The sequence below is a fragment of the Tachysurus vachellii genome, chromosome 23 (assembly GCF_030014155.1).
Source record: "Tachysurus vachellii isolate PV-2020 chromosome 23, HZAU_Pvac_v1, whole genome shotgun sequence".
Classification (NCBI taxonomy): domain Eukaryota; kingdom Metazoa; phylum Chordata; class Actinopteri; order Siluriformes; family Bagridae; genus Tachysurus; species Tachysurus vachellii.
Genome location: NC_083482.1, coordinates 4,435,984 through 4,508,072, shown reverse-complemented (window position 1 = coordinate 4,508,072; position 72,089 = coordinate 4,435,984). Strand labels below are relative to the sequence as shown.

Below are 72,089 nucleotides of genomic sequence, written 5' to 3'. Positions count from 1 at the left end.
GACGACACCACCCACTCTGACGCACGCACACAGCAGCTGATCCCATAACACTGGGGGCAGGACTCTATCATCATCATCATCATCATCACCATAATCATCATTTTTAATTCTGTATTCTCTAATGTTTTGTTTTGCTCTTAAATAGTGCATCATTTTCCTATATAGTTCTTACATTTGCATATCTACACAAATCCACTGCCAAAATAAAGTCCACTCTCTGTGTGTGTCTGTGTCTGTGTCTCTGTCTGTCTGTCTGTGTGTCTCTGTGTCCAGACACTTTAGACTGGGCAGGAAGTAAACTCATTTACTTTCATTCACACTTTTATTCTCAGTCTCTTACCAGCTTTAATTATGGTCATCTATTAAACCACTCAGGCTCTCTCAAAGGGAGCCGACATAGAAAGAGCAAAAAACACCAGAGAGAGGATGAGGAAAGAACCACATGTCCTGCCTCGCTTTTGATTTTTCCCCAAGTGTATCATATTTTTGTGATATAGAGTAAAACGATAAGTTACTATTGCTGGGTGACTATTTGCTGTCTTTTCTTTTGTCTAAAAAACAAAATCCTATTTGATCTGTATAAGTTAGCAAATTAGCAATCATTAGAAACGTTTCATTGTCTTGAATGCTGAGGGAGAAATGTTCTTAAACATCATGATTTTTTTGTCTCGCTTATGTGTACTTGTTTCATGGTTATTTATTTACTTTTTTGCATATAATACCAGAACAAAGATGCTTACAAAGGAAAAGATGTTACATTATCAGAGAAACTTTGAAGCCCAGGGTCATACTTATTGTGCTAATGTTTGAGAGACAGACAAATTCATATCAACGCAAAGCTTTTGGATCTGAATGGCCTGAAGGACAAGCCTGCATGTAGGGCATGAAAGCAGTCACAGAGCATTAGAATATTGTGAGATAAATGTGAACTTGCACAATTGATTTATTTGAAAGAGACCCCCCCTGTTTTTACCATTTATATCAAGGCCAATGTCAAGTAAACAGTCTTCACAGTCTTCTTTATCCCCTCCCCTTCCCTTCCAAACACACACACACACACACACACACACACACACACACACACAGAGTGTTTTGTATCCAACTGAGCTTCTGCTCAAGGTCTCCAAGTCTGACAGGCAAGCATCTATGGGAAATTAGAATTTTGCCTTTGATTATAGCTTTTAATGGCATTCAGTAAAACTGTGTACATTCTTTTCTGGGTCATGTTCTTTTTGGTGACTTGGAGAGCCAACCTTGAAGACCATAGCTCATACTGTCTTCTCCCTGTGACCTCTGTAATTTAACTTTAAATTGGAATTGTCCTAACAACAGTCACACATATTTGTCTGTATATTTGTCTAAGCATTTCAGCTTGAATCTAAGGGCCTGTCATCAAATATACTGTTATTTTTAAAAAAGTTTTTTTTTAATCCTGCCCACACAAAAACAGCGTTCTTGAAAAAACCTAACATGATATGTTGATAAAGTAAGCATTCCAGCCTGGTAGTTAGCACTAATATAAATGTAAAACACCTTAAGGGGTAATGGAGGGAGTGTTTGTTGATTGGAAGATTGTGGTTCAAGCCCCAGCACTGCCAAGCTACTACTGTTGGGCCCTTGAGCAAGACTCTTAACCCTCTCTGCTCCAGGGGCGCTGTATCATGGCTGACCCTGTGCTCTGGCCCTAATCTCCAAAGTTAGGATATGCAAAGAAAGAATTTCACTGTGCTGTAATGTATATGTGACAAAGGCTTCTACTTCTACTAGTCTACTTCTAGGTTAACATTAGGAGTGAAACTGAAAAATGATAGAGCCGTACAGTACATGTGCACTAACAATGAGATGGAACAATAGCACTTGAGCAAAAATTATACGGTGGGTCTTATCCTTATTAAACCGTTCAATAAGTTCTGGTGCCCTGTGCACAGGGGCAGAGTAATCCTGGAAGAGACATGCACAATTTACTCTGACCCTTAATAAAGTCTAATTGCATTGCAAACAGTAAGTTAAAACACCCAAAATCCTTATTTACTGAATTTCCATTCAGAATGATAATCATCACAAGGTCTTTCTTTTCATAACTGTCTCTTTGTGTAACGTGCGTTATGTATAATTTCTGTGAAAAATTATACAAAGAGCTTTTTATGGCATTGATGAGCCTCGTGAATGCAATCCATGCCATGTTCAAGCATTAATTCCAACGCATTTCTGTTCTCTAGCGTAATCTTACCATCAATCTTTATGCTGTTCTTTAGTAATATAACATAGAGTCATGATGCATGCAAAACAGCTCATTATCTGATTCCAGATGAAATGCCTGACAATCCTCATTGGGGATAAATACCTACACATTGTGAACTAAATATATATCTAATAATAATCTTGAATTTTATACTATTAATATTAGTAATATTAGTAATTAGTAATATTACTCTTTATTATTTTTTATATTAACCTTTTGTTCTATGTTTATGTTCTTTAAAGCTGTTTTGAGACATTGTCAATTGTAGAAAGTGCTATACAAATAAACTTGAATTGAATTGAATTGAATCCCTACACCAGTAAACATGCAAGAAGGTTGGAAAGGGCAGTAATGGCTCAAAGATCAAAGCACCACTAAGCTGCCACTGTTGGGCCCTTAAGCAAGGCCCTTAACTGGAGATGATTCACTCATCTCCAGGTGTCCTCTATCATGGCTGACCCTGTGCCCTGACCCTGACCCTGACTTCCCCAACAAGTTGGGAAAATATTTTCACTCTTCTGTGTGAGGTATACAACTATGTATTTGTTTGATTGATTGTTTTGTTGGTTGCTTGTTTGATTGATCGATTGATTGATTGATTGATTGATTGATTGGCTAGTTGGTTATTTGTTTGGTTGATTGATTGTTTGTTTGATTGTTTGGTTTGTTGCTTGTTTCTTTGTTTGGTTGACTGATTGTTTATTTGATTCGTTGATTGTTTATTGGTTGTTTGTTTGTTTGTATGTTTCATTGTTTCTTTGTTTGGTTGGTTAGTTGGTTGAATGTTTTTTGTATGTTTCTTTGCATGTTTGTTTTGTTGGTTGTTTGTTTGGTTGGTTGGTTGGTTGATTGGTTTGTTTGTTTGTTTGTTTGCTTGATTGTTTGGTTGGTTGGCTAGTTGCTTGCTTGTTTGTTTGGTTGATTGTTTGTTTGCTTTATTGTTTGTTTGGTTGATTGTTTTTTTACATGACCAAGCGTCACCCTTGCTTCAGTGGATAATCTCTGCCATCTAAAAGCTGCTCCTATGCATATATCAACACACATTTTAGTTTATAAACTTGTGGACCAAAAAAGGATTATTTGGAGACAGTATTGATTAAATAAAAAAATAATAATTAACAGATCTTTGTGACAGTTCACTGTTGTCTGCTGTTAAAATCGCTATACAATTCAAGGTGAATTGAACTAAACCAGACAAATTATAAACAAAACACAGAACACTTGCAACTAGCCCAAAATATTTCATTATTGAATAAGGGAAGAGGAAAAATTCTTAGCTTAGGAGGATGAAAGACAGAAGTGCTTTAGAAGTTATTTTCCTGCAGTAAAAATATTGATTAATACATAATATCAGAAATAATAAGCTGAGGTATTTGTTTATGGCATGTGCCGCTATTTATTTTGCCATATTTAGATGACAAAATTTGTCAGGAAGGAATTAATGTTGCATTGACCCATTAGTTCCTTAGGAGCTCTTGGCTGCACAATTCCACTCGACCATAAACTGTTGTAGAAATGACATTATTTTCATTTACATTATTTACTGTCCTGTGTCACCCAAATGAGGATGAGTTTCCCTTCTGAGTCTGGTTCATCTCAAGGTTTCTTCCTCATATCACCTCAGGGAGTTTTTATTTCTATCACTGTCTCCTCAGGCTTAATCATTAGGGATAAATATTATGGATAAACATTTATTTAATTTTAAACTGTATATGCTTTATTCTATGTTATTTGTTTAGCTGCTTTGAGACAATTTCCATTCTTAAAAGTGCTATACAAGTAAGTTGAATTAAATTGTAGATGAAAAAATACATGAGTACAATCATTTTTCAGTGATATTATATTAATGATTATTACAGTAAAATGTGGGTATAAAGCAGCAATTTAGTTCACACAGATGAATATTCACCATTAGTAAGAAGCCGTATCCTCTGCTATTGCCTTGCTTGGACACACTCAGACATACCAGAAGCATCCAGCCAGGTTGTCATGACCTCATGAGAGTGAGAAATTCGCAAAAATGAATTGCAGCATCCTTGAGGACCTTAAAAAACAAAGCAGTTGGTTTTATACACATAAATCAAAAGCTGAAACAAAACAAAGTATTTCCCTGATTTTTTTTTTTGTATGCAAATTCCTTTTATCCCTGTTGTGTTATGAGTTCTGCCTGTTACTATAGTAACTAGTTTGATTTTCTCCCTGCTTGCTTCTATGACTTTACCCATAAACTGAGGCGACCTTGTGGCTGAGAGACTTACAAATTGAAAAGTCCTCCTTTCAAGGGCTTCTGCCTTTCTGTCTGTAACTTACAGAGCTTTGGGAGAGGAAATTCATGTTGTGTGTGTGTGTGTGTGTGTGTGTGTGTGTGTGTGGGTAAGTGCATGTTGGGGTAAGAATAACATTCAGTAATAACAGCAATAGAGAGTTTATTGTATTTATTATTATTATTATTATTATTATTATTATTATTATTATTATTATTATTATTATTATTATTATTATTATGTGTCCGGTTTTCTCTTCTTCGCTGCACTAGTTTAAGTTGTTATGTTTTGTGCGTCACCTGACCCTTGTCTGGGTCTTGATACTGTTTGAGTTACATAAGCTGCCTGAAAAGACTAATTATTTGTACTTTTCCAACTATTAAAAGTAACTTGTAAAGAATTAAAACCTGTGTGTGTGTGTGTTTGTGTGTGTGTGTGTGTGTGTGTGTGTGTGTGTGTGTGGAGGTGGGAGTGGGTTTTGTTTATTTACAAATCAAATTCCAAAAAATGTTTCTTTATAAAGTATATTTTCAGATTTTTAGATTTACAAAACCTAAATCAACATTTTTAAATGTCATTTCTAAAATTCATAATCAATTACATGTATCTTGGTTCTGTTTGTATTTGAAACCACTTGAAATAAATCAAGAGCCTTTTGACTGGCCTCTTTTATAAATCCTTCTTGTGTGTGTCTTTCCCTGCACCCACCAGTCCCTTGTACCTTGTCAGCTAGGTCTAAAATACATAAGTATGCTGAAATCAAATAACATCGAGGCTAGTAACTAGATGTATGAAGGTTATTAATGGTATATGTTGTGCTTTGCATATTAAGTGTTTTAAGGATTTTTAGACACTAACTAATGGAGGCAAAAAGTGTTCAGGAATGGAAAGGACAAGATTAATAATCGTTAGCAACTAAGAGAGGAGCTGAAGTGAGGCAAATGCACTCATTTTATAATAACCAGTGATTGCTAGCAAGCTTGTATAGATATTTGAAGACAGTTCATCCAATCTATCTGTTGCACTGAGATACACGTTTTAAAAATATTGGGTAATGGCCAGTGCTGCCATACTCCTCCCACTGCAAATTTCCAGAACCACCCTCAAAATCCATCACACTTTATACGAGTGTACATACTGTATGTATATAATAAAAAAGCATCATTAATGCATTTACAGCATTTTGACAGATGCCCTTATCCAGAGCAACATTTATCCTTTATACAGCTGAGAAATTGAGGGATAAAGGCCTTGCTCAGGGGCTCAGCAGTGGCAGGTTGGTGGACTTGGGATTCAAACTCATGACCTTCTGATTAGTAGGCCACTGAGCTACCACTTCCAATAATGCACCATATAGTACACAGTAAATGTGTGCTAATCTTAATTAAAACATGAAAGAAAGGTCTTCAGTGGGCTCTTCCTTCTCCTCAAATGATGTTCTCCTCAAATTATGTTTTTTTTAATTTGGAAGACATTTGGAAGACTGTAATTCACAACAGGTTTTGCCACAAGTCAACCATCCATATCTTAAGTGAAGGATGAAGTTCATAGTCGCAAGAGCTAGGCAATTTTATAGTGTCAGTGAAGCGGGGATAAAAACCGACCCAAATGCAGGATAGCGTAAAATAAACTGGATTTAATAAATAAAAAACACAGAACAGGAACACAGACTAAAGACAAGATGTAACAGCAACAACAGCGGATTTCACACTGCCATAGGCAACGTGGCACAATTAAATAGACAAGACAATTAGACATGAGAACCGGTGTGCAGAGGTGGGGCAGACATGTGAACACAACAAACAAAAGCATGTGGCCAAAGTCTGAGCTGAGCCCTGACATATAGTTTATATTTTACAATGTTTAACTGTGTGCTTGGTGGTCAATGTATGTTTATTTATATCCAACATCTTGGCATAAAGTGTGACTGTAGTATTTGCTTTTTGTCACATATCCCTTAAAAGGCTAAAAACATTAAACAGAGGTTATTTTAAATGCTGCTTGTACTTTTTCTCTGCCATCTTGATGATAAGGGAGATGCTTGCTTTATGATTGATGACAACATGTCAGGCCTCTGTGCTGCATGTGCAGGTATGACTAACGTGAGCTCACGGCCCGACACGGGAAGGTGCAGCAATTGTGTGATTGAGGGTGAGTTCACCAAAAAAATGACCAAAAATAGTTAAATGTAGTCAGAATAGCTCCTTGTTACAAAATATTAATAAATATCTAAGAAATTTGGTGACAAAATCCTCTTCGCTTTTTCTTCATCTACCATCTGTGTCTGTCTTTCCCCTTGGTCACTTATAACTTGTATGCCATTCATTTTATTGAGCTTAGTTTAGTTCAATTCATTTTGAATGGAACTGTTTAAAAGGGGATAAAATAAGTGCTAATCCTTCAGGTAAAAGTGTTATTAATACCTTTTAAATATGCTACGAGCCCTGTAATTGTGGGTCTTGCATAATGTATTTTTAGTTTTAATCTCTGTGTGTATATGTGCAGTGTGTTCAAATGAATATAATACATTAAATATTCCTGTATTTATAGAATCTGGCACCACTGCAGTTCTGTTCAGAAAGCCGGTGACCGCGTAAAGAGAAATTTTTCTATTTAAATGCACATTCACTTGAGCGTATTCAAGAAGACCCTCTAAAAGCTGTACATCTCACAAGTAAGTCTCGAATGAATGTTTAAACAGTGTAAGTTATTTTCTCACAAAAAAAAACACAGTTCTGCCATGTGAAGCTCTAGTACTTTAACCTCAGTTATTATTGAAGGGGTCTGATGCTTGAGATCCCATTTACTACCAGTAGAATACCGCCACTTCAATCGCTAAATAATAAGAATGGACATGCAAAATTTTAGAAAGGCCCAATCAAAGCTCAGACCAGTCAAGTACACTAATCAAGGGGCTCTTTTTTTAACACAAGTTATTCAGAGAGTTAAACACAAGTTACTCGTCTTTTTTGCTAAAAATTAATTCCACAGCCAATATTTCTTAGGTTGTCATAAACATATAGTGTTGCAGGCTGTACTTACAGTATAGTGACATTTAATCATTTGTATTGGGAAATACAGTACATTGGTTGTTAATTGTATATATCTGTAGTAGCCATCCTCACAATTTTAAATAACACATAACCCCATTTAAGCCCATTTAGAATGAGAGGCACCATTAAATCTATTAAGATTTTGTAAGAATACGGTACAATCATGCCTCTAAATAATGAAGGCCAACTGCAGGCCATCAGCAGTCAGTGACCAGATAAGAGGCCATTAGTCCTCAAAGCAACCAAGAGGCCACTCTGTAGTAGCTGGAGAGATCCAAGTGCACTCCAAAAAGCACTCCTTTTTATAATCAGTGATCATTAATTTAGGTCGTATCTGTATATGACAACACTAAACATTATGTATTAGAGGGAAGTTTTAGATTGGCCAATGAGGGTGGACATCATAAATATGGGGTGGAGCTCCAGTTTCTTCTTGTCTCTACCATCTTTGTGTGTCCAACAACTTTTGTTTTTATCTTTCTAGATGATTTTTGACATAACACTGTTTTGTTGTGCCATTTTGTTCAGAAAGCCCTTATTTGGATTATTTTAAAGGGGCTTTTGTGGTCAATGTTTTATTTGGCTTGCTTGGCTGCCTAGAGAGGAGCTATGGTACTGTATGAGGATATCAGGAGTGGCAGAGAAGTACAGTATGTCAGAGTAGTATGAGATGAGTGTAACACCAGTGAAATGTGCTGTAGGTCAGACAGAGGAGGTGGAGGTGGGGGTACATCAAGGATCGGTTTGAGTCCCTTCTTGTTTGATATGGTAATGGACAGATTGACAGATGAAGTCAGACAAGAATCTTTGTGGATAATGATGTTTGCTCTGTCAAGAAAAGGAATGAAAGTCAGCCATAGTAAGACACAATTCATTTGTATGAACGAGAGGGTTATGCTAACCCTAGCATGAAGAGTTTTCAAGCAATTACAGAGAATGCCACTACCAACTCCAGCAAAGATGGCATATAGCAGTATAGAGCTTAATTAACAGCAACATAGCAACTTATTTTTCATGGCTATTCTACTCCAGGGAAGGCTAAGTTGATGCTAAAGCCCACCACCTGTAAGGAAGCTTCATTGAGAGGAAACAAAGGTTCCACCTTTTCCTTATCTACCCTCTTCATGTGTCTGTCTTTCAAGTTCTACCTACCATTTGCATACAATTAATTGAAAATAGAGGAACAACACTGTAAGGAAACGAGCAATTTGCTTATTCTACATGGCTAGTCTGCTGCATGGAGGGTTGACACCAAAACCACCTCCAGTGTAACCAAACTGCACAGATTTTGTGTTACAATAGAACCTAGAAGTCTATCTCAGAAAATTTTAGTATGTAAGAGATTAAGCAAGTGGGTAGAGATTCATCAAGAGAAAAAAGCACTAGCTATAGGCATACTGCCAAAGTCTAACAAGAGGTAAGTAAATAGTTTGTAGATACTAAAATCTGCCTTTTGTTCAGTTGGAGAGCTCAATGGCTTATTTAAGTTTACCTATCTCTTATTGGCAGCATTGTTGTTTTTTTTTCTTTTGTAAATACCATCCAAGAATCAATGGTAGAATGACTCAATTGGCTTTTGGGGTAGTAAAGTTGCATATTTGAAGGGGTTATGATTTTTTTCTTATCTACCCTCTTTTTTGTATCTCTTTTTTATATATATCATCCCAGTGTATGCAATAATTAATATAACAAAATTTTGATAGACAGTGTTTACTAGTGTCTTTTAATATTAAAGATGCTGGTGTTTTGTGTGATAGTATGGGACAGAGCTTCACCCAGAGGAAGCATGTTTGGATGAGGGTTTCTGTTCATTCATCAGTATATTTGGCACTGTATGCGACAACAGAGTCCTACCAGAGCTTGTCCAGTTGTAGACTGAGACCACCGAGGATAATCACAGAATGTCACAGGAGGTTTTTCCTACCCATGGCCACCAAACATTATTATGACTCCTTTCCTTTCAGTAATGAAAGAATCACAAAGAATCACTGTATTATTATTACAGTATCACTGTATTATTGTTGGTACACTGTACCAATCTCAATGTGTTTAACATGAACATTAATATTATAACATGTGCAGTATTATCTTATTACTCAAGAAAGATATATACTACAAAAATGCTTGTAAAGCAGAAAAGCTAACAGGGGGTTAAGGTTTGGTTTTGAGCACACTAACATCTTATTTTCCATGGCTAAACTACTCCAAAGAAGGTTAAGTTGGTGCTAAAGCCCACCTTCTGTGGGAAAAAACTTGCATGAACCAGAACAACAGCTCATTTCTATGGCAGTTCTTACATCTACCTTACTAAAACATACTAGAGGGAAAGCAACAAAGCAGATAAGATAACAGTGGGTTAACTTGTTTATTCCACAGATCAGACAAACAAGCTCAATTGGAAGATGACATTGGACCACATTTTGATGGGTTGAAACACCATAGCAGAATTTCTAATCTCGTTAAAGCACCTAAGCCAAATGGTATATGTTGGATAGGGCTTAACTAACAGCAGCATTCCAATTCAGGAAAGGGTACAGGTAAGTAGTCATTAAAGCCCACCTCCTGTTCAAGCTGAGAGCTCAGAATTTTTTTTCATGGTGGATCAAATGGAGTTCAGGTCATATATTGTAAAATGACTGTATCCTCGAGTTTACAGAAAAAGAGAAATGCTATTTGGGATTCTCCTCACACTTGAATTGTTACAGAATGTTAAGTGTTTCCCCAGCCAAGGCATGTCACATAACAGTGCTACACGAATAATGGAGCATTCAGAGGACAGGGCTGTTGAATAATTCATTCATTCATCTTCTACCGCTTATCCGAACTAACTCGGGTCACGGGGAGCCTGTGCCTATCTCAGGCGTCATTGGGCATCAAGGCAGGATACACCCTGGACGGAGTGCCAACCCATCGCAGGGCACACACACACACTCTCATTCACTCACGCAATCACACACTAGGGACAATTTTCCAGAGATGCCAATCAACCTACCATGCATGTCTTTGGACCAGGGGAGGAAACCGGAGTACCCGGAGGAAACCCCGAGGCACGGGGAGAACATGCAAACTCCACACACACACAAGGTGGAGGCGGGAATCGAACCCCGACCCTGGAGGTGTGAGGCGAACGTGCTAACCACTAAGCCACCGTGCCCCCCCTGTTGAATAATTCTTTACATTTATTATTTGAAAAATTAAAGTCTGCAAAAGAATGGAGAATTGAGTATGGGGTGGAGCATCACCAATAGGAAGCATATATAGAGGAGTTCCACCTTTTCCTTACAGTATCTACACTATTTGTGTGTCTATCTTTCTGTGTGCACCTTCCTTGGGCCATACTTTGTATGCACTTTAGTTCAGATCTTTGGTAAGTATCATATGAATTGTTGAAGAGCCTAAATTCTTTACCATAAGAAGCTTTAACATCTTTTAAGAGCCTGACATGTTTAAACTGTTTATTTTGCATAGCTTGTCTGTCCCAGGAATGATTGATACCAACCCTATGTTCAGTCCAATCAGATTTTTCTGAGTTTGTGATCCAACTGAATATCCCATACAATACCTATAAATCTAAATTTTAGAAAGTAGTAGTCTGAAATTAAATAAGCAACTGGGTGAAGATTCATCAAGAGAAGCCACCAAACAAAACACTGATCATAAGTGTACTGCAAGTCTTACAAGAGCTAAGTGAAGGGTAAATAGATACTAAAGCTTGCCACCTGTCTCATTTCTATGTCTACCTATCTACCTTGTCAGCAGCATTGTATTTGTTTTATTTATTTATTTATTTATTTATTTTATAAAAAGCACCTGAAGTGCACCACAAGTAACCAAAATTGCCAAATTCAGCTGTAGAGGGAAAAACCTGTTCATCATTCTATCAGTGTTTTTCAACACATATCTGAAAATGCAGCTCCTTCCTAGAGCATACTATTTAGAAGCCCCTACATAGGACACTGATACATAGCATACTGCCAAAGTTACATAAATGGTGTGCATCACAATAATCTATACTAGAATTGTTCAATTGGTTTATGGGTAGGTAATAAGCATCTTTGGAGGGGTGCTTTTTTCCTTATCTACCCTTTTTCTATATCTACCATCCCAGTGTATGCAATTATTATTATGCAATCTTTTGGATAGATAGCACATACTCTCCTTTTAATTGTAGAGAACTTGGAGTTTTTGGATTGTGTGCTGAGGATGGGATGGAGCTTCACCAAGAGGAAGCATATTTGGACGAGGCCTTCTCTTCCTTATCTACCCTCTTTTGGGTGTCTAAATTTTTAATACAATCTAATCCTTATACATAAAATCTTGGTAATACATTTGGGTTTTGGATAGGTTCTTTTCAGTACCCGTGACTCATCCCCTGTATGTAACAATGGAGTCCTACTGGAGCATGTCATGTCAAAGACTGAGACCATCGAGGATGACCACAGAACGCCACAGGAGGTCTTTCCTACCCATGGCAACCAAACTCTTTAACCTCTTATGAAACGGCTGAAATTTCATGTTTTTTGTCTAAACGACATACCCAAATTAAAAGTGTTAACTCCTCCCATTTTTGTAGGAAGAAAAGCTGACACAAAAAACACAGTCTGATTGCATTATGCACACTATCCCAATTGAAAATATGTTCATTAATATCATACCATGTGCAATATTACCTTACTTCATAACAGATAAATTAACAGGAGGTTAAGGTTTGGTTTTGCGCACACTAACAACTAAGTTTCCATGGCTAAACTACTCCAGGAAAGGTTAAGCTGATGCTAAAGCCCACCTTCTGTTCGGGCAGAAAGCTCAGAGTTGCAAGTTTATCTCCATTCTTGGTGGACCACATAGCGTCCATGTTTTATATTGTGAAATGATTTCTACTATATGCTTGAATTTTCAGAAAGAGAGAAATGCCTTTTAAGATGCTTCTCCTCACACTTTTTAAGAAAGTGAGGTGTAGATCAGGCAAGGCATGTCACATAACAGGGCATCAGAGGACAGGGTTACAGAGAAATAATTTGTTACTTAATGAATTTGGGGTACTAATAGACATCGTGCAGAACACCTTTATGTCTATTATTTGTAAAATTGAAGATTGTGAGAGAATTAAGAATGGGTTGGCACTTCACCAAGAGGAAGCATATTTGGAAGGGGGTCTGTGTTTTCCTTATCTACCCTCCTTGGGAGTCTCATTTTATCTCAGTCTCAAGTTTCTAAAGTATCCAAGGGTTTTTCACCCAGGGTTTTTTTTTTTTTTTTTTTTTGGGAGGTGTGAATTACCATACATGGTGGTGTTCTACCATTTCTTTATCTACTCTCTTTGTGTGTCACTTGTGTGTCCCTACAACTTGTTTGTAACCCTAAAGTTGTATGTCATGAAATTAAAGATTTCTGGAGAGAAGGCTGAAATAACTTTGGGAATTCTCATCACACTTCCATTGTTTAAGACTGCAAAATGCAGAGCCATCCTAGGCATGTCACATAAAGTGGGCTGTGGAAAACATTTATTTATTTTTTTTTGTCTTCTTAATCACTTTGTGTTTCTATTGAACATCCCAAAGAGCACTTTCTATCATTTAGAACTTTTCCTACTATAGCTTGTATCTATCTCTGTCTACCTACAACTTGTATGCATCTGTATGAGATGATGTTATAGAAATGAAGCTAATATTATGTGCTGGAGGTTTTTCAAAGCTTTCATAAAAAAACGATGTGTTTTCACACATCATATCTACATATTTTGCAAGGTTTATCTGCTCCAGGGAAGATTAGGTCACTAAAGCTCACCTCCTGTTCAATCTGAGAGCTCAGATATTTCATAGTGTTCCCATTCATGGTGGATCAAATGGGGTTGACCTCATATTGTGAGATGATTTCTACTGTATGCTCGAGTTTACAGAAAGAGGGAAATGTCATTTGGGATTCTTCCACAACTCTATTGTTTGGAAATTTGGAGTCTGCATTGAGAATGGGGTGGAGCTTTACCAAGAGGAAGGATCTTTGGAGGGTTTCTGCCTTTTCCTTATCTACCCTTATTGTGTATACTTTTCTATGTCTACCTACACCTTGTATGCAGTTTTGTAAAATGTATAAATAAAAAACTTTTACTTAGTTTCTTTTCTTTAGGGCCGCAGTTGCTCTGCATTTTGTCAGTGTCCTTAAATCTGTAATTTCTTGTAATTATGTGTGTTTCATTGTTGTAAAGCCCAGTAAATTAAATAAGCACCAAATATCATGTTAGACCATTGATGTTATAGCTATTATTTTTGTTATTGTTTACGTTGTTTATTATTGTACCGACCCTGTTAGAAGTGGTGTTGTGAGTTGTGGCTTCAGGGGCTTAAGCACCTCATGTACTGTCCAAAGCCCCTGGTCTTTTGAAGACTGTAAACATTTTACACAATAAATAAAGTACAAGACATACCAGTACAAGAAACCCATCTGTCCATTAGCCCTTATTTTATTCCACTGGAGGTAGTTTTAAAACTTACTTGTTGAGCTGTTAAACAGAACAGAACTGTACCTATTCTGGTCAACAGGTGGCACTGTCATCGGTCGTCATTCATTCATTCATCCATCAATTTATTGGAAGAGTTGGTGAGGTAATAAATAATAACTGTTGGTGAGTCAGACTCAGGGGCTAAAAACCTTATCCCTTCCAACCCTATCAACGCCCCCTGTCGGTTGGTCTATGTCAAGTATGTGAACATACAAAAAATCAGAAAAAAAAGTTCTAGCTAAAAAAGGACTAATTTTGGGTTTAATTTTCAGGGTCAAACACCATAGCTACTTTATTTTCAATGACCATTCTATCCTAATGAGGTGTAAGTAGCTGCTAAAGCCCAGTTCCTTTTCAATCTGAGCAGTCGGAATTTTGATTCTGTCCCCCTTCATTGTTCATTATTTTATCAGAAACCTGAATTCGTTGGTTTGTGTGCTGAGAACGGGGTGGAGCTTCACCAAGAGGAAGCATAGTTGTGTGTCTCTTTTTCTATCCACTCTTTTTGTATTAAATTTGCTAAAATGTTGGGTTTTAATGAATTGTTTTTGTTGTGGGCAATTTTTCTGGGGTCTTGGTGGTAATGTACGCCTAAGTTTATAAAAGAGGCCTCTATTATCACTGCACATACATTACAGTTCTTTTCTTAGCATATCTCAGCTCAGGAAATTAGGGTCAGAGTACCTCTGGAGCAGACAGGGTTAAGGGTAATGCCCAAGGGTCCAACAGGCACAGCTTGGTAGTGATGGGGCTTGAACCCCAACCTTCCCGTCAACAACCCAGAGCCTTGAGCCATGACTTGTGCTGGATATTTAACATGTGCTGTGTTGTATTCTTTTTTGTGGTTCAAAAAACTGGATTTGTAGGTTTGAGAACTAATGTTTACAGGGTAAATGGGAACAGTGAAATATTCAGAGCAAAGAGTATTCCTTTGGTTTTTTACTTACATATGCTTCTGACATGTTTGAATGATGCCATAGTCCTAAATTATGAAGCTAAAAGAAAAAAAAATTGTGTTCATGGCTCTGGCTGCAGAGATTCATAACATAAATTCGTCACCTTTTGTTTAGTTGAAAGATTAGGTTTTAGCCAAGAGAACCATGGATACTCATTTTTATGATATGAAGCCCGTCTCCTCTTTTATCAGAGAACTCCCCATGATTGCATCCCCTATTTTGGTGGATAAAATGGAGTTCACGTCTTGTGTGTATACAGGGCAATGAAACAATTCTTTGTTATTTAATCAATTTATTTTCCGAATGAACATGGGCATGATCTCATAAGGCATAAGCATAAAAATGCTACAAACCCAAGACCCCAAATGTGTTAGAATGACCCAGTCAAATCCCAGGATGTACTTTATTTTAAACCAGTGATAGCTTCTATATTCTATCTGTTATTCAAGACTTTCGGGATAGTTCATTTGCATATTTAGAGGGACCTGGCCTCTTTTTTTATCTACCCTATTTGTGTGTCTCTTTTTCTATGTCTTGGGAACCTCCGCAATAAATTTATGAAGAGGTTATATGTGTAAGAGACAAGTGACTACAAATTTAATATAACTTCATGGAAGAATTGCAGAAGAAATGCTAGCATTTCCTTTTAAGCTTTCCAAAATTTATGCTGAAAATGTATCCAATGTGTGGAAAGGGAGTTTGTTCATCTTTCTGGCTTTGGTTTAAAGTGCAACACTTGGCAGCCACCCAACACTCTTCTTCATGTTGAGAACATCACCACCACAGTGACACATGCTGGTGGTATCATCATGGTGCGTGGATGCTTTTATTAACAGAAACTGGGAATCCAGTCAGGGTTTAATCCTAAAACAAATTATTAGAATGTAACCCATAGCTGATCTGTTTGCTTATTATTAGTCTATGTTTGGACAAACTCTAAGCATAGTTCTGATCATTTAAATACATTTCGAATATTCTTCAGTTGTAATACGTTTGTAAAATGTATCCTGTCTGTTTCCTAAAGCTAAAATCTGATAGCCCTGATTGAAGTTCATGATGAAAAAGACCAGTAGCTGTGGGTTAGTGACCATGATGGGAGAGACCGGTAGCACAGTTCCTGGCCATGACTCTGCTGATAAACCTCACTGCATGTGTGTGTGTGTGTGTGTGTGAAATGAGCAATGACTCTAGAGATAGACAAAGACAAGAAACATCACTGCTGGTGAGATAACATTGTGTAACTGAACTTTGGGCAAATTTTGGATGATCTGAATTTAGGACGATCTGAAATTACCTCGTGGTTCATTTGGTTCTACCTTTTGAAAAATAAATATTTCCTCAGTTGCAAGGTTTTCCTCCAGACTGAAAATACTAACAATAAATATGTTGTTTATACACATCTGATTATTTGGTTTTATTTTTTAACAATTTCTCCTCCCTCTGCAGTGCTGTACTTTCAAAAAGCTGCACTTTCTCTGTACTTACTCCTGGTTGTTTTTTTTACACACACACACGCACACATACACACACACACACACAGTTTCAGGGCTATGCAGCAACAGTAGTTGTCTGCTGCTTCAGCTCAGCTCAAGGCCAGCACGCAAGCACACAAACACAAGGTCAGCCTGTTCACAGCACATAAAGGAGTATATGGCAAACACACAGCAATTCTCCCCACCCTTACACACACACACACACAGACACACACACACACAAATTGGCAGTATTACAGCTCCTACTAACTTCTTTAATTGTTTGTGGGCTTTTGAAAGCAAATACATTAACACAGAAATTGGTGTTGTCTCCTGAATGTTCTTTTCTTGTCTACTGTAGCCTAATGCACCGCTGTTTAACATGTCAGTAATGGAAAAACATTATATAAATCATTAACTACTTTCTTCTGTTTAGGATCTTGTTAGAACTTTGCTTTCATTTTTTAATCCAGGTCCAGGTAAGGTTTTGAATCAGAGCTGTTCTAACAGTACAAACCATTGCATTACACACAAAGAATGGGTCAAGTTGTATATAACTGGATTTAGTTGTAAATCATTAGTGGGAGCGTTTACACAAGGACTTTGATGTTCATGAAAATTCTGAAAATTCTGGAAAAAAAAATGTTTGCATAGTTTATTTTAGTTTAGTTTATTTCTGAAGCACATTTGCACAAATTGCACTTAATGAAGAGCTTTTGGAGTCTTTAATAAAAACACATCCTCATGCTAGTTCATACAATAATCGTTTTATTTTGCTGTTATAGTTAAATATCAGTTATATACTGTATATAAATAGTTATAAATAAATATAAGAAATAAAGAAAGTGAGCCAACATAAATCCATAAATTTAGCTGCAAACCTTAAAAAAAAAGACTATTTCTGGCATAATTGTGTGTCAAAATAATTTGCTCTTGGGGGCACGGTGGCTTAGTGGTTAGCACGTTCGCCTCACACCTCCAGGGTTGGGGGTTTGATTCCTGCCTCCGCCTTGTGTGTGTGGAGTTTGCATGTTCTCCCCGTGCCTCGGGGGTTTCCTCCGGGTACTCCGGTTTCCTCCCCCGGTCCAAAGACATGCATGGTAGGTTGATTGGCATCTCTGGAAAATTGTCCGTAGTGTGTGAGTGCGTGAGTGAATGAGAGTGTGTGTGTGTGCCCTGCGATGGGTTGGCACTCCGTCCAGGGTGTATCCTGCCTTGATGCCCGATGACGCCTGAGATAGGCACAGGCTCCCCGTGACCCGAGCGTTCAGATAACCGGTAGAAAATGAATGAATAATTTGCTCTTTCTTCCGGTTTTACCTGATTGATTGTATCCTGCTCAAAGCTGTCTGTGAACTTGAATTTTTATGAAGTTCTGCCCCCAAATGGGCTGTGCCATGCACATGCTTGTGAATGTACAACAGAAAAAACAGCATTTCCAAAACTGTTTAAATCTGGCAGAAAATTTTAGTTCTGTTTGGTGAACACAAACATTTGCACACAACATTACTAAAAGATTTGTCTATGATTTTGTCAGATGATTTTCTCTATGTACATTTTTCTGTATACAGGGCATCGTGTCTATATACAGGACCAGTAAAGATCTCAACACACATGATTTGTTACATAAATCATCTTAATGTGGAGGTTCTACTTGTTCTAAATGTTAACAGTTAAATTAAACATTTGAGCATTTTTGATGATTATTACTTCTGCATGAAGCTGACTTTCTATACGTTCACACTAGATAAATCAGGAAGCTGCCATTATTTTCTATGCATGTACACACTACAGAGCTGTAATTTCATACACTATGGCAAGTGACAATATGACCGGTGTAATTTCTTCAATTCTGTGCATATTAAGTCTGAAACAATCAAGCAACATATCCAATCATTCGGCTCGAATCATGCTAAATACCAATCTTATTGTGTGGGCCATTTTTAGCAGTTTTTCCATATATGCCCAGATGAGGACGGGTTTCTTTTTGAGTCTGGATCCTCTCAAGGTTTCTTCCTTATATCGTCTCAGGGAGTTTTACCTTGCCATTGTTACCTCTGGCTTGCTCATTAGGATGAATATAAATGTAGTGCACACACCATAATAATTGTGTGTGTACTGTATGTGTGTGTGTGTTGGGTGTGTGTTGGAGGTTGCTGAGTTTTTCGTGGAACATTTTGTGGTTTACTTGTTCCTATAAGGCCCATGCTGTTCTCTGGCTTTTGTGTATTTCTTTGAAAGGCCAGTCTGTGTGGACTTTCTCTACTTCAGCTTTGACTCACAGATGAGACATGAATGCTTAGCCTTGGGTCTGTCCTTCTAGATGCAATGAAAAGATAAATCATTAGATGCACAGCAAAGCTAGTTTATAGACATTGCATCACCCTCAACCAATCGCATATGAACACAATTTAAACTCACACGTACATGCCTTTTTAATTCAACATCTAACATGCTGCTGTTAAAATTTATAATCATATATTAAGAGTTTGGGATCCTAAAAATTCTGAACTCAACAGTTAAACTCCTATGTGGAATAAGTAGAACTTAATCAAGGACTTATCTGTTTTCTGCTCAGTTAACAAATAGAAATTTGAGTTTAAACAGCAATAAAAGGCAGTACAATTATATAGACAGAATAACTGAGGATACATAATCTTTATATACTGTATACATCCGTCCTTGTATAATAACCTTGTTGCTTGATTCAGTTGCATGCTTCACAATGAACAAAAGCAATGGCCGCTGTCTCTATTAAGTTATCAAATAAATACATATTTGTTTAGTGTTTAAAACAATGAACATGATCCCATAAGAGATTTACATACATCCAGGTCTAGATCTCGATCCCTAAAGATTAAGCCACAATTAACTCTCCCCAGAAAATATTTTTGGATTAGTTTAAGGACAAATATGAAGAGGAACTAAACACAGAAGGGGGACACACTCTCTCCTGGATAACTACCAAAAGAATTCTGAATAAATTTGTGAACAAAGAAATATGACATATGTTAGAAATTTAAAAAGATATTACGGATGTGAAACAGAGAGAGATACAGCAATTCTGGGAAGGTACTGTACAAGTTTCTAGGGTATACAAGAGGCTCTAATTTCTAGGGAATTCAAGTGATCTTGTAAACTGCAGCAGAAAAGTGAATCATAAAAAGACACAAACACAGTTTGAGAAAAATTCATACCTTTGTGATAGCTTTAAAGAAAGTATGGATCAAACTACCACCTACTACACCACTCCATATCATGCAGCTGCCAGGCAAGAAAGCTACCATATAATCACTTCTAAAATCTAATGATCTCTCACCCTACATTGAAGTATATCATGAATGATGTTGTCAAAAGCTGCACTGAGATAGATAATAAAAGCAGATATATCTGGTCAGAAGCCGTTAATAGGTAATTTTTTTGCTTTAACCCGCGCTGTCTCAGTGTGCTAAGATCTAAACCATGTCATGTATATTATTCCTATGCTGGTGAACATTTCTAGATTTTATAATGGCTATTTTGAAAGTTTGTGGTACATTTTTGTTTATTACTGTTAACCAATGGCCATTTCATTAGAGTAGAGAAATCAAGAGTCTTTCTAGAGCTAAATGCTATTGATTTCAAAGTAGGTTTAGCCACGTAATTTGTCTTCAGAACTACTTATTGGAGATGGAGAGGAGAATAAAATCCCAGCCATTTCACATATAATGAACGGTACTCTTCTAATAAGAATTTTCTTATGTCTAATAATAATACCAGTCTTTATTTTTTTTAATAATTCCTGTGTGAATATTTAACATAGCACAAAAATGGAGAATTAACCTGGTTATCACAGGGCACCCCCCAACACACACACACACACACACACACACAGCTGCACAACAAGGGACAATCATAGAGGGGACCATGCAAGGCTCCACACAATAACACGCATCTCTACATTGAACCATTAATGTAAATACATTTTATATCCATTGCTGTAAAGCTGTATGTAACTCTAATACACACTTGTTTCTTTCTATTAAATGGTATAAGTATTACAACAGCTTATATACCTTTTTTTCCAGAAATGTGTCTGTATCTTCAGTGTCAGTACATGAAATATTTTTTTTTGTCAGAGCTTGAACCTGAAATACTTTAACTCCTATCTATCTCTTTAAATCTTTCTCCTTTCCAACTACAGGTGAATCAGGTTAACCACAGTTCATCTCATTCGCTCCCTCTCCATCACTTTGCTGCTTCCTCAGGTGGAGCATCTGTCAGCGCCCTGGCCAAGATTGATGACGGTGGCCTTTACTGTGGCGGCTTCACCAGCATGCTCTGCCAATTTTACATATTAATTTATGGCCCGCAGCAGTATAATTGAGAGGGGAGGTGCCATCGTTTTCAGAGAGGAATGAAAGTCATTCCATGGCTGATTTATGTTCCTTTCATCATCTTTTATAGTTTTTTTATAGGTCATGGAGGGCATGTATACATTGCCTTCACAGGTGAGTGCAATGGTTGATATTTTACATAAAGGCTAAATTATAGGTTTAACACCAGTGCCCGAGCAAGCACAGCCAATGAGAAGCTAGAAAGCTGAAAGATACTGCACAGGAAATGGCACTAAATGATGAATGTGCCTTGTGGAATTGACATAGTAGGTATATAAATGCTAGGGTTACAGTTAAGGCTATGAGTTAACAGCTTTATATACAGATATTGTTATGTGACCACGGGATGTTGCAAATTGACTATTGCTTGAGCGATGAAATGTTTACTGCAATAATAAATCAACTAATAAATGCTGAAGTAAAATCAAAGACGGACAAATCACTAGCTCGGGTGACCGGAACTGGTGTCTGGGCTGCCCAACAGACATATAGGTTAGCAAAGTGGTAAAATACACTAAGGCACTACTGTACTGTATATAGAATTGAATAAGACTTTTACTTGCTTCGTGAGGAGAAAACTATACATCTCAAAGACAAAACATTCACCAATGGATAGATAATGTTCTGGTGAGGTTTCAAACAGTTAGATTAAAATCAGGAGAGGTTAAAAACCATGGGTAAGAACTATTAGCTAATTAGCTCATCATGTATTACAACATTCTGTGAGCTACTACATTTTTAGCCTGGTCAGTTAGATTTCCTGGGAATGAGCAGCACAAGATTTAGAGTTAAATAACCAGCCTGTTCTCTGTTCTAAGAGATCCCTGATTTGAGGCTTTTATCCACCATCATCTCTTGTCTACAGCAGTTGTTCTGAGATTTTCCACCAGCTTTTCAGACGTTCCCTATCATTAGCCAAATGCAAGCAAATTGTAAATGTTGCTGAAAGACTGAGCGCTGCTCTCAAGACTCTCATTAAAGCTGCATCATTAGCTGCGACCATGTTGCCTTGATGATGATCTTTAGAAAAGTCTATGATCATCTCTGACTGCTGTGTGTGCTGTGATTTTGGTGTCGCATGTCGCTTCGTTCTTGTCTTTGAATTGCCAGATGATCCGTGTCTGAACCTTTCCCCCTGTAGTTTCGCTCTAAAGCAGTCGGTGAAATTAAAGTGAATGTTTGTTTTGGGTTGGGGATGGGGTAGAGATGGGGGGTCTCACACTTTTCAATGTCAATTGGTGGGATAAGATATGATGCAATTTTTTTCTTTACCTGATGTAATTACACTCACATTTCGTCCTCAAGGCTATCACAAAGCGGAGACGAAAACAACAGATGAAATGTCGAATGAAATGTCTGATATATTTGTGTTTTTGTTTAAATGTATGTAATGCATATAATCTATACATATAATATGTAATGCATAAAATATATATATTACTCACTAGTTCTTTATCTTTCCTCTCTCTCTCTCTCTCTCTCTCTCTCTCTTTCTGTCTCTGCAACAACAAATCTGTATGCTGTCACCTGTAATAAAACCCATTTGTGGAGCACAGGATGTGAATAAGGAAGGACAAGGTCAGGGTCAGCTGACTGGTGAAGGGGAGAGAGAGCAGGACAGAACTGTGCAAGACATCCATTTTCCCACACAGACAAAACCACACACACAAACACATTTTCTTCTCATTCATGCATGCGTAGACATAAAAACAGAAATCCGACAATAATTATGAGTAGACTTTTGATTACTCGCCCTGAAGAAATGCTCTTTCACAAAGGCACGGCCTTGAGCATACGCTGCAGTGGACAGAACAGGCATTCAGAAAATTAACTGTAAAATATATATACTTTCAAAGGTTTCAAATGTTTTCCAATTCAGCAGTGTGTAATCAAAGCACTCAATATGGCAAAGTGAGAAAGAGAAAGAGAACCGGAGCAGGATATGTGAGTGGATGGAAACAGTCATGATTGGTGGAAAAAAGAAAAGGAAGGAAAAAAAGTGGCCTTCGTTTTGATTTGAGGTGTTCTGACCTTGCTCTTATCCAGCCCCTGGATTAATGTCGTCTTGTGTCTGGGAAATTACTTTATGAACCAATAAAAGACAATTATTTATTCTGCAGTATCTCGTCTGTCATGCTGCACTCAAAGCACAAATTTGTTCCCACTGACTTGCTGCATTTCTATTTACGTGTCTGCTAAGAGTCAATGTGTAAGCACAAAGGTCCAACCATGAGCCCAACAGTGGGACCTCGAAACAAGTGTTTAAGAAAACTGTTAAAAGGGAAACCAGTCTACCACTGGTACCTAAAACATATTTTGATTAATCATTAATGAGGAGTGTGTGGTAATGTACACTTGTAATAATAATACTGGGCTGGGTCTTGCTTTCCTCTCAAAACAGCCTCATGGCAATCATTACACGAGATGTTACAGTATGAACATTCTAGTCCATGTTGATATGAATCTAATAATTTCTGCAGCTTTTTCAGGTGCACTTTCATGCCTCAAATCATCAGTTCCTGAGCATCACCTCATGATCCCAGTCTGAGATGACTTTTGCTTTGTGACATTATCATGGTGGAAGTTAGTTATTAGAAAATGGTTAAATTATGGCCATGAATTGATGCACATGGACAGCAATGATACTCAAAGTGGCAGTGGCATTCAAGTAAACAGCCAGTGTGACAAGAAAACATTCCCCACAGCATTACACCAAATTCACCTCTCTTGAGAGTTGACACAAGGTAGGTTGATTCCATGGATTCAGCTGTCAAAACCAAATTCTGACCCTGTCATCTGTGTGCCTTGGCAAAAAAACAAGATTCATCAGACCAAGCTACAATTTGCCTGACCTGACGGTTAATGCTCTGGGTTTTCGTGTGGAAAGTCATGGTTCAAGCCGCATCACCGCCAGGTTGCCACTTTTGGCCCCTTGAGCAAGGCCCTCTCTGCTCCAGGGACTCTGAGCTCTAATTCCAACTTCCAAAGATGGGATATGAGAAGGAAAGTGTTTTATTGTGCTGTAATGTATACAGTATGTGACTAAATAGAGAGGGATCATCCAAAATGCTGGTGGTTTTGTGGAGGTTGTGCATGAAAATTCCTAAATAATCCAACAGAGACAGTAAGGTCCCTGGTGGACTAGTGGTTAGGCTTCGGTTAGGCTTACTGCCATGGCCCAGTTTTGAATCCTGGCCAAAGAACCAGCTCCAGCCACTGGGTTGCACAAGGTATTATGCTCCCAGTGATGGACCCAAGTATGGATACAGTGGCATACAGTGGTACAAGAAACTGAGGGAGACTGTGACTGCCCCTGAAGATGGCAGATTTTACATCACTCCTGTTAGGATACTGGACATGCAAAATATTTTAAGCCCTTGTGTGGCACTATGACATCCAATCTATAGTATATTTTCACCTCACACCAGTATTCTTGTGATGGACAAGAGGGGGATTTTTGTAGGCAGGGGGATTTTTGTAGACAGTCCCATTACTCCCAACCCCACACTTTTTGGCACTTATTCCAAGTTTGATATCAGTTTTTCCACAACACACAATTTCAATTGTTTTTAAAAACAATACTTGAAAAATGAAATGGACTTATCCATGATTAATCCGCCCCATTGAACATTTCGAAGGATGTAAACAACGTAAAGCAAATGCTATGGCCTTTGTAGTCACAATTTCTTTTAAATATAATGCTGTTCATCCCTCTTGTATATTTCCAGAAAATGTGCAAAATCTCTGCCAAGGCACACTGAAGCTGTTCAGGCAGCTTACGGCATCTCAAAACTAAGTCCATTGCTCTAGAAACAGATGTGTGTTGTTTCTTCTTTGTTTTAAATTGAAGGGTGGGGATTTTGTGGTCAGTCCACCATAAACAGAGGAAAGACTGAATCGAAAAGTTCTCTAAGATTTTTTAGACATTCATTCTTTTCTCTAATTAGATTGTAGTTCTGTGTAAAAAAAAAAAAAAAAAGAATCAGCAATAAGCACAAAAGTTTGAGCCACAAGGTCTCCATGCAAATGAACAGAGGGACTGCTTTATATCATGAGACCTTGGGCCAAGCAGACAAACCCCCATGTGGACTGCATTTCCAAGCCACGGTTTTCTTTTTAATGCTCTGCCATATGCCTCGTGTCTCCTTGAAATGTGATTTAAGTCAGTAAAATGTTCGTTTCCATGTATGAATCATATCATGTATCGTGAAGATGTTTGAGCAGATCACGGCTGCCACGTTCTCTTCAGAATTACTGGAACATCTCAGCATCTGTTTGAGATGTAATAATATTGCTGCATGTCACTGTATACAGTGCAGTATATTGCTGTTTAGCCTGCAGTGCTGTGGTTGAAAGGCCTGTGCTGGAGTCTGTAGGCTTGTATCTATCTTTGACACTGATGTTGCATTATGCAACATGTTGCAGTGCATATTGTTTATTTCTGTGCCAGTGACAGTTGAGAGAATTATTGAGAATGTACAGATTCATTATTTTCCAAAGAGAACAGAAGAAAAATGTTTCAGTAAAAAAGTCATTTGAGTATCATATTTAAATAGACTTTTTGTTGCATGTAAAACTAGGAGACAGATGCAACTGCAGATCTTTTTATTCAAAGGTGCAAAATAAAAGAAACCTTTACAGTAAAAAACAAAAAGAATCATAAATGTGATAGATTTGAGGCAAAAACAAAGAATTATAACAAAGCTAGACTGAGCCAATGGACTCATCAACAACACCTGAAACACTGGGCTGGTGCTAATCATGAGGCACACCTTCCAAATAATTACGTCATGTGACATGCTGGGGCTGATGGGAAATGTAGTTTTTTTTCTTCAGTCACCTGTTTTAAATATGTTAATATTTATATTAATGGATTTGTTGATTATGTTTTTGTTTTATACTGAAAAATAACATTTTAGTTTAATATTTACAAAAGCTGTTTAGAGATACTCTGCTTATTATGACCATATGACCGTTTTCTTTATATTAGAAGTAGATCTAAAAAATATCAACATCACCGACATTCACAGAGCTTCATTTTATTTTATATAATAGCTGAACGTTTCATAAAATATAATGATTTTGACTTTAAATTGATTTTATATTCAAAATATATTCTGCACATAAAGACAGCAGTCCCGCGCAAGGAGCTCCAGACGCCCTCTTGTGGCCAATGTTACAAACCGCAGCGACACACATAGTGTGTCACACATTCAATTTATTTGTATAGAGTTATTTAAAATGATCTTTGTCTCAAATTATTTTTTTTTTTTCAGAATTTTACATAACATCTCTGTTCTTTTTTTTTTGCCAAATATATATATTTAAAACATTTATTTATGATTTTTTCAATTAAATGAACGTGATTTCCAACCAAAATACAACCTGCTCTTCTACTTTAACCATTCATGTTATATTTTTTATTATTTAATTACATTTTCCTTTGTCCGACCCCCCCCCCCACACACACACACACACACACACACAAATAAAATGTAATCCATGTGATTTACTTCACCCTCAGTGGAGTCGTTATCAAAAAAAAATATGAAGGATATATAAAATTGGATGGTTCTTCAGCCTTGGAAAAGAAAACTCTACCATATAAAGATAAATCTTTTTCAAGGCACAAATAATTGAATATATTCCCTTTACAAAAAAATCTGTCTGACTGCAAGGTTTATTATTATATGAATGACCAGGTATTTTATTGTATCCTTCACCAGAATATTTGTTTTCGGCATCAATGTCATCACAATCATGAAGGGACTCATGGAGAGATCATGAATCATGAAGGGGTTTAAAAACAACAAGAACAAATCAAACCAAAATTTTTTTTGTCTTCACAATCCTAGTCTTTTGTTTCTTTATTAAAATGAAATAAAATCTTTGCCATGTCGTGCATACGTCTAGCATTAAGACATTTTAATATAAAGTCAGTTCAACAAAAATTTATAGAAAAAAAAAACAGGAGTATAAAAATTATAAAGTTTATCCCTAATGAGCAAGCCAGAGACAATGAATAACAAGAGTTCTATTTTATTTAGTGTTTTTCTTTAATAAAGAGCGATAAACAATGACCGTACTTTACCACAAAGTTAAAAACTGATGTATAAACAGCTCATGTAAATGAACTGAATAGAAAAACATTGCTAAGAGTTAACCCAAGTTTTTAGACATTGACCTGTACATCAACACACGCGATCATTCATCATTTATTTCCAGTTTCTGGTCTGCTAGCATTGTTTCAATCAATAACAGCAAACAAAAGCAGGTTGTGTCCTCTGGTGGACAAGTCCCTGTTTGTGGTTTAGCAGAAACCTGCCGTCTCTGGAGGATTAACCGGCGTTGTCTCTGGGAAGCAGAGAAATAATGACATGACTAAACACCGCCTTCAGCCTGAGATGTTGAACTGAGATGATCAGCTCTCCACTCTTGAAGCTTTGTGAAGATTTGTTTCATTTTTCTGCATTCTGTCTGACAGCTTTCTGAAGGAAAGCCAGGAATCCAGCGAGTGTAGGCTTGTGATTTTTGGATGTGTAAGTTCTGCACTGAAGAGTCCTCATGGTCTGATGCCAGCTCACACAGGACTATACCCCTCGAGTGGCTCTCCATCTGGTGAATGTGCTCCTGGTATCCCATGCTCCGTAGAGAGCTTTCACAAAGCATCTGTGTAAAACGGAAAGTTTTGTACGTTGCTTTCTTAATACGAGACACAGCAAAGTCCAGATATGAGTAAATATGAGAACAGACTGCAGTCCAGAGTAAATATGAGAACACACTGCAGTCCAGAGTAAATATGAGAACACACTGCAGAGAAGAGCAAAACACACACTTACCTTGTTGTGTTTTTCTGTGGATGAATCAGCGATGAGTCAGGAGTTGTAAAAAGCTCTAAGAGTTTACAATGCTCATGTTCAGCTTTTATAACCAACTTTATGGCAGACACACCGGACACCTGACACTTAACTACTAAACCGAAACAATCTTCTTTTCTCATAAAATCTGGGACTTTTGGCAGACAGGATCAGTTTCTTTGTACTTTTAGTGTTTGGCTTTTTGAGGTAGTCTACAGTCCAACTCAGTCTGGACTTGTAAGGACTTTCCATGAAGGAAGAGTAAACAGAAAAATGAAACAAAAAGAAAACATGGTTTAGAAAATCTAAGGTAGTAAGTATAAATAATCAGAAGAAGAAGAATAAAAAAAGACATATGAACAGAATCCAGCACTCGTACTCCTTGTTAATCTGAAGTGTTATTAACTTCTGTGTAAAAGTCTGGATCTATCATTGTTTGACCTTTAACAGTTACTTCCAGCTGCTGGTATGGTATCAATAACATATGGAGATATGTAACACTAAACACTAGATACCGATGTAACGTACTTTAATGAACCCCAGAGATCTTCCAGAGGCTGTGAGGATCACGTAGATATCCACTTCCTATAGCGCTTAACCTACACAAGGTCATGGGGAGCCTGGAGCCTATCCATAGGGACTCATGGTACAAGGTGCTGGACATCTTGGACAGGGGGGCAACTTATTGTACACACAGACACACTACAGACAAGTTAGAGACACCATCTTTGGAATGAGGGATGAAACTGGAGGAAGCCCCACATGCAAACTTTATACACACAGTGTGGAGGCAGGATTTGAACCACTTCCCAGCCACAGAGGCAAACTAAACCGCACATATGGTGCACTACAGTGGTACAGTGGTACAGTGGTGGTGGCTCTGGGTTGTTGATCAGAGGATCAGGGTTCAAGCCCCAGCACTGCCAAGCTGCCACTGTTGGGCCCTTGGGCAAGGCCCTTAACCCTCTCTACTCCAGTGGTGCTGTATTATGGCTAACGCTGTACTCTGACCCCAACATCCAAAGTTGGGATATGTGAAGAAAGAATTTCACTGTGCTGTAATGTCTATGTGACATAATAAAGGCTTCTATTCAGGAATTTATTAGAAGTTTTCATTGTGATTGTAGGTGTTCTGGTTTAAGACATCAAGTGAGTGGCAATTCTGTATAAAACTGAGAAAGGACAGCTGAAGAAGACTAGAAAGAAAGAGAAAGACAAGTAACCAGGGAGTAACTGCAGTATATTTAGGTAATTATTGAAATAATAATTATAAAAATGTAATTACATCACTACATCACTGATCAGTAATTAACTAAAGAGGTGGGTGGAAACCCCTATGAATGTAATCATGAATGTAGTGTGTGTGCGTGCGTGTGTGTGTGTGGTGTGTGTGTGAGCTAGAAGGAGGGGTTTGATTTTAATTATTAAGGATTAAAGGTAAAGCCCATCTGCAGACTCCATCCTTCAGCCTGTTGACAGAAGCAGCTACATTCACAACAGCACTGCTACAATGGTAAGAAAACACTCGCTCATTTTCTGATTACTGACTATAAAATATATTCATTGAGTGAAAATATACATTTGTAATAGTTAGGTCTATTGTGTGTGTGTGTGTGTGTGTGTGTGTGTGTGTGTGTGTGTGATATCCTATAGTAGTACTATTACATCACAATTCACATGCTTGTGTGTATAATGAGTTTTCATGCATATGTTCACAAGTATATTCCGTCCTGTTAGTATGGCTTCATTAACACGTGTTTGAGGACGTTAGTGGTGGAGAAGTTTGGAGAAGAGACGTGGGATCAGCTACGGTATGTGAAAACATTTAGCTATAGAGCGATTCGTCCTGCTCCTTGTGGCTGAAGTCATATCTCCTCAGGTTACTGGCAGAAGTCCAAGACACCTTTATGACCTACGAAATTTACGATGATGTCATCACCATTCGTCTGGTGCAAGAGGCTTGCAAAATGCTGGGTGAGAAACATTTTTAATCGTCTTCCTTAATCTGCTTAGCTTCCTGTCTTTCAAATGATCAGCGGCAAGGCTGAGCCATAAAGGAAGTGTAGTGGATGCAGAGCTTTGTGTCTCCAGATGCCAATAACCTCTTTTCTTTTCTGCTCTTTGTCCAAGTTTTTTTCTTTTGCTCAGCTTGCTTTCACTTATTTCACCTTCTTCAGCTTGCTAACATCATGCGTTTCATAAGTGTGCTGAATTCCTATTTAGAAATGCTCTGTATGAGTCCCAGGGTCAAATGCAGCATTGAGAATCTCAGACAGAGTCTTAAAAAAAGAAAAGAAAAGAAAAGAAAGAAGAAGGTCTTTAGGAGTTTGTGGGCAGTCTCTGTATGTGTGATGACCTTGGGGACTTTTTGTGCTGTTAAGAGACAAGACAGAGTGTGATGGTGTTAACAATGTCCCCATGACGGCTGTCCACCGAGAGCAGTGTGGTGTGTCACAAGATGCAGCGGACAAGGACAGGTGTGAACCTCTGGACACGCACTGGTCTCACATGACACTGAAATGTTTTGTCTCTTGTGTTTCAACCTCTAGATGTTTCTTCTGAAGTGGTGCTGAAGCTGTTTGGAGAATATTTCTTCAGCTTTTGTAAGATGTCTGGCTACGACACCATGCTGCGCACCCTCGGTGGAAATTTGGTTGAATTTATTGAAAATCTTGATGCCCTCCATAGTTACCTGGCTTTATCTTATGAGGTCTGATTGGTACTAATGTCGTCTGTTAACCGTATTCTTCTTCTTCTTCTTCTTCTTCTTCTTCTTCTTCTTAGTGAATGCTTGTCTTCATGTACGCCTCCTTGTTTCTGTTTTTTTACTATTAAACAGTATTCAGTTCCTCCAGGATTTCACCATTTTGCCAAACACAGAAATGAACAAAAAATGTCATTATTTGTGCAGATTTGGAGCGAGAACGTTTGGGACGTGTGACATCATCACCACATGCATTCTGTGTGAAGTACTCAGTGAAATACAGGCTTTCTGTTGTGTGATTAAACTGTATACCTCAGTGCTGGTGAATCATTGAATCTGACTGCTGTTAATTAGTGTTCAAGTACAGCAGCTCACCACTGCTTGGGTTAGTATGTCAAAAATAATACATCTAAAATGCCATGTTTCCATGGTAACAGCTAATTCAGGATGATTACAGTATATAAGTGACAACATGAAGTTATTTCAAAGATGGAAGACTTAAGATATAACTATGAACTCTGTCAAAGGCATTAGTCAACATCGGCCCAGCTGTGTGTTCATCCTTACATAAAGCATAAGAAGCTCCGTTTGTGTAGCGCTTTGAACAATGGTGAACTTTACAGTCTGTGCTGCTTCCACAGGAAATGAACGCTCCTTCTTTCCGAGTGGAGCGAACGAAGGACGGCAGGACTCTGCTCCACTATTACTCAGACAGGAAAGGACTCCACCACATAGTGCCTGGTACAGACTGTACACACAAAATAAGCACTAATTGCACCAGAGTCGGAAATAACTGCTGTCTGACCTTAATATTAACCACAGTGGTCAATTCCGACAGCAGAAAAAAAATCACATTTATTCGTCCTCTTGTTCTTTTTGTTGTTTCCATGACTACACCACAGGCATAATTGAAGCGGTTGCAAAGGATTTCTTTGGCAGCAAAGTGACCATGAGCATCCTCGAGCAGCCCGAGGAGGCAGAGCGCACAGGAAAGAGGGAACATGTCATTTTCCTCATGACACAAAGAAGCGAAGGGACAAAGGCTAAAACTCAAGCTGACGGTGGAGAGCAGAGAGAGGTCGAGGAGATGGTTATGTCAGGTAGGACCACCTGTCGCAGAAGTCAGGTGTGTCACGCAGCACAGTGTACAACTGAACTGCGTGTTATAGCCTTGTTTTATAAAATATAATAAGATAATACATTTATCTGAGGGCAGTGGTGGCTCAAACTGGTTAAGGCTCTGGGTTGTTGATCAGAGGATCAGGGTTCAAGGCCCAGCACAGCCAAGCTGCCACTGCTAGGACCTTGAGCAAGGCCCTCAACCCTCCCTGCTCCAGGGGCGCTGTATCATAGCTGCCCCTGCACTCTGACCCCAACCTCCTCAGATGGGGTATGTGAAGAAAAGAATTCCGCTGTGCTGTAATGTATATGTGGCGATAATAAAGGCTTCTATGCCCCCGTTCTAAATAATAATATCATTATAGAGCCAAATGGAAATAAATTCAAATAGTTTTTTTATTTTGCTTCTGAAACACTATGCAATAAACACAGTGTGTGTGTGTGTGTGTGTGTGTGGGTGTGTGTGTGTGTGTGTAATAGAGAGATTGCATGCATTTGTTTAAACACAACACATAATACAGGTCTTTTATCTTTCCATACCAGAGAGTATCCATCAGTCTTTCTGCCCCAGTTACCCACAGAGGCTGTGGATTGATGAGGAAGCCTTCTGCAACGCTTTCCCTTTTCATATCGTGTTTGACCAAGATGTAAGTCTTTGTCTTTTTTTTACTAATTTATTTATTGTACTTTACTTGTGTTTACTACTGTTGAGAATAGCAATAATCAATAATTAACTAAAAAGGTTCATGTGTTTTGGTTATTTCTTCTTTTCTATATTATAACGAACCCTGACTGTAATACTGACTAACACACATGCACACACAACTCACACAACTAAGAAACACAAACAGGGTGAACCCAGACACACAGGTACTGTAAACTTACTGTCTCAGACTCTTAACAACTAAAGTGCTTCCACTGGCCCATATGCAAAGCAAGTTCAGAGCCACCATGTCAAGACATGTACTGCTAAAGTGTGTGTGTGTGTGTGTGTGTGTGTGTGTGTGTGTGTGTGTGTGTGTGTGTGTGTGTGTAGCTGATTGTAAAACAGACTGGCGTAAACATACAGAAGTTTGTGCCAGGGCTGCAACAGCCAGGGATCCGCCTGAATGAATACTTCAGCGTGGTCCATCCTGAAGTAACACTCAACATCTACAGCATCAAGAAGTTTATCAACAGCCAGTTTGTGCTGAAGACCAGAAAGGAGATGCTTCCAGAATGCTTCCAAAACCAATCCATGCTCAAATTAAGAGGTATTATTTTCACTTTTTATAAAGTATTTGGATCAGGAGGATCATGAGTCACAATTGGGGAAATTTTATGCTGGAGATCCAACATTCAGAATAGTTTTGTGAGGTGGGAGGAAACCCATGTGGACATGAGGAGAACATGGACAGAAACTCCACACAAACCTAATGACAAATCACTGAAACAGCATCATGGCATCACCTGAGATTGAGAACTTATGTGCCACATGTGCTGGCATTGATTAACTGTATGATGTCTCCCTCCATGTATGGTGTTTGATCCCAGTGTATACCAAAGCTCTTGATCATGTGCTTTTTAGGTCAGATGGTATGGATGGAGTCTCTGCAGTGTATGGTTTATCTCTGCTCTCCTAAGCTGCGCAGTCTGCAGGAGCTGGAGGAACGCGGCCTACACTTGGCCGACATCGCTCAGCACGACACCACACGTGACCTCATCCTGCTTAACCAGCAGCGGCTAGCCGAGATCGAGCTCTCCAACCAGCTCGAGCGTAAGAAGGAGGAGCTGCGCATTCTCTCTCGCCACCTAGAAATCGAGAAGAAGAAGACCGAGACGCTGCTGTATGCCATGCTACCACGTCATGTCGCTAACCAGCTCAAAGAGGGCAAGAAGGTGGAGGCAGGTAAAGGAGGAAGTGGACTGACAGACATTCACATCTCATGGCTATGAAATACACATGCACAAACTAACTCGTTTAGATCTGTTAAAGCTCTCTTTAGTTTCACTCTAGGAATTTGGTGAAGTGCAGTTGAGGAACCACCTGAACACAGGCTGTTAACTGGGAACTAGCTGAGGATGGGTGGGTGGACGGGTAGCTTTAGTTTTCACCCTGCAGCGGCACACCTTGAATGGGACACCAGTCCATCACAGGATACAATAAACACACACATTTAGTATCCAGTTGAACTACCTGCATGTTTGTAGAAGGTGGGAGGAAACTTTTCAAAAGATTCCAACAGACAATAATTATAACTAAAGATAAGAATACTAAAAATAATACTAGAGCAAATGATGACGGATCTTAAAGCGACATAAATTTGTAAATTTATGTTTTTTCTATTTTTATAGTGTATATGTCTTTTGCATTAATTTCTGTGCGTGTTTTCCAATGTGGTGTCACATCAGGTGACTTCAAGGTGTGCACCATACTCTTCAGTGATGTGGTCACCTTCACGAACATCTGTGCAGACTGCGAGCCCATCCAGATCGTCAACATGCTTAATGCCATGTACTCCAGGTTCGACCGCCTCACAAACGTCCACGATGTCTACAAGGTGAGGAGAAAACCCAGACAATGTCTGCTGAGTCTGAAAACTGAGTATATTTAGAAAGATTGAAAAATCTTCTAGAACATTTTGGCACTCAAGTGATGCTTTTACCAATGTGATTGTTTATGGTGCATTGCTAATAGTATAACAAGCACAAGTTAGCTGTTTACTGCATTTTTCTTTTCTGTTTTTCCCTGAACTCATGTGCTCCGTTGCAGGTGGAGACGATTGGCGATGCTTATATGGTGGTTGGTGGTGTGCCCATTCCCAAGGACACACACGCTGAGCGCGTGGCCAACTTTGCTTTGGGTATGAGGATTTCTGCCAGGGAAGTGAAGAACCCTATCACGGGACAACCAATACAGGTGCTTATCTGTGTTTCGTTGTGGTCGGGGGTGGGGGGTGGGGGTGTTTTGTTTGCAGCTGTGTTTATCAACGTGTTTTTCAAAACTGTTATCTGTGTGTATTTCAGATCAGAGTAGGTCTACACACTGGGCCTGTGCTCGCTGGTGTGGTAGGTGACAAAATGCCTCGCTACTGTCTATTTGGAGACACAGTCAATACAGCATCCCGAATGGAGAGTCATGGAGTCCCTGACCATATACACATGAGTCCTTTTACCTACAGGTATCATACGTTTGAAATAAATCCACAAATCTGACATAACACTGTAAAATAATGTACAGGAAACTGTAACTATACTCTGAATAATAAGAAACACGCGTGGACACACTGACAGGTTGTGAGGGTTTAAGTCAGGTGTTTCTGTAGTTTCAGTCATGATGTGAGTGTTTTGATTACAGACAGTAGTGGAATTCTCTGACTTTAGGTGGAAAGGTCTAGAAATGTCTGAAGTTCAGCCAGGTGTCCTGATGATTTGGTTTAACACTGGACAAAATATTGAGCAGGAGTAGCTATAAGTTGTAGTAGTAGTCAGATGTAAGCATGTTCGGTTTCAGAGCAAAGTTTAGGATCAGTGTAAAGAGTTGTTGCTGATTCAGTGTCACTTCCTGGTTGGAAGATTCAAGTGTCCCTTTACAGGTAACCTGCTCTGAGTACTTAAACTTTTTTGATGAGGCTTACTCTACAGATGACTTCTGCCAAATTTGGGATCAAAATGTGTACGCACAGTAGTGAATAATTTTTTATTACTGTTAAAAAAATCCAAGCTGGCAGAAAATCTTAAAAATCTCATTAGTGAGAAACTGACATTATAGGGTGTGTTGCATTTTCTACCGCTTATCCGAACTACCTCGGGTCACGGGGGGGATCTCAGGTATCATCAAGGCAGGATACACCCTGGAAGGAGTGCCAACCCATCGCAGGGCACACACGCACTCATTCACTCACGCAATCACACACTACGGACAATTTTCCAGAGATGCCAATCAACCTACCATGCATGTCTTTGGACCGGGGGAGGAAACCGGAGTACCCGGAGGAAACCCCCGAGGCACGGGGAGAACATGCAAACTCCACTCCCACAAGGCGGAGGCGGGAATCGAACCCCCAACCCTGGAGGTGTGAGGGGAACGTGCTAACCACTAAGCCACCGTGCCCCCAATAATAATAATAATAATAATAATAATAATAATAATAATAATAATAATAATAATAATAATAATAATAATAATAATGAGGTTTTAATTTTGTAGTTTAGAATGGGTTAAACATTAAATTCACCACACACACTCACACACAAACACACATGCACACACACACTATTCTAAAATGATTTTCATCTCCTGTACTCTGGTTGTGTTTTGGCTTCATGTGTTCGTCTGTCATCTGTGAAGTGTTCTGAAGGATAAGCAATTTGAGATCCGTGACAGAGGTGAGATCCAGGTGAAGGGCAAGGGTCTGATGACCACCTACTTCCTGCTCCAGAACCTCGTTCTGTCTGAGGAGCAGATAATGGGCCAAGGGGAAGATCTCTGTCTGTACAGAGATGACCATAAGGAACTGGACCAAGCCACAGATGGTTTGATCTTTTCTATGAACATTTGTTCTCTTACAAATAAATTGAACTGAATTGAATATTCATAATGTCAGTTTGGAAAAGTTTGGCTGTTGTCATTCTCACTAGATGTAAGAGAAGTGGAAGAAGAGAGGACGTCTCCAAGTAAAGAGCAAAGCAGTAGCTCCTCCCCTTATCTGATTTCTGACGACCCTTCTCCCGTCCCTGCCGCAGATGACGCGTTCCCTGCAGCCGACTCTCCTCAACACGATGTGCTTCATTATGTGCCTGATTACTCAGAGCCCGTAGAAAACGGCCTTCCTTCAGAAAACGCCATCAACTCCCGACTCTGCATGCTTCTATAACACAAAGTACAGTCACACATCAGATACAAAAACTCCATTTGTTTTTTGTACGTACTAGTTTAAAATTGTATAAAGAAAACATGCTAAAAGAGCATTATGAGAGATGCTTATGTTTTGGTGGTACATAAAAGATCAGTGCAGATATTTGTCTGAAATCCGAGGCTATTGAGAAGCTAGTACTATAAAACAGCCAGACCTTCAACACTTGATACTAAAGTTGTATCCAAAAAGCGAGAGATCAATGATTAGCCTCTGCTGCGTAAGTGAGTGTATAAATCTTTTTTTTCTCCTAAATGGGCTGTTAATGCAACTTGAAATAAATTCTAATATAATTGTTCCACAGTGAAAATAATATGTTTTGATATAAACCTGTGTAATATTATGATTGTATTACTGGTGTTTATTGAATTGCAATAAAAAAATAAAAACTGGTATTATGTGTCTACTGTAATATATATACAGTATCATTAACTTTACTGTAGACTTGTCGGCTGACCTGGAGGATCATCAGCATAGTTTTCTCAGCAAAAAGCAGATAGGATTTCTCCATTAGCTTTTGGATCACTGCAGAAAATCAACCCCAACATAAGTTTATGCTTCTTACACTATTTTGTCCATCAATATAATCTTAACAAATGAACACAACTTTTATGAATTGGCGAAATTAAAAATGCTGAAGTTAGGCTTTACAGTCACATGACCTCAATAACATTACCACTTAACACCTGACAACTCTATCATTGAAGAAGCTGCATTTGCTACGTAGTAAGAAACATGACATTTGTGTTATTTAACAATGGAAAAAACTTTAACAAAGTCACTGCTACTGAAACATTTTACCTTATTAACGTTGATTTCATTATTAAAGCAACAAGTTTGCTAACAAAATGTTAAATGTTGGTTAAAGCTCATCGTCAACAGGAAGTCTCTCTCTCACACACACACACACACACACACACACACACATACACACGTTTCTTGGGGACTGACCTGTCTTATGTCAGCTCCAGAAAACCCGTGTTGGACTTTGTGGGAAAAAAAAACCCTTCATAGCTATAAAATTCTAATACAAAGGGCCTCAAAAACTTTACTGTGTGAGAAGACTTTCATCTCACTCTCACTCATTTCTACCTCTTATCCGAACTACCTCGGGTTACGGGGAGCCTGTGCCTATCTCAGGCGTCATCGGGCATCAAGGCAGGATACACCCTGGACGGAGTGGCAACCCATCGCAGGGCACACACACACTCTCATTCACTCACACAATCACACGCTACGGACAATTTTCCAGAGATGCCAATCAACCTACCATGCATGTCTATGGACCGGGAGAGGAAACCGGAGTACCCGGAGGAAACCCCCGAGGCACGGGGAGAACATGCAAACTCCACACACACAAGGCAGAGGTGGGACTCGAACCCCCAACCCTGGAGGTGTGAGGCGAACGTGCTAACCACTAAGCCACCGTGCCCCCTGTGTGTGAGAAGACTTGCTTTAGAAAATCTGGCCAGACAAAACTGAACACATCCGTAGTTATAATAGTTAGGTGCCAGGATTAAAGCAAATAAAAATCAGATCAATGTTATGTACCTGTACGTTCAAACAGCAGCTATAAAACATTCAGTGTAATTTGTCTGTACAAAAACAGCAAACAACTAGAATCTGCAAACAAACTGAGGTGTTTTGTTTCTGTGCATGTGGTCATCATCATGCTGTGGTTCCTCAACAGTGACGCTTACACTCACCCAATAGGTAATCATTATCAGGGCTATCAAGTATCACGCATTGAGAGTGACAGTCACTCATTTCGGTCTTTTGTCACACTCTCCCGCCACACATTGTATTTGTCACCCAGAAAAACTTTTTGACTCTTTATCATATATTTAATAAGACTCAGCGCCCAAAATGTATCAGTCCGCACAGCTGTCTCTATGGAACCAGGCAGGAATCAAGCGCGTCTCCCCTGGAGTTCTTAGTCGAGCCTGACAATTATCAGCTAATCAAAAATAAGAGGCTACATAACAGCCAATCAGAAAATAGCACTATCTGGGTAAGATTTAACACAACAGCAAATGAAAAAAAAAACATATTCATTAGAGAGGGTATTTTCGCTGGTCAGTTTGAACAAAAGAGATGTCACACTTGCCTGTCTTCAAAACTTGAGAGCCCTGCATTATATAATAATAAACGTAGATATGATGAAGGGTGTTTTTCGGTGACCGTCTGCTTGTGTGATTAACGAAGTTCCACAAACCTTTTGCTTTTCAACTGTTAAATTTCGGAAACTTTCACATCAAGGTCTAATTTCTCACAGCTCAGCTACAGCAGCACTGTGAGCACCGGCTCTCCATCTGGGAGAGACATGAGCCCTAGGGCCACACTTCATTTTACACTTGTTTTCTCCCTACACGCAGTGCCGTGTGAAAACACAACCGAGCTAGCACACTGCACTAATCACACTCTGGAGAAATCATCGATGTGCCCCAGAGTGTGTGTTTTTTAATAAAAATCAGATGTGCAAAAAACAGAGGGTAAACATCATATTCTTATATTAAGAATTAAAATGACACCAGGTTTACACCCACACTTGATTCTTAATACTGTGTGTTGCTACCTGAATGATCAGTGACTGAGTTCTTCATGAGCCTCTTGTTAAACGGCCCACTGCCCACAAACCTCCTGTCTAAAGCTCCTGTACAGTATTTATTTTTCCTGCACCTTCTACAAAGCTCTTTTCCAGAATGGATATATGATTGGAAGGTTCATCTTTTCACACTGAAGTCAACTCTGAGGGACTCGGACACAACTAATACATAGGCTGCAAGCGTTTGCTGACACTCAAGAAGCTGGAGCAGGCGTGTAAACTTTTAAACACGATGATCAATGTGGGAAATTGCTATTAGTTTACAATTACATAGATCTACATAGTACGTTTTACTGCCCTTCAGATGCTACATGAGCTATCTGCATGTTTGCCAGAAGAAAAATGATAACAATTTACAGATTGTCTTGTTCAAAAGTTTTAGCCCCCCTGGCCCTTCATGCATCAGTAAATCTTTACAGTTAACTGCTCAAGACAAACAAAAGACTCATGAACAACTACCATAAACCAGGAAACAACACAGAGTATTAAAATCCATTTATTTGTGTACATTTAGTTATTATTGTGTCTTGTGTTTATCTGTTATGAGAAATAGCTTATTCAAGGATGCAGTAAATAAAAACAAAATGCTGAGATTTTTATGATCTTATTCAGTGAACAAATTTTTTATGATCTTATTCATTTTTTTTTCTTAATTTTTTGGATCCTGCAAATCCTATGAATTTATGAGGTGTACAACCTTACAACATCAAACACCTCCTGGTGGTCTTGGTCTCTCATTGCTGTGTCCCGTGTTCATTTCCAAGGCACTAATCCAGTGCCCATCCCAAGCCTGGGTAAAATGGTGGGATTGCGTATGGATGGGCAAAACCGGACCATGTGATCTACTGTCGCAATCTCTAACCGTGAGCAACTGTATGACCTCACCTCTATATAATTGACACTAATTTTGTTGTATATTTGTAAAAGGTGCTAATCGCTAATCCGTTTTATATCACAGTGCTGTTGTATTTCTGCCTTCTGATTGGTCAGAAGCTTCTATTTTATGTCACACTGATTACCCTCTCTATACTGTATATACCCTATGTATTGTTTGACTGTTTGCTCTGTCCTTATCTTTTGTTTCCTGGTTTCTGTTGCTGGTGTTCTGACATTGATTTGTATTACAGTTGTCTAGTGTTCCTTAATGTTTTCATGTGTTTCCCTTTTGTCATATTATCTCTGTATCTTACTGTCTTACTATATATATACATGCATCTCAATAAATTAGAATGTCATGGAAAAGGTCATTTACATTCACCGGCCACTTTATTAGGTACACCTGTCCAACTGCTCGTTAACGCAAATTTCTAATCAGCCAATCACATGGCAGCAACTCAATGCATTTAGGCATGTAGACATGGTCAAGACGATCTGCTGCAGTTCAAACCGAGCGTCAGAATGGGGAAGAAAGGTGATTTAAGTGACTTTGAACGTGGCATGGTTGTTGGTGCCAGACAGGCTGGTCTGAGTATTTCAGAAACTGCTGATCTACTGGGATTTTCACACACAACCATCTCTAGGGTTTACAGAGAATGGTCCGAAAAAGAGAAAATATCCAGTGAGGGCAGTTCTGTGGGCGCAAATGCCTTGTTGATGCCAGAGGTCAGAGGAGAATGGCCAGACTGATTCGAGCTGAATCAACCGAGGTTACAACCGAGGTATGCAGAAGAGCATCTCTGAACGCACAACACATCGTACCTTGAGGCAGATGGGCTACAGCAGCAGAAGACCACAACAGTACTAGTAAGGTGTAACTAATAAAGTGGCTGGTGAGTGTATTTCAGTAATTCAACTCAAATAATGAAACTTGTGTTTTATATAAATTCAGTACGCACAGACTGAAGTAGTTTAAGTCTTTGGTGCTTTTAATTGTGATGATTTTGGCTCACATTTAACAAAAACCCAGCAATTCAGCCACTATCCTAAAAAAATATAGAATATGGTGACATGATAATCAGCTAATCAACTTCAAACACCTGCAAAGGTTTCCTGAGCCATCAAAATGGTCTCTCAATTTGGTTGACTAGGCTACACAATCATGGGGAAAACTGCTGATCTGACAGTTGTCCAGAAGACAATCACTGACACCCTTCACAAGGAGGGTAAGCCACAAACATTCATTGCCAAAGAAGCTGTTTATAGAGTGCTGTATACAAGCATGTTAACAGAAAGTTGAGTGGAAGGAAAAAGTGTGCAAGAAAAAGATGCACAACCAACCGAGAGAACTCCAGCCTTGAGAGGCTTGTCAACAAAATCCATTCAAGAATGTGGGTGAATAGCACAAGGAATGGACTGAGGCTGGGGTCAAGGCATCAAGAGCCAAGTGTTTTTTTAAAAAAACCAAAGTCACTGCACCCGGTTACCAAGAACTTTTAGAGCACTTCATGCTTCCTTCTGCTGACCAGCTTTTTAAAGATGCCGATTTCATATTCCAGCAGGATTTAGCACCTGCTCACACTGCCAAAAGCACCAAAAGTTGGTTAAATGACCATAGTGTTGGTGTGCTTTACTGGCCAGCAAACTCTCCAGACCTGAACCCCATAGAGAATCTGGTATTGTTAAGAGGAAAATGAGAAACAAGAGACCAAAAAAGTAAAGAAGAGCTGAAGGCCACTGTCAAGGAAACCTAGGCTTCCATACCACCTCAGCAGTGCCACAGACTGATCACCTACATGCCACGCCAAATTGTGGCAGTAATTAACGCAAAAGGAGCCCCTACCAAGTATTGAGCACATATACAGTAAGTAAACATAAACTTTCCAGAAGGCCATCAATTCACTAAAAATGTTTTTTTATTGGTCTTATGAAGTATTCTAATTTTTTGAGATAGCAAATCAGTTGAGGGGCACGGTGGCTTAGTGGTTAGCACGTTCGCCTCACACCTCCAGGGTTGGGGATTTGATTTCTGCTTCAGCCTTGTGTGTGTGGAGTTTGCATGTTCTCCCCGTGCCTTGGGGGTTTCCTCCGGGTACTCCGGTTTCCTCCCCCGGTCCAAAGACATGCATGGTAGGTTGATTGGCATCTCTGGAAAATTGTCCGTAGTGTGTGATTGCGTGAGTGAATGAGAGTGTGTGTGTGTGAACTGCGATGGGTTGGCACTCCGTCCAGGGTGTATCCTGCCTTGATGCCCGATGGCGCCTGAGATAGGCACAGGCTCCCCGTGACCAGAGGTAGTTCGGATAAGCGGTAGAAAATGAGTGAGTTAGAGAGCGAATAGGTTGGTTTTTGTTAAATGTGAGCCCAAATCATCACAATTAAAAGAAAGTACCAAAGTCTTAAACTACTTCAGTCTGTGCGTACTAAACTTATATAATACACAAGTTTCACTTTGAGTTAAATTACTAAAATAAATTAACTTTTACACGACATTCTAATTTATTGAGATGCACCTGTACTTTTATTGATCCCATGAGGGAAATTCTTATTTATTCTCATCCATCCATCCATCCATCCATCCGTACATGCCTGTTAACGCATGATGTGTAACATGTGAAACAAGACAATTCAGTGACCCGGAGATAACTAATTATAACCATTTCAAATAAGAAAAGCCCTGACGAGTTCTTCTTCCTGTTCTTTATACTGTATTTTATTTGTCTCTGTTTTGTTAACTCTAAAACCGAAACAATTGAGAGGATGGTGAGGAGCTGATACTTTATAGCTGGTATAATGTAGGTAATTAAAGGAAGTTGATTTGCAGACGTTCCGCAGCATTAAATGTAACCAAAAGTGAAACTAATAAAAAAAACCTATGATGATTAATGAATAATAAATGAAAATGTGTAGGCACGTTAATGAGATAATAGGAATAATAGAAATAAAATGTGCTGCTATTATTGGAAAATAATTGAATTATTTTTGGAACATTATTGAATATTTCCGCTTTGTTTTATTCCTTTACTCAATTTTTTACTCATCTGCTTTGTTTTCATTATCACATGTTAAACAGGTTATTTAAGACAAAAAAAAAAATCCCCAAAAAAGTACATTGTGCTCCAAATCCACTTTATTCTCTTGAAGCAGTGGTAAGAATGCCTTACTAAATATTACAAAATCATAAAAGAAAAGACATGTTCAAGGAAGGAAAAGCGCATCCGGTAGCATCTTTCAGTTTCTGTTCTGCTTTAGCTGAGCATTACATAAAGTGGACGATTGGCTTTGAAAGTAGATTTATTCTTGCACTAATAAAAAAAAAAACTTAATTACTGTCATATAATCATTTTAATTGTAGTTTTTCCCAGCACTTTTATTTTGGAAATGATAATCCAATAAATAAATGTGGCAGCAGACAATATAATGCAGGGTAATGGAGTTACGGGTTAAAGCATCGTGTGGTTCACTCTCAGCTTCTTTCTCAGGCAGGATGTTCAACAGTAATGTCAAATACACTTACATCTTAGATAAAAGTTTTTTTTAAACCATACAATATACTTTAAATGCATTTTTTCAGACATTAAATATATCAACACACCAAGTTCCACCATGCAACAAATTTTAAGGCAAAATGATGTAAATAGGGGGAAAAGACTGGTAAAATCTGGCAACTTAATAAATAAAAAAAAGGTGCATTTGCTGGTAAACACTGAAGCATGCCAAGTGCACAAGAAAGAAAAAAGCAAAGCGTCAACATAATGGGAAATTCCACTGATTTTTCAAAACGTCAGCATAATTTGCTCAGCTTCTGCTCAGTTAGAGGGACGAACTTGCAGCTTTATTGTGGCACATCTAAAGTATTTTGTTATTTGGGTTCATGCTGTCTGCAGCATGTAATTAACCAAGTTATCTGCTACATAACCAACACAAAAGCCTGGCATGGTTTGGCACTGGAAATCTGAAGATTTACTGTAAAACAGCCTTTAAGGCAAAATACATGTAACATTAGTTTTCAGTGCATCAGTGTTGACTTTGCACTCAGCACATTATACAGAAACTTTGAATGGAAATAAAGTATTAGAATTGACATTTAATTCAGTCACAGTATTGCCAGTAACTTGGCACTGTAACTAAAACCTTACTAATCAAGGTTCTCTTCAAAAAGTAAAGTAAAAAAAAAAAAGAAAAGAAAATGCTACACGTCACTTGTGAAATCCAAAGTGGATTTCTGTACTCTTCATCGACGGCTCGTGTATCGCAAACCAAACAACATTTATCTGGAAAACAAAGCAAATTAAACAACCTAGGGGGAAAAAACATAAAAACATTCAAAATTTGTTTTCTGCCATTTTTTTAAATGTTAAAGTGCAACGAAATTCTTCACTGAGAGAAATAATACTTCCTAAACATCAGTAATGCGGAGCTACGAACAGTAGCTGCACATCGGCATGTTTCCTCCTGCTCGGGTACCTTCAGAAAAAAAATAATCTCAGCTCAGAGCGACAAGTCTGACTCTGGAGTGTCCGTTTCCATTATTAAACACGTACCCATGCCGATCTCTTCGGGAATTACCAGGGCAGCGTCGCCATTTACGCTGGCTTTGGGCAACAACACGGGACCTTTGGGGTAAAAAACAAATTGGAAAAAAAAAATAATAATAGAATGAGATATTTGCTGATGTTTTGATTCAAATCCAGACAGGAACCTGAAATCTGCTTGATAAAATTTCTTCGTAATAAAATACTCACTTTAAGTCATTTATAAGTGATGTGCTTACACGCTATATAACACTGTTGCTCAGTCAGTAATAAGCCATTTAAAAACTGATGAATTAATATCCATCTATCCTTTCATCCATGCATTTCCTGTTGATATACAGCCTCACTTCCTGTTTGGCAGCTTCCCTGTCAGGTTTGTTGACCCATTATGGGCAAACCCTTTAGTGTATTAAATTTTTTTTAATACACAGGTTGTATCAAGTTGGTCTGACAATGATGTTTGCCAAATTTAGTGTTATTTGGACATAGGAGTCACAAAAAATCTAATCTAAATCTAAGAGTTGGAAAATCCAATTAGGTGTAAATTAATGTCGTAGGGTGTGTGAACTGGTGTCGACTCAGGAGTTTATATTGTATGAACACGAATCAAAAGTTAAAACCAAAAAACTTTTTTCCACATTAGGCCCAAATTTGCTTTTTCACAGCACTTGAACCAACAAGTCATTTTAACAACAGGGTGCAGATGCGCTTTTGGTGCTTGGCCCCCTAATTCACACAAGTGCACTTTTAGTATATTACAAATGCTCTAAGATCACCTGAAATTATTATTCACTTCTATTCCTCAAGTTTAAAATAACCAAGAAAATACTATAAGATGTCATCAAAATGCTCTGCAGAACAATAAGGCATAAAATCGGATTATAACCTTTGCTTTGCATGAACAAAAAAATGAAACAAATATAACTAGATTTGTAAAGTTTGTCATGACAAACTTTGATGTTGACATTGACGAAGGAAGTATTCGTAAGTATTTGCTTTTTGGAGGCGACTGGACATAAGGGTATGAGTGACTTTTTTGAGGCAAGTGGACAGAAAGCTTGTGGACCGCTAGGGTGTCAATACATTTGGAGGCAAGCGGACATGAACATGTGACGTTATCCTGTGACAAATACCCGTGACGCAATTACCCTTATTGTCCTGTGTGTTTTAATATGTCACATGTCAATGTTGTGGAAATGTTTTGATTTTGCTTATTTTGGGGACGGGGCTGCACGTGACATCACGTGACATGAGCAGAATACACGTGAGGCAGTTCCCCTCATTGGGCTGAGTGTTTTGATATGTCACATGTCTGTGTTGTGCTAATTTTTGATTTTCATGTGACGTCATGTGACGTGAGCAGAATACACATGCGGCAGTTCCCCGTATTATGCTGAGTGTTTTGATATGACATGTCCATGTTGTGCTGCATGCGACGTCGAGTGCCGTCACCAGAATAAAAGGTGGGGTGCCAATACTTTTGGAGAAAAGTGGCTACTAAGGGTTTGGACATTTCATGTCAATACTGCAGTCATTATGGGATTCTACTTATTATTATACTGCATAGCAATTCATGCAATGAATTGTACATGCAATTCTTAATGTTGAATGAACAATAGAGAGAGAGATAGATGGATGGATAGATAGATAGAGGTGTGGTAAATGTATTGACTGGGGGCCAATACTTTTGGGAACATTGGATTGATAGTGTGGAGTTGATAGTTACATGTATTGAGAGTCTCCTTTACATCTACAGTCACTAGGAGAACAGGAGAGAAGCGGTGCCTGAGCTCTGCGCACGCTGCGTGTGTGAGAGCTTAAAGGAATTTTAAGAATTTCCCATTCAGGTCTGTTGGAGTTTTTGGGATATTCGATCGTCGACTACAGAAAAACCGAAAGTTCCGTCGGTACCCCGAAATAAAATTTTGCCCAGAGTAAGATCCTAAAGGAGCTGGCCGAGTTCGGTGTAAATCACTCGAAAACTTGCCGAGTTATAAACCTACAAACTTTAGAATGGGAGTCTATGGGAAAAAGGCCACTTTGAGCTTCTGTACCGGGAATGCCAGAATTCCGATCGCTTAAAAAAATAGCAACAAACTTCAGACCAGGGTCTACGACATATCTGAATTTGGTGCATGTGGCTCGACGGCTCTAGGAGGAGTAGCGATTAATCTAAAGTTGGCTAAGAAAAATAACTCCAGTAGCATAACAGAATGTTAATTATTGATGGAGTGATGTTTATTTAACATATATGGAAGGAGTCTCCCATGTTAGTACATTTCCTTCCATGATCATTTTTTTTGGTCTGTTTTTTTAATTATCTTGTTTCATGGATGTGTCACAACAATGAACACAGTGTATTTAAAAAAAGTAAATTAAAAAAATAAAAATACTGTATGTGCCTAATAAAGCCTCATTAATATTTATCCTTTTATCGTACTAAAGATATTAATAAAAAATAAATTCTGCACCAAATCAAATATGCATATGAGTTAAATTACTATTTGTTTGAGTTAACATTTTGTGTGTGTGTGCGGTGACTCACGTTCCATCTCCTCTGCACCTCCATCACTGACAGCCTCCGTGTCTGAGCATGTCCTTGTGCGTCTCTGTGATGTCCTGTGCTCTATCGCTGTGCTGGACCTAAAGGGAAAAAAATTTGTTCATGGACTGAGAAATAAACGCAGAATAAACGTGCATCCTGTACGTGTTAGAACATTCTTACCTGTCGTAGCTATATGTGCCTGGATGGCTGATGGAACGTTTCATCTGTTTGGTGAAGAAGACAATTTAATGTAATTATTCTCAGCATGGTATTATTGTATTAAAAAAAACAAATGCTGGTTGTTTTTATAGTTCATTTGAAGAAAATGATTTTAGGTCCTCACTCTGGCCATTTGGACGGGAGACGGGGAGACGGGTGACATGAGCGGGTCGGAAGGACTCGACTGCAGCATGTCTGTCTGGAACTTCAGATTAGCGATCTTCATACATTCCTCCAATGTCTGAATGAAGGTATTACACGTGGCACTCAACAACGACGACGCCTCGTTCCTCGTCTGGAAAAAAAATACATCCTAATCAACGATGACTTAGAAAAAGTAAAGGTTTGTAAATGATCTTGTGGGATTTCATACAGTCGGGGCTATAAACATTTGCCTCTGGAACACAATCACCATGGATTTGTCAGAAGTGTTCATTTTCAGCTTTAATCCAGGTGGGTTAAAGTATTAAACTGTGTAGGAATTACAGCACCTCCATTTTAACAAGCTGAGTGCTGAGCAGTTTCTGGGAAAATTAATGAGATAAAATGTCTAACCCTAGAACTTGCATTTGGTTGTTGTACTCAGGAACTTTGACTGTTTATTATGTGGGCCGAAAATCTGATGTAAATGAAGGAAGCCATCATTTAGACCGAAGTATAAAAATATAACCCTTAAATTTATAATTGTGTTAGTTTATCCAGTTACTTTTGAGCCTGTGAAAATGGAGGGTATTTTCTGTGTATAATGATTCAAATTCTTAAAGAGTTCAAAATTACTAAAGTTCTCACTGTCCAGAAGAAAAAAAATATATGGCATGTGGTGACTGACCTCGGCACCATCTCCCTCCTGCTCCACCGACTCATGAATGGTGTGAACCTGTTGCATGAGCAAGTCACAGTACAGACGCAGTTCTGACATCTTGGTTTTCAGAGACTCTGTGGTTTCTATTAATTCTGCAAGAGATGAGTAGAAAAATCTTTATATGATCCATGCTGTGTGTAACGTCACCACAAGATGATATGAAGAGAAGCATACAGAGTTGGAAGAGAACATAGAAAAAAAACGTGAACGAATTTCAGACCTCTCTCTTTTTTGGTTCTTGTGTCAGCAAGCCCAGCCTTTGAGCTGCCTAGAGCCACCAGCCATTTCTGCCTCTCAGCAGCGTTTACAGCCTTTACGTAGAAATGCTGCTCTCCTGGTATAATCAGCTCCAGTCTGGTATTATCAGTAGGGTGAACTGTTTTAAAGGAATAAAGAAGTCAAATAAACATGCTTGTGCATATTATGCTTAACATTTAAGGTAAAAATAAACTGTTTGCTGATGTATCGTATCTAAGTATCCACGACTGTTTAAAGTGCAATACCTTTAATTTCACACACTGACATCTTTATGCTGCCCTTGCTACCTTTGCACACATTATCTTGGGAGTCGTAATAAGAAATGATTCCGTTGTTCAACACAAACCAGCGTGGCTGCCATCCTACAATACAAAAACATAAAGATAAAAATAATGACAATTCATTTCATTTGTGTCGAACCCTGGTGAGTTTGAGCAAGTTTGTCTGGGTCTGGTTTCAATCTCTCCGGTGCTGTTTGAGTGAGAAGGAAATGATTCACCGTTTTGAGGAGACGTTTTTTTTTTTTTAGGTGATAGACAGACAGACAAACAGACAGACAGATAGAGGAACAGACAAACAAAAAAATAGACAGATAGACAGAGAAACAGACATACAGACAAACAGACAGACAAACAGACAGACAAACAGACAGACACAGACAGCCAGATAGACAAACAGACAGACATTGACAGACAGACAACCAGATAGACAGACAGACAGACACACAGACAGACAGACACACAGACAGACAGACAAACAAACACAGACAGGCAGGCAGACAGATAGATACAGGCAGGTAGACAGACAGAAAGACAGATAGATAGATAGACAGATACAGGCAGGTAGGCAGACAGACATATAGACAGACAAACACAAACAGACAGATAGACAGACAGATACAGGCAGGTAGACAGACAGACATAGACAGATACAGACAGACAGATAGATAGATAGATAGACGCAGGCAGGTAGACAGACAGACAGACAGACAGACAGATACAGGCAGGTAGACAGACAGACAGACATATAGACAGATACAGGCAGACAGGTAGATAGATAGATATATATAGATAGATAGGCAGGTAGGCAGACAGACAGACAGACAGACAGACAGAGAGATAGATAGATAGATAGATAGATAGATAGATAGATAGATAGATAGATAGAGGCAGGTAGGCAGAGAGACAGACATATAGACAGACAGATAGACAGACAGATACAGGTAGATAGATAGAGATAGATAGAGATAGATAGATAGATAGATAGATAGATAGATAGATAGATAGATAGATAGATAGATAGATAGATAGACAGACAGATACAGGCAGGTAGGCAGACAGACAGACATATAGACAGACAGATACAGGCAGACAGACAGACAAACAGATAGATAGACAGATAGATAGATAGATAGATAGATAGATAGATAGATAGATAGATAGATAGATAGACAAACACAGGCAGGTAGGCAGACAGACAGATAGACAGACAGATACAGACAGGCAGACAGACAGACAGATAGATAGATAGATAGATAGATAGATAGATAGATAGATAGATACAGGCAGACAGACAGATAGATAGACAGATAGATTGATAGACAGATACAGGCAGGTAGGCAGACAGACAGACAAATAGATAGATAGATAGTTCGATCGATCAAGTGCTCAGATCGTGTTTTTTGTCTTTTTTGTTGGTGTCAATGACAAAACAAAGCCAATAGCAAACGAACCCCAAACGTTTTCGCCCTCATCAGGAGTATTAGGTGTGAAAGCGCCTTAGATTCATATAAAACTACTGACAGTCCAATCATACATCTATAGACAGTTATAGAAGTTCTTTAAGTTCCAAAACTAAAAACGACGTATTTTAATCACAAGAACAAGGTATTAGATTTCACATGGTCTGCATTTCTGAGCTCTTTATACACATTTGTGTGGGATTTCCTGCAGCTGCTCCTGTCCTGTATAAACTGACCTGTCATGTAATTTGTCCACTTGTACAAAACTCCTTCCATTATTGTTGTGCCACAAAGACTGTAGAGAAAAACCAGGAAGATTAAAACACAGCCGAACACCGCACTGCAATGTTCAGGTGCTTCTTAGCTCCATTAAACAAACTAAATGTGTAGTAAGGAGTGAAAAACGCGTCCATTGTGCCGTTATCCAAAGATGAATTTTCATCATGAAAAGATCCTCCTGAACTGTCGCGTTTCCCTACAACCACACCGGAAGTGGATGTTTACAAACTATAAAACTCAAGAAGTGTACAATACGCGACGGATTATAATAACAATAATAATAATAGTAATAATAATATTTATAATAATAACAATAATAATAATAGTAATGCGCAATTGGTGTTTAATGGAGACGCACGTAAACAGGAAGTGACGGTTTTAGGCTCTCGTGAACCGGAAATGAATTTTATTTTGGGCTTCACAGTGTAATAAGCTGATTACTGAAGAGATGGCTGGAGACGCAGACGATGAGATACCGGGTAGGTTTGTTCAATCTTTTTTTTTTTTTTTTTTTTACAAATTATTATTTATTTTTAACATTACAATTACAGATAGCAAGTCCAACGTCCCAAAGCTATTATTGTCTCCATGCGAATTGTGTAACGTTACATAACAGAGTGAGAATTTATGTGAGAAGAGAATTTAATGGAAGATGACAGAAGGGAAAAACACACAAAATTATAAAACTGTTGGGTTTTTTCCGTTTTGTTCTGTTTCAGTGTGAAACGAGCTGTCAGTTATTTCATGCGAATGAAAAGTAGCTTCTTTGCGTTGCCAGGGACAACGAAGCCACGCCTCCTCCTCTCTCTCTCTCTCTCACTCTCTCACACACACACACGTACTTTTATTTGTATACTGAAAATAAAAATAAAATGCTTGCAGTGTATTATTTAAAAAAAGTTTATTTACAATTATAATAATTGTTCACTATTTACAATCAATTCCTGTGAAATGCACAATAAAATCACGTTGAAATGTAGTTAGTTTTATTATTATTTTTTTACACTTGGTAGATAATTGTTTCCAAATATCTTTATTGTATATTAAAATTCTAATAATAAGAAATTATTTATATATATATATATATATATATATATATATATATATATATATATATATATATCCGTTAGACGAGACGAGACGAGAGATGGTTGGCTTGAGAAATGACTCAATGGTTTTGTTGAATTATTTTCATGTTTTATGGCAGAAACTGGAGCTGTATTCACTTTCGGCAAGAGTAAATTTGCAGACAATGTTCCCAGCAAGTTCTGGTTGAAAAATGACGTCCCTGTAAAGCTAGCATGTGGAGATGAACACACTTCACTAATTACAGGTACGATTAACATGCTGAGAAATACATTCTGCTGTGTTAAGCTCTCTCAATCAATCTGTGTTTTTTTGCATCCTAACGTAGAGAACGGAAAACTGTTCATGTTTGGCAGTAATAACTGGGGACAGCTCGGCCTGGGCGAAAAGATCAGCGTGAATAAACCTACTTGTGTTAAAGGTAAATTTCACTCTTTTTTCTTTTAGCTTGAGCAGTGGACCCACATGGATACTTCACAAAAACACTGTTCATGCCAAAGACTCATTCTATAAGTAGCAAACTCACCTGGAGGCTATAGATTTGTACCCATGAAATCCTGTGCTCATCTCAAGACTTTACCCTGAACATGGCTTGGTCATTCGGGATCTAAATAGAAGTCTACATCTTTGGGTACAGCAGTTTGAATGGAAGTTTTGTCTATCCCCAACCTGAAGTCGTACATTTTCATTTTAAAATCTGCCAGTATTGCTGATTTTCATGTAATCTGACATGACAATCAGAGCAATCTGTGTTATGACACAGAACTGTCTTACAGTGCCTTTTGAAACTAACACCAAACCGTATTTTTGTTCAAGCCTTGAAATCCGAAAAAGTCAAGCTTGTTGCTTGCGGAAGAACTCACACTCTCGTTTACACGTGTAAGTATTTTTACACTTCCTCCAACTAAGTTAATGAGTAACGGAGCACATGGTGCTAACGTTCAAAAAAGTGGAAAATAATTATTTCCCAGTTCAGACACAGATATTGATTGATATTGTGGCCTAAGTGTAAACAAACATCATTCATGGAAGATATCAGATGAAGTGAAGTGACTTATTAATGTACTGTGTAATTAAAGGCCCAAAAGTCTTTGTTAGCAGATTTGCAACAAACAGTATTTATTTCAGAGACAAGGGCGTGACAGTAATCTTTTTGTGTCAGCAGCATCCAGTAACCTATACGCAGCAGGGGGGAATAATGAAGGCCAGCTCGGTCTTGGAGACTTTGTGGATAGAACCTCATTCCAGCTGGTGGAGTTCTTCACAAAACGAGGCCCAATCAAGATGCTCGCAGCGGGCTCCAACACGTCAGCTGCTATTACACGTGAGAGATTTAACTGCTGAAGTCTTCTGACAGATGTTTCGATACATGACAAGCTAACTAGCTGTGTTAAATAGACTTTTACTCACGCCCAAGTCTAGACCAACGGTCTCTAAACTGCTAGTAAAGCTGAGTTTAAGTGAAGTACTATAATGTAATAAGTAAGTAATATAATGTTCAAAGATAAGAATGGTTACTTTTTACATGTCAGACCAGGACAGTTCAGGAAGTCTCATAAACTCGAGCCCATAAATCAAGTTACCTCACATCTCAGTTATAGAGAGAGAAATGACATTCGCTCAGTGTCAGTTGGGTTGATCAAACAGAACAACACCAACAACACAATACATATAAAATATATCCATTTATTTACAATCTACTGCAATTCATTTGAAAAATAACACATATAACATGATGACTATAATCCTAATTAAGTCTATTTTGGTTTCCAGGTTATAACAGTACTGAACAGAAATGAACTTTAATGAGATTATATGTCATGAACCTGTGTAAGATATACCATAATGTTAAATTGTGGGGAAGTCAGTGTTGTGACCACATTCACGCTTGATTCTACAACATCTTTAAATGAGTTCTTTTGGAAAGTTTATGACCCTCTATTTTGTGCCCTGTACGCCTTCTAAATAGCTCCTTTAAACCAGACCTTTTTCAAAAAACAGGTATTTTACAGCATTTCACTAAAATACTCAGTTTTGTCCAAGACTACATTTGGAAACCTGCGTACTGGCCAGTTGAAGTATTCTTTCCTCTACAAAGCAATTATTTTGTGTTAGATATATTCCTTTTTTAGTTTATCGTGTCTGTTTCGTTGCCGTCTTCTAGAGGACGGGAAGCTGTACGTCTGGGGTGATAACTCTGAAGGGCAGATTGGTTTGGGAAAGGAGGAAGGTACTTCCACTCCACGTGAACTTTATGTGGGGAGACGGGTGACGTGGATTTCCTGTGGTTACTACCACTCTGCTTTTGTTACAGGTAAAATCACCTCAGTGTACTTGTTATGACCTGACAGTGTCCAGCACCATGTTACTTGATCTACTACAAGAGACATTAATGCCATTAAGCATTATACCACAACTCTGTTTAATTGGTGAGATGACATTGATTAATTCCTTATAACAGCACCTCTGGCAGTAGTTCTAGCTGTAAGAGAGATCGCAGATTCATTAGTTCATTCTAAAGTGGTATTTTTGCTATAGTATCAGCTCTTTCACAGGGGTTTGGTGGATGTCTGATATAATTCAGGACGAATAATAAATGCATTACGAACGTGACAACGCATGACAAAGGCGTTATTGTCCACATCAGCACTTTGTTATGAGCATCACAAGAGAGTGTTTAGTTGTTTTTATTTTGTCTTACTGACATCAAGAGGGAAAAATAAGAAGAGTTTATAACAGAAAATATGTTGTCTGCTGTTCCACAACAGCTGAAAAGTAGGAGTTCATTATTAAATAAAAAAATGCTAGCAAATTGCTGTGTTAATATTTCCGTCATTGCACAACTACCTAATCATTGACTACAAAACCATAGTGTTTTCTTACTTAATATTTTTGGAAATAGCACTGGTCAAGCTATTCTCCATTAATTCTCCCTCTGTGACTCATGAAACATTACTGCTGATATCATTTCACTGGCCTTCAGTGGCTTATGGAGCACAACAAAATGCATCATTAATTTGACTGAATGAAACGTACCCGTCATACTTCGGTTTGTTGCTAAGCAACGGCTGTATTGTGCGTTCCAGAGGACGGGGCGTTATTCACCTTTGGAGAGAGAGACGGTGGAAAGCTGGGTTTGAGCACCTCACAGGCGCCCAATCACAGAGTGCCTCAGCAGGTGGAGGGCATCTCTGAACCGGTGCTGCAGGTGGCATGTGGGGGAGGCCACACACTCGCACTCACAGGTACTACAACTGACACAAAAAGTCATGCTGTGAAGAAATGACAATGGCAGGTGGTCTTTTTTTCTTGAGCTGTGCCTAAAATGAGATTTAGAGTGTGCAATTATCTTGAACAGACAGTATTCAGATGTCACACATGTACCTGACACTCACTATAGTGTTTTAGCGAACATCATGTATTACGTCAATGTCATCTGTTATTTAGTGCCTGTCTGACTTACTGTCTTTGTTCTGTTATTCAATGGAATCTGTACTTATTTGTTGGTCCTTAATGTGTTTGTGTGTTTGTGATTGGCCTCAGAGAAAAACCTCTATTCTTTTGGCCTGGGACAGTTTGGTCAACTGGGTCATGGCACCTTCACTTTTGAGTCCCGCTTACCAAAAGAGGTGGAACATTTCCGGAAGGGAAGAGTAAAGTACATAGCATGTGGAGAAAATCACAGCGCTGTTCTCACAGGTACTGCAAGGGTGCTGTCATCACACCAACTCATAAACTTTGCTTGTCCACTAAGCCAGATTCTGCTACATATTGTATATGATACATTTATAATGCTCCTCAAACGTTTGCCATCACTTCCTTGTTTTTAAGGAAAAATGTATTGTTGTGAAATGAAGGCTATTCAGTGCAAGAAATTTAGCAAGGAAATTTAAAATATCTTACCATGCTGTGAACCTCCCCTTCAGAGAACATCACAAACTGGTAAAATGTGTTATGGACAGATGAGTCTAAGTTTGAGGTCTTTGGATCAAACAGAAGAACATTTGTAAGATGCAAAACAAATGAAAAGATGCAAAAACAATGGTTAACACCATTCATTCATGCATGGTGGAGGCAGTGCCATGGTCAGGGGTGCTTTGTGCTTATGGTAAAATGGGAGATTTGAGTGGAAGGGACCTGAAGAAGAAAGACTATCATACAATTTTGCAACGCCACAACATACCCTGTGGAGAGTACTTGATTGGGGCCAATTTCATCCTTCAATAGTATAGTCGTAGTTTAGGAACCCCTGACAATTTCAAAATCATCTTTCTATGATTTTCATTTATAAATATTTGGGTGTTTGGATCAGCAATTTCATTTTGATCTATCAAATAAGTGAAGTACACAGTAATATTTCATTAGTGAAATGAGGTTTATTGGATTAACAGAAAATGTTCAATAAGCATCAAAACGAAATTTGACAGGTGCATAAATCTGGGCACCCCAACAGACAAATCACATCAATATTTAGCAGAGCCTCCTTTAGCAGAAATAACAGCCTCTAGATGCTTCCTATAGCCTGTAATGCGTGTCTGGATTCTGGATGAATGTATTTTGAAATATTACTGTGTCCTTCAGTTATTTGATAGATCAAAATGAAATTGCTGATCAAAACACCCAAATATTTATAAATGAAAATCATGGAAATTGTCAGGGGTTCCTAAAAGTTTGCATACGACTGTATAATGACCCAAATCTCCCCTTCAAATAACCCACTTACCTCAAGAAAGTACCTGTTGCATACCTGTTGCTAGGATGTGGCAGTAAACCAAGTGCTGTGATTCAGGATTTCGGGAGATCATTGGAGACACTATGGTTTCTGTTGGCCTTTGGAACTACTATGATGGGACCAAGGGCTGGCAGACATCTTCAACAATTCCATCCTACTGCATTTTCCATATGGTTGCTGCCAAATCACAACTTTGGGTGTGGTCTTTAAGTCCAATTGTATCAGCTGTGTTCCCTGCATCCTTCGAGAAAACGTTTGCAAATTGAGCCACCAATTCCCCTTTTTCTTGTCTTTGTGAGCGGATTGGACACATGGTGGATCTGGGAAGACACTGGAAGCACAGAGACAGGTTCAAACCATTTTTTAATCAAAGTGTCATGACAAACCCATCCATACCTGTTTCCTTTCTCTTACTCGGCTGTTACATTAGTTCACTGGGGCCACCCAATTTCTAACCGTGTAGGGGCCATGGCAGTGAGATAGGAACTTGGCACAGGGTAAAAAAGTAGCACCTGGTCTTCCTCCATATGTTTTCTAAGGACATAGGGCTATGCAAGCACTATGGTCTTGAACATGCTGGACATATTTGATAGCAAAACCCGGAGGGTTTCTCTTCCCAGGGCTCTCTTGACACATCTACCAGTCCCTGGGGTCTGGTTCTGAACAGAAAAGCTGAAGGTTTGTGGTGTATCTCATACAAACAGGAAGTAGGGCTGGACGAGGTCCCAGGTCCTCCCTTGCTTATCTACTGTACCACCTGATGCAGCATTTACCTCAACATTTTCTGCTAAATATCTCATTTTAAATGTGTTCATTTCAGAGTGTGGACTTCTCTACACATTTGGAGATGGCCGTCATGGGAAACTGGCTCTAGGAGATGAGTACTTTGCCAACCAGTTCAAACCAACACTATGTCCACGATTCCTCAAAAATAACGTGCAGGCTGTGGGTTTCAGTATAGTATCTATTTCTCTAAATCATACAAATATACGATTTTATCATAATATATCAAGCATATATTCTGTACTTGTGGGTTTTTCCCCTAGGTTACTTGTGGTGGGTGTCACATGGTAGTATTGGCTAAACCTCGACTCAGAAGGTCAGAAGTTGTAATCCTAGAGGAAAATGATGTGACTGAAGACCATCTGGAGAAGCTGCTCCGGGAGGCGGAGTCTCGACACAGTCTGAACAGAAGTCTGTCAGCCCGAGACAGACGCAGAGAGAGGGTGAGTTTAGTGTAACACAATTAATTATAATGATTGCATTGCTGTCAGAGAATTCATGCTTGCTAGTAGAAGAAGTTAGCATAACCTCAGAGCAGTTTACGTGGAAATATTGACGGATAGTTACAAGGTTACAGGGAATGTTTTGTGTTAATTGTGCTATAATAACGTTCATAAAAAATTTAATAATACTTGTTTGAATATATCAGACATACTAAATGTGTTCTTTAGTATGATTAATAACATTTTACAAGCTGCCGTTGTGAGAAATGCTTAACCAGTTGTAATTGTGTTTTTTCCTGTGGTGAGAGCCAAGAGCTTTATGGCTAGAAAATGAAGATAAATGTTTGTTATTTAAGATAAAATGACATTTTATCTTTTTTAGTAGCATGTAAAATAAGCATCTAAATAATTTTAGGGTGAACTGTCAAGAAGGTATTTAATGGCAAAATAATTAAAAGAAGATTAGTTAATAGTGGATGGTGCTGTAAATGAGTAAATAGCAATTAATCACTGTGACCAATTCTATACCTTTAAATTATATTTACATCTTTAATATATTTCTATATTATATATAGGTTTTTTTTTACTGTCACTGATGGCAGTATAAATATAAGAAAATGAAACCGAACCACAAATACAATCTTTTTTTTCTTGAGTGAACATTTCCAGTTCCAATCTTTGTCACACAATCAAACTGAATTTTTTTTATTTTTGTTATTATGTATCTGCCAAGTTCCGATCATGGCATTGTTACAATCTCTTATAATCATTTGTGTTTGATTTTCTTTCTTTTTTTTTTTTTTTTTTTTTAGGAGCGCTCTCCAGAGCAGTTTGGGATGATGTTCCGGACTCTTCCACCTCTTAGTTCAGGTCACCTTAATGTGTCTCTACCTGCTTCTAGTCAGACTTTTCCTTCACAACTAAAGCAGAGAACCACAAATGGTTTCCAGAGGAATGGCCTTCTCAGCAGCACCGGTAATGAAGACTATTGAAAGTTTTGACTACTTTAATTAATAGTGATATGTTTGACGCTTCGTGCATTATATATGTATTTTCATAGGCAAGGTCACAGAAGAGCACGAAGAAGATGCGAAGACTCTTGTTGAAAACTATGAGGATAACGAAAGTGTGAAAGATTTGGGAGAAACTGTGGATTTATTAAATTTAGTGAGTACAGAAAGAAATGCTTTGCCTTGCTTTACCTAACTGATTTAATCATTTATAGCTGAACAATGAATAATGAACAGCATATGAGTTTAAATCTAAAACAATGCTACAAAACTATTGGATAATTTACAACAATGTCATAATGACAGACATGATTATAGGTGATAAGTAAAGTATGACTGAAAGGGAAAATGCTGGTGTCTGACGTTTATGGGGTTTTTTTTGTTTGTTTTTTTAAAAGACTCATGTAATGAAGATGGATCCAGCTGAGAAGACTATTACTTTGTCTCCTGTGCAGAAGGTAAGCAGTGGATAGAATCCAAGTGGTGCTTAAAATGCTAAATATATAAAAAAGGAATGATGTCGCTTCCCGACGAACGTTCTTCTTAACGTAATTATTCAAGCCGCCTTATACGGTGGCTGGGAAGTGCAAAACACATTAACAAATCCGAAAACACATTAACAAATCCGAAAACAAATTAACAAATCCCAAAACACATTAACAAATCCCAAAACAAATGAACAAATTAGAAAACAAATTACCAAATCCCAAAACACATTAACAAATCCCAAAACAAATTACCAAATCCCAAAACAAATTAACAAATCAGAAAACACATTAACAAATCAAAAAACACATTAACAAATCAGAAAACAAATTAACAAATCCCAAAACACATTAACAATTTAGAAAACAAATTAACAAATCCCAAAACAAATTACCAAATCCCAAAACAAATTAACAAATCCCAAAACACATTAACAAATCCCAAAACAAATTAACAAATCAGAAAACACATTAACAAATCAAAAAACACATTAACAAATCAGAAAACAAATTAACAAATCAGAAAACACAACGACAAGTCAGACAACCCAGAAACGGTAGTGTATCGTTTTTGAATGGAAACTTACCGATCATTGGACAAGACAACTGTCACTCACGATATACAGATATGGAATCTTATGTGTAATGTGTAAAGTTCTCAGTTTAAATAAAGTTCTCCGTTCAAGAAAATAACAGAATTAATCCACAGTAATCCATTCCATCCATCCATTCCAACTTTTCCCTGCGGCAGACTGTTGAACTTCACGTATGCTTTGAGTGACAGGTGTCTTGTCCAATCACAAACTATATCAACGCTTCCGGGTTGTCTGAAATGTCGTTGTGTTTTCTGATTTGTTAATGTGTTTTCTGATTTGTTAATGTGTTTCATGCACCGATTCAGACAACCCGGAAGCGGTAGGTATAGTTTGTGAATGGAAACTTACCGATCATTGGACAAGACGACTGTCATTAATGATATACAGGTGAATGAAAGGTGTTTCGTCCGATGATGATAAGTTTCCATTCACAAACTATACCAACCTCTTCCGGGTTGTCTGACTTGTTAATGTGTTTTGGGATTTGTAAATTTGTTTTGATATTTGTTAATGTGTTTTGCACTTCCCGGCCACCGTAGCCTTACCTACATAAAGCAGTATATTATATTAATGTTCCAGTGCAAACTATAGCACATATAAGAGTTCAGTGGTGTAAAGACCACAGACACTGTTTTACAGAGATGAAAAGAACAGACATAATCAGATGAGTAAGCCATCATCATTTTCTACAAGTCAATATGTAGCATATAACAAGAGGACGATACAGTACTGAGCGCTTAACTCGTACGGCGAGCACACAAACAATCGCTGTAGATGTACAGTATGGACAAAATAAACATTTTTCATTTGAGTAAAAATAAAAAAAAAAAATATTCCAACATTTTATCTTAGTAGATTGTACCTGCTTTTCCAGTAATGATGTTGTTTACGTTGCTATTGAGCAGCCACTGGTGATAATTATGGGATGTGGCATGACCTTACAGTACTATTTTAATACTCGTGTGTTCTTCCCATTAACATGGCTATCTCTCTAACTCACTCTATAGCATTTATTTATTTATTCATTTACTTTTTTCATCTTTGTGCTTATTCTGCGCTCATTCTTCTTGCACTTTTTGCTCACTCAATTCTCACTCTTTCATTTTCCCTTCTGCTTCCTGGGGCCTGGATAGAGGCGGAAGGTAAAATCTGAGGTAAAGCGCAGTAAGGTGGTGGAGCAGTTAAGCAATATAAAAGGAGAGGAGAAAGTAATTTATGAATCAAAAGAAAAGGCTAAACATTTTAGAGAGGCAGATTTAGAGAAAGCAGGATCCAAAACAAGGTCAGTGGAAAGAAGACAGCAACAAGCCACTGAAGAAAAGTTTTACGCTCGAATCACACAGGTGAAACACATACCTGCGAAGTCTGACAGCAAAGTAGAGAGAAGCAAGCCAGTAGTTGTTCACAGCAAATTACTGGACAACACCATTGAGCATGATGTAAAAACAAGGAACAGCAGCACTATTAATGCTGAGTCTAATCGGGCACAAGGAGCAACCAAGAAGACCCAGTCAACCAAACGCAAGCACAACGTGGACACACAAAAGACAGAAAAAGGGCTTTCGCTGGACCTTGAAGCAGCAGCCAGTTCAGCAAACAGCATCAGTTCCCATTCAGAGGACACAATGCCATGCTCTCTCATTGGAGTGACATCGCTAACAGAAGACCTGCCCATTGAGAGTCCTGTGCGTCTTCTGAAAGATGTAGCCTCCAGCCGTTTCCTGTCCCGAGCAGCATCCATCAGCTCCTTGAAAACCAGTGGGCAGAGTTCAGACACTCTGGACGAACAGTCTCATTCAAACGCTGCCTCGATCTGTGAGGATCCGGAGAGGAATGTAAGCAAAAGGATGGCGGTTACCATTAATGTAAAGCCTGTGCCTGCAACTTCAGATGAGGAAACTGAGAGGAGCATGTCTCAGTCTCACGCTGAGGAGAAATCTGAAGATAAAGCAGTCAAGAAGGATGAGATCTATCACTTATCACAGGAGGAAGAAGAGGAGGATGAGAGTCAAGGGATCACAGACACTGAGAGATTGGGGAAAGGAATTGAGAAGCGCAGCAGTGTGGAATCTGTCAAGGAAGCTAGTAATAGTGTTGGCCAAGGAACAAATGATAACGATGAAGAGCAAGATGACACGACTTGGAGAAAGTCAAGTCAGGATGAGACGAGCGAAGGAGAGGAGAAAGAGGAGAAAAGTAAGATCGAATCAGAGAAAGGAAAAGAGAGTGAGTGTGAGTTTGAGGAAGAAGGGAAAAGTCAGGTTATAGATGAACAAGAGGATGAAGAAGAGAGTGAGACTGTTGAGCAAGAAGAGGACAAAAGCAGAATGAGCTGTGATGAGGAAGAGAGCAGTAAAGAAACAAATAGACAGAAACACAGCATGCTAGAAGAGGAGGAAAGTGAGGATGAGCGTAAAAGTTCTAAATCTGAAAGCGTTCCTGGTGAAGGTGGTGAAAGTGAAGATGAAGACGCAGCAGAAGAAGAAAAGGATAGTTCCGAAGAGGAGAAGGGGTCTGTCAGGATAGTGAAAAACAAGTCAGAGGACGAAGAGCTAAGTGAAAATGAAAGTGAGGTAGAGGCAGACACGACAGAGGGTGGAAGTGAGAAAGAAGAACAAGAGGGTGTGAAGGACGAGCAGGAGAGTGAAGAAGAAGAGAAAGAGAGTGAAGGAGGACAGGAAGACAGTGAGGAAGAAGGGGAAGACAGTAAGGAAGAAGAGGAAGAGAGTGAAGTAGGAAAGGAAGAGAGTAAAGTAGGAAGTGAAGATAGCGAGTCAGAAGTGGAAGAGAGTGAAGTAGGAAATGAAGAGAGTGAGGACGAAGAGGAAGAGAGTGAAACAGGAAAGGTAATAAGTGAGGAAGAAGATGGGGAGGGTAAAGCAGGAAAAAAAGTGAGCGAGAAGGAAGCGGAGAATAGTGAGGAGGAAGAAGGGGAGGACAGTGAAGCAGGACAGGAAGAGAGTGAGGAAGAAGTGGAAGAGAGTGAATTAGGAAATGAAGAGAGTGAGGAGGAGAATGAGAATAGTGAGGAGGAAGAAGAGGAGGACAGTGAAGCAGGACAGGAAGAGTGTGAGGAAGAAGAGGAGGACAGTGATGCCGCACAGGAAGAGAGTGAGGAAGAAGACAGTGAAGCAGGACAGGAAGAGAGTGAAGAAGAAGAGGAGGAGAGTGAAGCAGGACAGAAAGAGAGTGAAGAAGAAGAAGAAGAAGAAGAAGAAGAAGAAGAAGAAGAAGAAGAAGAAGAAGAAGAGAGTGAAGCAGGACAGGAAGAGAGTAAAGAAGAAGAAGAGGAGGAGAGTGAAGCAGGACAGGAAGAAACTGAGGAGGAAGAAGAGGAGGGTGAAGCAGGACAGGAAGAGAGTGAGGAAGAAGAAGAGGAGGGTGAAGCAGGACAGGAAGAGAGTGAGGAAGAAGAGAGTGAAGATGAGGAGGTAAGAAAAGCAGGAAAAAAAGAAAGTGATGATGAAGAAGAAGAAAAGGGACTGGAAAGAGAAACAGAAAATGAAGAGGAAGAAAGTGGAGGAGAGGAAAAGGAGAGTGGTGATAGAGAGGAAGAAAGTGGAGATGAAGAAGAAGATTCTGATGCAGAGAAAGATCTAGAAGGAACAGAGCAGGAAGATGGCAGTGAAGGTGAAAAAGAAGAGGAGGACGGAGGAGAAGATGAAGAAGAAGATGCAGACCAAGAGGAGGAAGACGTGGACGAATTCACAGAGGACACAGCAGATGAGGACGAAGAAGAAGAACCTAAGAAAAAACGGAAAGGAAAAGAAAAGCCATCGGTTATGTCAAAGCAATCTAAATCAAAGCAAGAGACCTCAAAGAGTAAAAAAGGACCAGCTAGAAGACACCAGTCAGACTCTCAGGAGTCTCAGGAGCCTCGACAGTTCTGGGATGATGTTCTTCCTCAATACCTCAACTTAAAATAAATCCTCTGGCTCAGTCTTCCCTTCTGCTCTCTCAGTATGACATCTCTCCGCTCTCTCATCAGACATTATCCTGTAAATGTGTTTCACTTTTCTCAGCCATCTCACACATAAAGATCTATAATGCCTTATAGATCTTTATGCACATCATCTTCAGCTGCTATTTACAAAACAGTGTGTTTCTTTTGCTGCTTGTTCTCCACTTATTTGTACTGAAACTCTTCTTAGGTATTTCCTAATTCAGTGGTTCCCAAATTGGGGTACGCGTACGCCCGGGGGTACGCCACGTGACAGAGGGGGTACGCAAACAAAATGCTGAAATGTACTGTTAATGTAATTATACTGCACCTAATATTCAAGCAGACATGTATTTCTCAGACTAAATATAAAGACGTGTCCCCTCTAGTGTACGCACACAAAGTAGCCAGGTAGTGCAATAAAATGTCAAATTCATGACATCCAACCAAATTACCCTATCTGCAGTCACCAAAAATCTGTGTCCACTCAAGTGTCATGCGTAAGTGCACGTCTTTATTTAGCGCATGTAATTCACACACAGTTTTACGTCGTATCGCTGATATGGCAGAAGACGTTTTAAAACAACTATTGCTTCGCATAAAATCCAGCGATTTCTACGCTTTACAAATTGACAAATTGACTGATATAGTCGGTTTGGCTCAGCTGCTGGCATATGTCCGGTATAATAATGATGGTATTTTCCAGAGACGGACAATGCAAACAACTGGGGGTATTGGGGGGGGGTTATGCAGGATGATGTTAAATCCCTGGGGGGTACGTCTCTTTAAAAAGTTTGGGATCCACTGTCCTAATTGGAATAGGATTTTTTTTTTGTTTACTATTATTCAATTTTTTTAAATTGTTCCTCTTTGGTCAGTGCAGTTATTTTTCACGTACTTAGCTTCCTTTGCTGTGAATCTTCTGTCTATCTGTTGGAGTGATTTTAAACAATGGACTTTACTGCAAGTAAATAATACTAATAACTGCATTGAGAATGTGGGCGATGTGGACAGACAAACTCCTGAATGGTCAGAAACACCAAGCAATCATGAGCAAGTGGAATGAGTGACTTGCAATATGAGGTGAGACTTTTGTCCCCTTAGCAGACGAGCCAACGTAGATCCCCAGTCTCTCAGACCTTGTCTTTTTCTGTGTGGTGTGTGTGAGAGAGAGTAAAGGTGAGCTCTCTCTCATATGTGTTATATGTTGTTAACTCCCTACTACATCCAAACACATTCCCAAATGTCCCTTGCCTTCGTGTTTTGACCCTTGCCACCACTTTTCAATAACATATTAAACTCTTAGAGCTCTTTATACTATAGCGCCTTCATCACCTCCCATTCTGGGTCTTCATCAGATCTCCAAACGCAAGACCATAGAGTTCAGTGACGATGAGACAACAGGAGAGGAAGAGCAGACAGAAGAGGACGAAGAGGAGGACGAGGAAGAAGACGAGGAGGAGGAGGGGAACGATGCAAAGGAGCAATGTGAAAATGAAGAAAACAAAGAGCTAGTGGAAAAAACTAAACAGCAAGAAAGCAGTGTGATCCCACCAACACCTCAGGTGATCTAAACCGTAAACTATTAAATCGCTTCTATAGAAAATGTTGGTTTTGTCCCAGACGGTGCATGTGAAATAGTAGAAGACTCTGATAACAATATGACGGAACATACACATAACTTCAGTATTCTTTTTAATCAGTGTTACAAAGTGGTTACCATTTGTTACTAAATTATAATCTCTTGATCTGTTCTATGTAAAGAATGATATAGAAGAGGCGCCTGTACCTGATGGACCAAACAAAAGTAAGTGTCCGTTTCATATGTTTTATTTCTTAATCATGTTGGTTCAAAATTTGCTTCAACTGGACTGTTATACCTGGAATCGATATTGTATGCTTATTACCTTAAAGGTAGGGTCTCAGATGTTTGAGAAATGCTTCAGAAAACTGAGTAGGGCCGAAAACTAAACAAAAAATCTAAACAAACATGTAGCCAATGAGCAGAAAGGGGCGTGTCTTGTCAATATAGGTGGAGAGAGTGTTCAGTGCCCATGTTAGACATTAGCAGAAAGCGGTTTTAACATTGACATGGAGGATAAAAACAGAGAAAGAAAGCAAAGAAAGGCTTACGATAAGGCAAGAAGTAGGACCCGTAGTGATGGTGAAGTGAAGCTTTCTTGAAGCAGTGAAGCTTTCAAACCAATTGTATCGGAAAAAGGTTCATTACTCGAAGCTTTTCAAATCAGAGATCAATGAGGACCTCTGCTGGTGAAAGTGCTATCACAAAATGTTCCACAACCAAACAACATATTAATTTTAGAAGCAAAAAATAATGGATTGACAAATTAAGGATATTCATTCATTCATTCACTCATTTTCTACCGCTTATCCGAATTACCTCGGGTCACGGGGAGCCTGTGCCTATCTCAGGCGTCATCGGGCATCAAGGCAGGGTACACCCTGGACGGAGTGCCAACCCATCACAGGGCACACACACACTCTCATTCACTCATGCAATCACACACTAGGGACAATTTTCCAGCGATCAAATTAAGGATAGATTAATAAATAAATGAATCAATATATTAAATACAATAATGTACGTTCTTATTGTATTTCTATAATTTACTATTTTACTTTTAATTATGCACAATGTACTTTGTTTAAATTTAACTTTTTGTACTATTTGTTATGCAGCACAGCTGCAAATGCTTTGGTAATACAAATGTACAGTTTTTTTCATGCCAATAAAGCACACTTAAATGGAAATTAAGAGAGAGAGAGAGAGAGAGAGAGAGAGAGAGAGAGAGAGAGAGAGAGAGAGAGAGACTTTGTTCCTATTTTGATAATAATAATAATAAAATAACCCTTTTAAACCACTTAATTATTTTAATAAAACTGAAACAAGTGAATAAAATTAAAAGTAGGCTTTAATCTTGGCTGTTGGCTACATCTTGGCCAGAGGATCTGGCTCTGTCATGCTTTGCACGAAAATGCCTCAACATGGATGATGTAGTATTATTATTACAGGCCAGCTGCTGGGAGCAAATCAAACACTGGACCTAAAAACAGATCATGGATAGACCTTGTCTCAAAAGTATAAAGTGTGAACCATTTAAAAAAGATTATGCTATTAAGCAGTGCACAAAAGGCTTTTCTTTCATTCCTTTTCATTTTTCAACTTATTACTACTATCCAATAAATATATATGACAAAATATACGACATGAAATGTTACATTGAATCGTATAATTGCCCAATAATGAGTGAAGTTATAAATATAGGCTTTACAAACAAAACCATATATATCCACCTTATTGGGCGAAATCAAATGAAAGTGTTCCCACATTTCAGAACGCGATCTTTTTGTAACAGGCTCCATTGACAACTCGCAACAATAAACTCTCCTATACAGTAATAGATTCCATGTAATACTCCAATACAACACACGAGGGCGCGCCGCCGCGTGTCGCGCACAGTTTTAAACCTTTGAATCGGATAACAAAGCAGTCACGTGGGTGTGTGTGAAACGAAGCTTCGGACGTCATTGGTCACGTGATTTTGCCAGAATGAATCAAGCTTCGATACAAAGCTTCAATGAAAATCGGTTCATTTTTTTTTTATTATTATTAATGCAAAAAGACAAACACAAAATACACATTTTGTTCAATGCCATACAAACAAGAGGTCATATTGGCTGCCAGAAAAGAATAGAAAAGAAAAGAAAAGAAAAAAAAATTGAATTCTTTTAAAACATCATGTTTTCTGAGCTTTTTTGTTTTTTTTCTTTCTCCAAAAGATTATTGTGTAACTTGAAATCATTTATAAAATTGGACAGATTTGGTTTACAAAGGGCCCACTTTGTTTTGTGTATATGGTATTTTCCTAATATAATGAATAGTTGTATAATATATTGTTCATTATTTCCAAAATTATCTCCCTCAAAGGGGGGCACGGTGGCTTAGTGGTTAGCACGTTCGCCTCACACCTTCAGTCAGGGTTGGGGGTTCGATTCCCGCCTCCACCTTGTGTGTGTGGAGTTTGCATGTTCTCCCCGTGCCTCGGGGGTTTCCTCCGGGTACTCCGGTTTCCTCCCCCGGTCCAAAGACATGCATGGTAGGTTGATTGGCATCTCTGGAAAATTGTCCATAGTGTGTGAGTGCGTGAGTGAATGAGAGTGTGTGTGTGTGTGTGCCCTGTGATGGGTTGGCACTCCGTCCAGGGTGTATCCTGCCTTGATGCCCTATGGCGCCTGAGATGACCCAGGTGGTTCGGATAAGCGGTAGAAGATGAATGAATGAATGAATATCTCCCTCAAAATACAAAAACACATCACATACACCAATTTCTACCACACAACCCATGATAAAACAGATGCAAAAGAAATCGGTTCATTTTTTTTGACACACGCCTCGGAGCTTCGGTGTCACTGGTAACATCACTATTGGAGAGAACTGAAGGAGCGGGAAGTTGGCGCATATTCACAGATTAGAGTTTCCCGAGTCAATAACTCCTGAGCTAAACACTGTTACTACACAAATAACACCTCTTTTCTACCGGAGTAATGTACTGTAGAGACGCAGCTACAACCGTGTTTTGTGTAGTAACAGTGTTTAGCTCAGGAGTTATTGACTCGGGAAACTCCAATCTGTGAATATGTGCCAGCTTTACTTAAGACGCCGTTTGTACTGCTGCCTATAAGAAAACACTTCACGGTCTCTTGTAAGGAGCATGTGCTCTAAACTGCCACACTCTAAACGGCTCTATTCCTATTTTATGGTGAAAAAAACGCCAACTCCATAACAGCTGCGTTTAGCGAGAGTTAACTTCGCCGATTAAGACGCTACAGCTAATTAGGTAAATAGTTAGCTCGTTAGCCTGCATAGCCATGTTACTGGTGATAAAACAGCACGAATCAAAAAGGAATCTTTTAGAGGAAAAGGAAGGAGCAGGAATCTGACAATTACTGCATAACCGTGTAATTCTATTCTAATATTAGAATGAATTATTAATAGTTAATAGAGTTAATATTAGAGTTTTAATGGGATTATTTGTATAAATACAAATAAGTAACGCATGTGTCCATGCTAGTAAGTAGTAAGTTACTATATATCCACAGTGACTGACCAGGAGGTTACCAGGAGGTTTCACCTCCTTATAGGTTTAAAAGGGATTTGATTGCAGGTAAACGTGAAACGTGTTTGTTTCCTTAAATCTTTTTAATTTGCTTTTGTCTTTGCATCTGTTTTAATAATCCTTTTTTTCTGTTAAATTTTAATTCCTCTTTTTGTTTGCATATTTCTTTCATATTCAGTGTGTTTTTTGTGTATTTGCTTTTTTCATTTGGGTGTGCCTGTATTCATGTATTTTGAATATTCATGTATTAACACATTTGTTTTTTTGTTTTTTTTTTTAATTTTTATAGATTCTGAGGAAAATGACACTTCCAGTCCACTTATTAAGGAGAAGTTAAACCAAAATGAGGTCAAACAGGACAAACCAAAGGGCTTATTTGGATCAAACAGCAAGGTATTGGAACAGCAGGGAGTTCTGCCACTGTTGTACAGACAAAATATAAAGCATTTTCTATAATAATAGGAGTTCGATGATGATGATGATGATAAGGATGATGATGATCCCAATCCTATTCATGCCACAGCTGTCCATGGCCAGGAGCATAGGGCGCAAAACTGGTCCTGGACTCAATCATGGGTGTCTGTGAGCTCATGTATGAGGAAGAGGGTGGATGGTGATTTTCCTCCGAGTGTGTTATGCTCCTATAATAGGAGAAAGCTGGCTGGTGGGTGGGAATTTTCAGGTGGTTAAATTAGGGGAAGATGCAGCATTAATAGACAAAATGCATTAAAGTGTTGTTCTTTGTTGATATTTTATGCCTTCAGATCTCTCTTTTCAAGCGAAGGTCTTCCACCAAAAAGGAGAAATCAGAAGCCCCAGTTGAGGAGAGCAGTCCTGCTGAGAAAGCTTCCAGCTCCGACAACGGAGATATAGAACATAGCAGCAGGGTTAAAGCCTCTCACTCTCTGCCTCTCCGATCCCGCTCGGCCACCTGCATTCTACTCTGATCCCATCCAAAACCAGCAGCTTCTAGACCTGCTTCTTTAGGATGTTTCTCTGAGCCTAGTATTAGAACAAGAAAGCCACAAAACCCAGAAGTGTTTGAGTACATTGTCTAAGAACCATGCAGAGACTTGTGTTTTTATCTGGTAGACAGTAAAAGCTAATTATAACACAATATCTGGACATCTGGATTAAAAGAAACAGCCATAATGTGCCTTGTATATTGACCTCGACACAAACAGATATAATTATCTCACCAGATATGGGACATTTTTCAAAGCACTACGGATGAACATAAACATTTTGGGAATTCATGACAGTTTTGTTGGGTGTTATTGTTGTCACATGATTGCACTTTGTGATATTTTGTGCTTGATTGTGGTTTTTGCTGTGTTGGAAAAATATCTACAAAACAACTATAAATTAAAAACTAGTACACAACTATTTATTTGTTATTTAAACGTATTACTGCACCTTTGCACTTTTGATATTTCACTGTCTTTGGTTTTTTTTTTTCTTATTCTTTCACATATTATAAGAAATGTATGTAAATATATGTAAGAAGTAAAAGGAAGTAATGGAGTGAATTTAGCCTGGGGTTTTCATTATTACATTTTAAGCAGCGTTATCAGTTTAAATCAATGCCTCGTTATACTTTATATACGTTATACCTCGTTAGACTTCTGTTACTGTTACACTGGAGTTTTCCAGACTGGTTGGTTGGATTATGGGTAATATATCCCATAATAGAGCAGCATGTCAACTGAATACCACATTCAACATGCAGAGCCAGGAAATTCTTTTATTATTATTATTATTATATCATACCTACTGATTAATCACTGATCACCCCGACATTAAGGCACACTAGCAAAGCCTTAAATTCCTCATGGAGATGTACTACCTGAATATACTTGACCTCAACCAGCACCTCAGTGTGTTAAGCGTAAAGGTTTATAGGTCTCCTCAGAGGAGCACAGGGTCAGAGGGCTGTTTTTATTTAGCTAGAAAGATGAACAATAGCCTTCAAAAGCACAAGGCTGTAAGGGAGTAATGAGTAGCGAATATTGTCCATTAACATACATAATTTTTTGTGTCTGTATGTTATTTTAAAAAGTGATTACTGCTATTATGCACTTGATCCTGGTGAGCATTGTGTTGTATTGATCTAAACAGGTTGTAAAATTCATGGACAGGTCTAACGCTGAGGTAAATAGGTAGATGTAGAGGTATATGAGTAGGTTGGGTGGTCAGGGGATAGACGGGTGGGCAGGGCTCTCAAGTATCACACATTGAGTGTGATAGTCACTCATTTTGTCACGCTCTCCTGCCACACATTGTATTTCTCACTCAGAAAAACTAACTATTTATCATATATTTACTGTATCATATATATAAGCTGCAGCGCCCAAAATGTATCAGTCCGCACCACTCTCTCTATGGAACCGGGCAGGAATCAAGCATGTCTCCCCTGGAGGTCTTAGTCGAGTCAGCCAATCAAAAAACACAATCTACACAGTCTACACAATAGCCAATCAGAAAATAGCACTATTGTATCTGGGTAAGGTTTAATGCAACAGCAAATTAAAAAAAGCATATCCTGGAATTGTTCAGCATCGTCCTCGTTCACCCACAGAGAAAACCACTGGAGCTGCGAGCATCACTTTGAGCACAGAGTAAGTCATGATCTCCTGTTGTAATGTTACAACAAATTCACAACTTGTTTGACACAAACAATGACATTGTGACTGCTGTTAGAGACGTTTCCCAGATAATCAGCATCAGTTTTTCATGAGTGTCTGTAACTTAGCCAACAGTTTTACAGCCTGTTCACTGACAACACCTGCTCAGAACAAGTAGTCTAGACCAGCGGTTCTCAAACTGGGGGCCCTGAAATGGTGCCAGGGGGCCCCGGTTCACTGACGACACCTGCTCAGAACAAGTAGTCTTGGTTTTAGTGCTTCCACATTCTAATACTGAAACAGCTTGTCTCTGGACGGGACATTGTCCTCAATCAGGACCCTAAAAATGGCTGGGCTTGAGCCGAACTGTTTTAAATGGGAGCAACATTACAAATGATAAAGGAGTCCAAAAAGGCAACAAACACTTACACTAAACAACACCAGTCATAATCTCTCTCTCTCTCTCTCTCTCTCTCTCTCTCTCTCTCTCTCTCTCTCTCTCTCTCACACACACACACACACACACACACACACAAATTAATAAATGGAAATTGAATAAATACTTTGTATTTAGTTAAATTGTGTTCAGTGATCCTTACCAAACACAACAACACCCCCAATTGTTGTGTTGTTTTTTTCATTTCCTTTTTATTTATTTAGGTTGGGGGGGGGGGGGGTGTTGAGTGGAGATGTCACTCTTGCCTGTCTTCAAATCTATGTGGGTATGTGGGTGAGGAGGGTAAATAGGTATGCTGATAGTTAGGCTGGTGGTTGAGAAGAGGTTTAGGTGTGTGGGGAGACAGAAGACAGGCAGGTGTTTATGTGGGGGATGTAGATGCATGGGTTGGGTCATGCTGACCAGGGACTTGATTAGTTACTACACCATGCTAGGCTA

The 72,089-nt window shown here is 38.7% G+C and overlaps 4 protein-coding genes and 1 long non-coding RNA gene across 7 annotated transcripts in view; 2 read left to right on the top strand and 3 right to left on the bottom strand.

Moving 5' to 3' along the window:
* Nucleotides 1-4, bottom strand: part of nr0b1 (nuclear receptor subfamily 0, group B, member 1) — a 2,051-nt gene extending 2,047 nt beyond the window's left edge. The window contains exon 1 of the mRNA XM_060859214.1: nt 1-4. This exon is cut by the window's left edge and continues 695 nt beyond it. The gene's annotated coding sequence lies outside the window, so the exon portion shown is untranslated.
* Nucleotides 5-26,894: 26,890 nt separating this feature from the next.
* On the bottom strand, nt 26,895-28,437 carry LOC132838969 (uncharacterized). The gene is made up of 2 exons (XR_009647677.1): nt 27,702-28,437; nt 26,895-27,531 (listed from the first exon to the last, which is right to left on the bottom strand). It is a non-coding gene; the product is annotated as an uncharacterized LOC132838969 (long non-coding RNA).
* A 305-nt stretch (nt 28,438-28,742) lies between these two features.
* Nucleotides 28,743-36,731, top strand: gucy1b2 (guanylate cyclase 1, soluble, beta 2). Of its 3 annotated transcripts, XM_060859675.1 has the most exons (15): nt 28,743-28,967; nt 29,121-29,232; nt 29,457-29,530; nt 29,599-29,693; nt 30,269-30,429; nt 31,065-31,164; nt 31,326-31,523; nt 32,086-32,189; nt 32,579-32,795; nt 33,110-33,430; nt 33,934-34,082; nt 34,295-34,441; nt 34,549-34,703; nt 35,873-36,057; nt 36,163-36,731. In XM_060859675.1, the coding sequence occupies exons 2-15, from the start codon at nt 29,230-29,232 to the stop codon at nt 36,396-36,398; spliced, it is 2,145 nt and encodes a 714-aa protein (XP_060715658.1). In that variant the 5' UTR covers nt 28,743-28,967; nt 29,121-29,229; the 3' UTR covers nt 36,399-36,731. The 3 variants fall into 3 exon arrangements, with proteins under 3 accessions (XP_060715658.1, XP_060715659.1, XP_060715660.1); XM_060859676.1 differs by lacking the exons at nt 28,743-28,967; nt 29,121-29,232; nt 30,269-30,429 and having other exon boundaries at nt 29,451-29,530; XM_060859677.1 differs by lacking the exons at nt 28,743-28,967; nt 29,121-29,232; nt 29,457-29,530; nt 29,599-29,693 and adding an exon at nt 30,631-30,808 and having other exon boundaries at nt 30,302-30,429.
* A 6,295-nt stretch (nt 36,732-43,026) lies between these two features.
* Nucleotides 43,027-50,735, bottom strand: plekha3 (pleckstrin homology domain containing, family A (phosphoinositide binding specific) member 3). Its single transcript, XM_060859038.1, has 8 exons — nt 50,315-50,735; nt 48,583-48,699; nt 48,300-48,455; nt 48,047-48,171; nt 47,342-47,512; nt 47,179-47,222; nt 46,999-47,096; nt 43,027-44,534 (listed from the first exon to the last, which is right to left on the bottom strand). The coding sequence occupies exons 1-8, from the start codon at nt 50,352-50,354 to the stop codon at nt 44,410-44,412; spliced, it is 876 nt and encodes a 291-aa protein (XP_060715021.1). The 5' UTR covers nt 50,355-50,735; the 3' UTR covers nt 43,027-44,409.
* Nucleotides 50,736-50,764: 29 nt separating this feature from the next.
* rpgrb (retinitis pigmentosa GTPase regulator b) lies at nt 50,765-64,090 on the top strand. Its single transcript, XM_060858819.1, has 14 exons — nt 50,765-50,836; nt 51,565-51,690; nt 51,772-51,864; nt 52,260-52,322; nt 52,609-52,767; nt 53,608-53,757; nt 54,530-54,688; nt 54,987-55,142; nt 56,996-57,120; nt 57,222-57,401; nt 58,214-58,376; nt 58,462-58,568; nt 58,810-58,869; nt 60,626-64,090. Exons 1-14 carry the CDS (start codon nt 50,806-50,808, stop codon nt 63,416-63,418), a joined length of 4,365 nt encoding a protein of 1,454 aa, XP_060714802.1. The 5' UTR covers nt 50,765-50,805; the 3' UTR covers nt 63,419-64,090.
* Nucleotides 64,091-72,089: the final 7,999 nt, after the last annotated feature.

Coding starts and splice junctions, on each gene's coding strand:
- plekha3 (XM_060859038.1), bottom strand. CDS start 50,354: ATGGAAGGAGTTTTGTACAAGTGGACAAATTACATGACAG. Junction 48,700..50,314: donor GTGGACAAATTACATGACAG/GTCAGTTTATAC, acceptor TTTGTATTGTAG/GATGGCAGCCACGCTGGTTT. Junction 47,513..48,046: donor AGGAGGGAGATGGTGCCGAG/GTCAGTCACCAC, acceptor TTTTTTTTCCAG/ACGAGGAACGAGGCGTCGTC.
- gucy1b2 (XM_060859675.1), top strand. Junction 29,531..29,598: donor GAGACGTGGGATCAGCTACG/GTATGTGAAAAC, acceptor ATATCTCCTCAG/GTTACTGGCAGAAGTCCAAG. Junction 32,190..32,578: donor ATATCGTGTTTGACCAAGAT/GTAAGTCTTTGT, acceptor GTGTGTGTGTAG/CTGATTGTAAAACAGACTGG.
- rpgrb (XM_060858819.1), top strand. CDS start 50,806: ATGGCTGGAGACGCAGACGATGAGATACCGG. Junction 50,837..51,564: donor CGCAGACGATGAGATACCGG/GTAGGTTTGTTC, acceptor GTTTTATGGCAG/AAACTGGAGCTGTATTCACT. Junction 57,402..58,213: donor GAGACAGACGCAGAGAGAGG/GTGAGTTTAGTG, acceptor TTTTTTTTTTAG/GAGCGCTCTCCAGAGCAGTT.